At 39.1% G+C, this 72,089-nt stretch overlaps 1 protein-coding gene and 2 long non-coding RNA genes across 4 annotated transcripts; 1 reads left to right on the top strand and 2 right to left on the bottom strand.

Moving 5' to 3' along the window:
- The first annotated feature begins 13,360 nt into the window (after nt 1-13,360).
- Nucleotides 13,361-60,340, top strand: LOC126502180 (uncharacterized). 2 transcript variants are annotated; one of them, XR_007591854.1, is made up of 4 exons: nt 13,361-13,540; nt 17,382-17,541; nt 59,425-59,625; nt 60,279-60,340. It is a non-coding gene; the product is annotated as an uncharacterized lncRNA (long non-coding RNA). The 2 variants fall into 2 exon arrangements; XR_007591853.1 differs by having other exon boundaries at nt 59,425-60,332.
- Nucleotides 21,788-24,912, bottom strand: LOC126502181 (uncharacterized). Its single transcript, XR_007591855.1, has 3 exons — nt 24,861-24,912; nt 22,900-23,101; nt 21,788-22,129 (listed from the first exon to the last, which is right to left on the bottom strand). It is a non-coding gene; the product is annotated as an uncharacterized lncRNA (long non-coding RNA).
- On the bottom strand, nt 27,767-29,328 carry Apcs (amyloid P component, serum). The gene is made up of 2 exons (XM_050143019.1): nt 29,151-29,328; nt 27,767-29,053 (listed from the first exon to the last, which is right to left on the bottom strand). The coding sequence occupies exons 1-2, from the start codon at nt 29,221-29,223 to the stop codon at nt 28,437-28,439; spliced, it is 690 nt and encodes a 229-aa protein (XP_049998976.1). The 5' UTR covers nt 29,224-29,328; the 3' UTR covers nt 27,767-28,436.
- Nucleotides 60,341-72,089: the final 11,749 nt, after the last annotated feature.

Here is a 72,089-nt window from a genome sequence, read left to right on the forward strand (position 1 = left end):
ATGAGAATGAACTGAACCTCCAAATTGTAAGCAAGCCATCTCAATTGAATGTTTCCTTTATAAGAACTGCTGTGGTCATGGTATCCCTTCATAGTAACAGAAACCCTAGCTAAGAGAAGTAGGTAGCTTTAATACTTATTAACTATATGGTAGTTGAGTTAATCTTTCTAAAATGCAGTTATAACAGTGGAGGAAAATGATACCTCCCTCCCTAGATAACTACCACTATCCCATTTTGCTGTCTTGGGAAGAGATTCCTGGAGATGTTAGAACACCCAGAGAGTGGAGTAGGCACAAGACATGATAATAACTGGTAGACTTAAAACCTTGTTCTCGGTCTCTAAGTAGTGCTGTCTCTCAAGGATTCACTTCCGCAGGTGACATCACGATTATTCATCCACCTTTTCTATTCTACTGCTACCTGAAAGGAGGGATGGTGCTGCTGTCCAGCACACTGAGAGCCTTGTCATATGGCAGCTCATACCTTGGAAAAAAGAAAGGAAAGAGAAAGATCATGCAGGGAAATACAAAATTCATGAGGCAGGAGAGTGGGAGCTCCTCAAATAAAACCAAAACATGCCACAAAAGAACCTGGATACTTCACAGGACTGGAGAGCAGCAGACACTCACTGCCAACTCTCCAAGCCACGGAGAAGCAGTTCAAATGTGCTCATTAAGTGTTTCAGTTTCAAAAGTAGCTCATTGAGATATGGTTGATACTAAGAACTGAGCTAGGCCCTGGAACAGAAGAGGTCCTCTTGCAGAAGGGTTGATTATGTCAAGGAGGTCGACTAGGAAATGGGAGATTCTGATATATTGCCAAGATAGAGATGAACTTTGAGTACGGGACCTCATGGGATGCATACCAATGTTATTTCAGAAAAAAACCCTTTTACAGAAAGGATATTCAGAAAGAGACTAGAGCAACTCAAAGTTATGAGCTCTCAAAGCAGAGTATTAGGGCTAACAAGAAGGTTAAGGATGGAGAGATGGCCGTGAGACAGTGAAAAGCACACACAGTTTGAAGTTAGCTGGTGGATCTTAGGGTCAACTCCAGCCTTTTCAATGACCAACTGTGTCTTGAAGCAAAAGAGTTAATTTTTCTACCAGTAACCACAAAAATGAGATAAAAAACACACGTATTAGATGCTAGGGTAAAGACTCTGTTGGTAAAGTGCTTGCTATTCAAGCACGAGGACTTCAATTCAGATCCCTCCCAGCACTCATTAAAAAGCCAGGTGTGGCACGTGTGTCTGTACTCCTAGGACTGGGCGAGTAGAGACGGAAGGATGCTTAGCTGAAATAATGAGCTCCAGATTCACTGAGAGACGCGGTCTCAAATAATAAGGCGGAGAAAGACTGATGAAGACAATTGATGGCCATGTAATACCTACACACAAGCTCACTCACATTTACCAGCACACACACACACACACACACACACACACACACACACACACACACCTGCAGTTGCCCCCTTACAAAAGCACACATCATAACGTGGCTTTAAGAATCAAATTTGAAGACTATTGTGAAGTACCACATCCCTTGTAGGGTTTCTGTAGCATGAGGGCCTGCTTGGTTTCTGTCCTCCCACCAGGTCCTACAAATTACACAGAAGTCTATATTAATTATAAACTGATTGGCCCATTAGCTCAGGTTTCTTATTAACTCTTGTAATGTATATTAACCCATTATTCTTATCTATGTTAGCCATATTGCTCAGTACCTTTTTTAGCTGGGCAGGTCACATCCTGCTTCTCTGGTGTCTGCACAGGACTGTGGGGGCATGGGTTTCCTCCTTCCAAGAATGCTCCTGTTCTCTTTGCCCCACCTATACTTCCTGCCTGGCTACTGGCCAATCAGCATTTATTTAAAACACAAAAATTGAAAGAATACAGAATTGTCCCGCACCAGTTTCTAGTGGTGTGGTAAAACACAATAAGCAAAAGCAACTTGTAGAGGGAAGGGCTGATTTCAGTTTACCATTCCAAGGTCATACTCTGTCACAGAGGGAAGTCAGGGTGGGAACTCAAGCAGAGGCAATGTAGAAATGCTGAGTACTGCCTTGTTCCTCACTGCCTGCTCAGCCTTCTTTCTTGTATAACTCAGGACCACTTGCCCAGAGTGTCAATAATCCATCAAAGAGATGTACCACACACTTGGCTACAGGTCAATCTCATGGAAGCTTTTCTCAGTTAACATCTTTTCTTCCTAGATATGCCTAGATTGGTGTCAAATTGATAAAAACCAACTGCACACCCTTTAAAGTTTAAGCATTACATGAAGTAATGCTGACAGCTAAGAGGTAATGCATCACCATCCTCTTCAGTAAGTCCTTGAGGAATAATACCTGCCTTCTGCAGGCCATATTTCTATGCTGTTTGGGATTTCTGTTTCCTTCAAAGATGGATTTCTAAAGGGCAAGATTCATCTGATATCTACCCCTTCCTCATATCTTCAAGTCATTCCTGCTTCCTGCTTTCAGCTTCGGAGATAGTTGCTTCACTCAGCTCAGCTTTTATTTTACTGGTGTTTGTTATTTTTATATATATCCACTGTCTCCATTGCAGGAGAAATGGGGGTTGAGGAATATTTGGGGCCCAGCAGAAAGGAGGCTAAGCTTTTACCCAAGTACAATTGAAAATCTAAAACGGCAAGCATTTTTTAGCCCTTGAGTGGATTTACTTGTAACTTAGCCAAAAGGATAATTATGAAATGCCCTGATTGTTAATTGAATGTGACACATCACTGTATTTTTTTTTTTAAAAAATGTTTCTTGTTAAGTTTCAAAGACTATATTCAAGTAAAGGGAGGGGTTCCTTTCTGTATAACTCCATGCCCTTTTGTGAAAATCTCTACTGCTTGAAGTTCTGTGTTGCTAAGGGATTAATCAGTGCAAATGACTAAATCAACACTAGGGCCAAGAGAGGTCTTAAAGCCCCTGAAAAGTTGGCTTGCAGGAAACCTGGGCAAAGCAGAAACAGAGACCCATGTGGGCTTGCCACTGTGGATTTGCTTAATACTCTACACTTGTCTTTCAATGAGGGCCAGATGCAAAGGGCATAGAACAAAACGCAGCAGGTACTGTGGTTTAGATGTTTGCCCCTCCAAAATTCATGTTATAGCTTAAGCCCTCATGGGAATGTATTAATTGATGAATCCTAAGGAGGTGATTAAGTCCTGCAGACTGAACCCTCATAAATGGGATTAGTAACCTCGTAAAAGGCTGGAGACAACCAACTAGGACCCTGGTAACCTTTCCATTTCTTGTGCCATGTGAGGACAACTTGTTTGTCCTCTCTGGAATGTGGAGAGCAAAGCACTCTCCTGGATGTAAAAACTGAGTCCTTACTAAACACCGAAACTGCTTTGATTTTTGGGCTTCTCAGTCTACAGTACTATGAGAAATACATATATGGTTTCCAATTACTCAGTCTCAGGTATTTTGTTTCAACAGCACCAATGGTTTAAGCCAGTAAGTATGGCTAGCCAAGGAGTGCCCAAATGGAGTTTTGACCTGGAAAATATACAACCACAAAGTGAGGGATTATCTAGCACTGTTTCTATATAGCACTGTTCCAGGCACAGAGCACAGTAACGGGGAAATCAGTTCCTGACTCCAGAGATGGCCCAATGATAGAAAGAGTAACTAAAGCCCAAGGCGATAATAATATTCTAAAATGGTATGCCTGTTAGCTTTAAATGTCTACTTAACATAACCTAGAATTATCTGGGAAGGGAATCTTAATCAGGAATTACATTGGTTATCTTGTGGGGGGATTGCCTAGATTGTTAATTGGACTACTCAGAATTTAAGCTGTATCATTTTACAGTCTGGGCCCTTGAGAAATCTAGATGAAAGCAAGCAGGCAGGCAGCGGGGGGGGGGGGGGGGGGGGGGGGGGGGGGGGGGTTACATCGATTTTCCTCTGCCCTTGAAAATGGATGCGGTGTGAACCAGATGTCTCAATCTGCTGCCATGGTGACTTCTCTGCAACAGTGGACTGTAACCTGGAATTGCAAGCTCAGTAAACTCTTTCCTCCCTAAAGTTGATTTTGGTCAGGGTGTTCTATCATGGCAACAGAAATGAAATGAGAGGTGTGCTTTCTCACAAAGAAGGGACACAGAGAGATCAGCTGCCTACGTGACTGGAGTAGGGTGAACAGTGGTAAATAGTGTTTTCACTAGGAATACACAAAATAAATAGGCAAGGGGACCAAGGAAATACCTTGTGGCCAATGAAGCAGAACCCAAAACAGTCTATTTGTAGCTAGTGGTGGTGAGTACAGATTAAGGAGCTTATGCTGGGTCTTTCAACTCTAGGCACACTTTACCTTTGAATTTATAACACAGAAACTTAATTTGTAAAAGGCAAAAGCTATCGATGTTTATTTTTAAAACCTGACCCACAGTGGATGAGCAACAGAGCCTGGTGTGTTTCTTTCCTTCAGCAACGGATCGACTCTTTTCTCCACCATCTCTTCTTCTCACGTCTGACATTAACTTCTGACGCGGCTTGTACTTGTGTACTTATTCTTGTGAGAATTTATGCAAAAAAATATGGGCAAGCTCCTTCTCTGCGGTGCCTGGACTGATGGAAGGGTGGGTGTGAGGAGGGTAGAAAGGGTTTCCATGGACAGTGGGAAATTGTTCCTGCTAACGAGAATAGGTCAGAAGATGTGTAATCACCACCTGCCTGCCCATCACTGCTCAGAAACAACCCTCTTTGCCCCATTTCCCCTTCTGCATACCTCAGTGGCAGGCCAGAAGCCATATAAATGGTTAGTAGCTGTAATAGTTAATTCACAGGTCAGTTTGATGGCACAGAGGGATGCCTAAGAAATTGATAGAGCACGCTTCTGAGTGTGCCTGCGATATTACCATGCCAATGAGCTTTGAGTGGCGTCTGTGGGGGGAGGCACATACAGATATGAGCAGCACCACACAATATGCTCAGAGCTGAGCTGTAGAGGAAAAGCAGAAGATAGAGGAAATATGTTTTATCTTTCTTTCTCTCTTGCCTTTCCTTCCCGTGTATGTATTTTTCATTGCTGCCCAAGAGGTTCTTTGGCTGTTGGGCTTTGACCTGTCCTGTATCATTGTCCTTATTTCTCATTCTGAGATTTTCAGGTTTTTTTTTTTTTTGATCAAGCAGCTACAGATTTTCCTTTCCCTAGCCTACAGATGGCCATTATGGGACTGTTCAGCCTCAGGCTATGTGAACCAACCTAATAAATCTCTTGTTATAATTATATATACTCCATTGGTTCTATTTCTCTGAAAAACCCAACTAACATGCTGGTCTATAAGGAACCCATCAGGGTTATGGCTCATGGTACAAGAAGGCTTGATGGCAAGGGGAGGGGTCCTTTCATAGAAGAGACCCCCGTCCTGGGGGAAAGGAATGCCTTAGCTATCAAGGACTTCCACCCTCATATTGGGAGGTATGGATCTTGGTGGCATGGCCCTGAATGGGCTTTCAAAGGTCTCACAACATACCCAAGACTTTCAGTCCCAGCTCTGCCCTGCCCAAAGCTTTAGAAAGCTTTGAAGCAGAAAGTACAATGATACATGACAGAAATTAAGAGATTTCAGACATTGAAGAAGCTCCCCAACCTAGAATCTCAGAAGTTCCTAATGATGTTCCTTGCTCTGGATGAAGTTCTTAGAATATTACCCCACCCTCAGTGAAGAGAAAAGAAAGCAGTCCCTTCAGTGCAAATGGCATTAAGGAATAATCAAAGAAAATACACCTAACAACAAGTGTTTTGCCTTTTATTGGTACACATTTACTCTACATTGTCATGGATTCCATAAAGACATCTTCACACAAGTATACAATGGACTTTGAGTGTACCTCTCTATTCCTCCTTTCCCTATTTCTCCTTTTCTCTTTCTTCTCTCTCCCCTCTCCTTCCCTTTCCCCATACTGTTCCTGTTCTTTCACTAGACAGTGTTCTTTCTGCTTTTATGCCACACAGTCATATAAGGCTTTGTGTTTCTATCCAAAATCTAGGATCCACAAATAAGAGAACGAATGTCTTTCTGAGGCTGACTTAATTTGTTTAATAAAATATTCTCCATTTGCACCCATTTTCTTGCAAATGACAGTACAATGATATCTCCTTTTTATGGTTGAATAACATCCCATCCTGTCTATCTACCAATGGACCAACCATGTTTTCTCTATGCGTTTTTCTGATGATACACACCTAGGTTGGTTCCATGATGTATCTACTGTGATGGTGCATCAATATGCTCTGTGATTTGTGGACATGGGTCTTTCCTGTAAATACCCAGGGAGTTATGGCTGGGTCTCATGGTAAATCTTCTTTCAGTTTTCTGAGAAACGTCCACACTGACATCCACATTGGTTGGACTATTTCATGTTCTCACCAGAAGGATTTCCTTTACTCCACATCCTCGCTAGCAGTAGCTTTTGGTTTTCCTAATGACTGTTGTTCTGATGGGAATGAGGTAGAATATCAGTTTAGCTGTAATTTGCATTTTCTTTGCTAGCTAGTGAATGGAACACTTTGTCATATGGACATTAGAATTTCATTCATTGAGAGCAGTGTGCTCATTTATTGGCCCATTTCTTGATCAAGTTCTTTGATTTCTCATTATATAGTTTTTGAGCTAATCCTAGAGCCAGAGAAAAATCCCGGTTCCTGAAATCAGGACCAAAAGAATGCACTAAGTTGCTAGATTCAGAACATACCAAAAAAATTTGCCCTGTTCCCCAAATCAGAGTCAAAAAGGTAAAAAGAACTAAAGAAAGAAACACAGTCTGGCCCCAGAAATCAGAGCCATCTCTGCACCTGACACAAAACCAGCCAATCCCTGAGCAGGGAAAATGGACCAATCACTGAGCCAGCCTCTAGAGGCTTGAAATTCCCCTCAGGCACTTTCTGACAGTTGGGGAATTACCCTCCAGCCTGGAAATCATTTTATATCATAGAGGGCACCTGGCAGTCTGGAATACTCCTCACCCCACTAGGGGGCAGCCAATCACAAGGCTTGGGATTCCTCAAGTCTCTTTCCCTATATACCCCCCCCCCCCTTTTCGCTGCGGGGGGGGGGGGGCTCTCCTGCACAGTTGCTGCTATTGATGCTGCTGTTAGCATGGAGGGGTCCCGAGTTAACTCACAATACAGTCTCTTTGATTTTGCATTGGATACAGTCTGTGGTGATGTTTTGGGGATCCAGATGTCAGGAATAACACTGACAATCCTTTTTCTTGCTCTTCCACAATGATTGCTGGGTCCTGGGTGTAGGAGTTGTGTTGTAGATATATCAGTTGGGAATGGACTCCATAACTCAACATTTTGATCAGTTGTGGTTTCCTGTGATGATCTCTGATGCAAAGAGAAGCTTCCTTGGTGTGAGGCAAGAATTACACTCATTTGTTGGTTTAAGGACCAATATTTAGACTGTAGTTAGGGACTATGCTGGCTTAGTAAATTGGTAATTGTAGGCTCTGCAAGATCCATGACTTTATTAGCCGCACTTTGGCTGGGTTTCCCATGTCAGGCATGGCTTCTTTCTTGTTAAGAGTAGTTCTTAAGTCTAGAGAGCTGCTGGTTACTCCTAAGGTATGTAGGTCATTATTGCATTCTTAGGGTTATTGTTCCATGTTGGTCACTGTCTTTCACAGGCATCATAACTGGGTAAGATTGTTGGCTGCTTCCATCATTTGGAGGCTTGCATGGGCCACTCTGGTACCATGAAAGCTAGTCCTTAGGGAGGAGACTTTCAGGTCAGAATCAGCTTGGAACATGTGGGTTCACAAGTTGGAAACTAATACCTACAGCAATACTGGAAGATGAGACCAGATAATAAATAAAAGTCATTGTGAGTAGGTTAATGGTCTTGGTAGGAATGATTGAGTAATCTAAAGTGGTTTATTATAAAATTGACTTTAGTTCCCTCTTGCTCTATTGTTCCCATACTCTCTCTCCCTCATTCTAATGTATGATGATGCAACGTGAAGGCCCTCAACATGGATAGCAAGCTCTTGGAATTATTCTACATGACGGGACCATGAGTTCCTTTCTCTATAAACTACCCAGTCAGTGGTATTCTGTCAAAGCAACACAAAAGAGACCCATACAGATGATTTTTTTCAAATGTGGCCTCATATGGAAGGACATTTTTTCTTTTCAGTTATTTTGTCAACTAAATGATTTTAAAAAATCAGTGTTTATGAATGACTTTTGGTTGCTGTTCTAGTCTTTATTGTTCTATTTTTTCCCATTATGGCATTATCTATCAGGTGTCATGGTATGTGGAAATGAAGAATACTTTTATGGTTCTTCTTCCAAACAGTACATAAATCTTTTTAACCAACTCATTTTCTCATTATAGCAATTAGAGATGAGCTGGTTTCATGGATAGAACTAGCTACCACAGAGAATTGGATCAGCACACTTAGATTAGAGGGGCAAGAATTATGCATGATCTATGACCATACTTAGCACAGCGAGGACCATATATAATGGAAGCAAAGACTTTAGTATAAATTGAATAATGAAGACTAAATTTTCAATTACTAAGCTAATATATTCTGACTTCTTAATGTACTTTAGTTTTTGAAAATACATACCTATCACCTTTCCTTCAAGATTTTGGCACAATTTTCTTTTGGGGGAATTGTCCTCACTATACTGTCTGTTTTAATTTCTATAATTTTTTTTGTGAAAGTCATAGTCACCATTTTTGTTGACAAAACATAAAATATTCATCTTTTAATCTCTTTGTCTGAATGTGTATGTACACATGTGCATGTGTATGTATGTGTGTCCTTGTATGTTTGTATCATAGGGTTACTTTGCAGGTTGGTGTTTACCTTCCACCTTGTTTCAAAGAGTGGTCATTGTTCATTGGTATGGAAACCAGGCTAGCTATCCAGTCATTTTCCGGAGATTCTCCTGTCCACCTCCCATATGGCTGTACGAACACTGGGATTATACATGCATGCTTGGCTATTGTTCATTGGTATGGAAGCCAGGCTAGCTATCCAGTCATATTCCGGAGATTCTCCTGTCCACCTCCCATATGGCTGTACGAACACTGGGATTATACATGCATGCTTGGCTACCACGTCTGGCTTTAATTAGGTTCTGAGGATCTGAACTTAGGTCTTTACTCTTCTTTGGCAAATGCTTTACCAATGGGGCCATCTTCTGAGTTCCCAAACAAACAATCTTAAATGACTTTAAGAAGTATCTTCCTTCTCCCAGTATTCTCCATCTATACTTTCATCGCACCTAGAATCTACTATCCCTTCTTCCTCAATGCTTTCTTCCCATCATTGACTCTTTTCCTTACTTCCATATAATACTCTAGGCCAAACACAAGATACAAAATTAGAAGCCAGAGCCCACATGTGAGAGAGAACATGTGACATTTATCTTTTGGGCTTGAGTATCTTAAGTATATTTTCCAGTTCCATCCATTTACTTGCAAATTTTATGATTTCACATTTCTTTATAGTTGAGTAGTATTCCATCATGTATATGTATCACATTTTTATTATCCGTTCATCTGTTGGAAGACATCTAGTTGATTCTATTTCCTAGCTATTGTGAATAGATCAGAAATGAAAATGAATGTGCAAATATCTATGTAGAAAGATATATGCTCAGGACCGGTATAGCTAGGTCATGTGGCAATTCTATTTCCAGATTTTTGCGAAACCTCCAGACCTATTTCCAATGTTGGTGCACTAGATTACACTCCCACCAACAGTGTATAAGACTTTCACATTTAGTACATCAAAGTCAATATTTGTTGTCATTTGTGCCCCTGATGATTGCCATTGATTGGGATGAGATGAAATTTTATAGTAGTTTTATTTCATGTTTCCATCATATCTAAGGATATTGAATTCTTTTTAAAGAGTAATTTGTATTTCTTACTTTGAGAACTTTATATTCCAATTTATAGCTCATTTTTTTATTTTTAAAACAATTTTATTTTACATATCAATTCCAGTTCCCTTTTTCTCCCCTACTCTCCCACCTTCCTCCCACCCCACCCATCCACTCCTCAGAGAGGGTAAGGCTTCCCATGGGGAGTCAACAAGGTCTGTTATATCACTTGAGGCAGGACCAAGGCCCTTCCCCATGTATACAGGCTGAGCAAGGAATCCATTCACAGGGAATGGGCTCCAAAAAGTCAGATCATGCAATAGGGGTAATTACTGTGACCCCACAAACTGCTCAAGCCACACAACTGTCACCCACATTCAGAGTGCCTAGTTTGTTCCTAGTTAGGTCCCCACACTGTTAGTTCAGAGTTAGTGAGATCTCACTAGCTAAGACTAGCTGTTTCTGTGGGTATCCCCATCATGGTATTGGCCTCTTTTCTCATATTATTGCTCTTCCCTCTCTTTGATAGGACCCTGGGAGCTCAACCCAGTGCTTAGCTATAAATCTCTGTATCTTCTACCATCAGTTCCTAGATGAAAGTTCTATGATGACAATTAAGGTAGTCATCAATCTCATAGAGGGGAAGGCCAGTTCAAACACCCTCTCCACCACTGCTTAGGGTCTTAATAAGGTTATCCTTGTAAATTCCTGGGACGTTTCCTAGTACCAGACTTCTAACTAGCTTCATAATAACTCCCTCAATCAAGATATCTCTTTCCTTGCTCTCCCTCTGTCTTTAACCATCTTGATCATCCTGTTCCCACATGCTCTCCTCCTTCTCCCCTCTGCACTCATACTCCCCTTCCACCCTCCTCTCCCCTCCATGCTCCCAATTTACTCAGGAGATCTTGTCTATTTCCTACTGGGAACCATGTATGCTCCTCTTAAGGTCTCCACTTTCTGGCTTCTCTTGGGTTGTCGACTATAGGTTGGTTATCCATTGCTTTATGTCTAGTAACCACTTATGAGAGAGTACATACCATTTTTGTATTTCTGTGTCTGGGTTACCTCAGTCAAGATCATATTTTTAGTTCCATCCATTTGCATGTAAATATCAAAATGTCATTTTTTTTTAACCACCGAATAGTACTCCATGTGTAATACCACATTTTCTTTATTCATTCTTCAGTTGAGGGGCATCTAGGTTGTTTCCAGGTTCTGGCTATTACAAATAATGCTGCTATGAACACAGTTGAGCAAATGTCCTTGTGGTATGAGGGCGCATCTTTTGGGTATATGCCCAAGAGTGATATTACTAGTTCTTGAGATAGATTGATTCCCAATTCTCTGAGAAACTTCATTCTGATTTTCAAGGAGCCTGTACAAATTTGCCCTCCTACCAGGAATGAAGAAGTGTTCGCCCTTACTCCACATCCTCTTCAGCATAAGCTTTCATTAGTGTTTTTGATTTTAGCCATTCTGACAGCTCATTTTTAATTGAGTTGTTTTGTTGATGTTTAGTTTTAAATTTTTCTTTGTATATTCTAAACACTATCTTCTATCAGATGTACAGGTGATTAAACTTTTCTCCTATTCTCTTGACTGCCTCTTTATTTGTTTGTCAATCTCCTTAGCTGAATAGCAGATTTTTAGCTTTACGAGTTCTCATTTGTTGATGGTTGGTTTTATCCTCTCTGCTGTCAGAGTCCTACTAAGGCCCTTACCTGTGCTTGTCAGTTGAAGTGTTCTCTGGATGTTTTCCTCTATCAGTTTAGGGTGTCATATATTATGTTCAGGCTCATGATCCATTTGCAGTTGAGTTTTCTTTTCTTTTTTTTTTCAGGGTCAGAGGTAAAGATCTAGTTTCATCCTTCGCATATTGGAAAGCACATTTCCCAGCACCATTTGTTGAAGATGCTGTCTTGTCATTGTACATTTTTGGGGATCTTTGTTAAAGATTGTGTAGTTATAGTTGCATGATTTATATCTGTATTTTCTACTCTATTCTATAGATCAGTGTGCATATTTTTGTGACAGTAAAATGCCATTTTTTTTCTATTACTATAACTCTAAAAGAGCTGGAGGAAAAATATTGGGAGCTAAAGGTTTAAGTGGGGATGGGGCAGGCAGTGGGGAAATGAAGAATAAGAATGAGTTAAAATAAACTAAGAATGTAAGATACCTTACGAAAAATTTGTAAGCTATTTAAAGAATAGCCAAAAAACACATGGCAAGGGAAGCCATAGGCCCTAGGGGGAAAGCCTATTGATGTTATTTTTATAAATGGTCATGCTGTCAAATTCTCTTCTAAATATCTATTATTATATCCATAGATTTGTGCTGCTCTTAGCCTTGGTCAGGAAAGCTCCTTATTACAGTGGGTACTGCTTAATGCAGAGTCATAATTTCAAAATGCTGAGGAAAAGCAAGCGTGAGTGCTCAGTCACAGAGGGAACATTCACATCACCCACCTCCCAGCTCAGGGCACAGGGTACATTGCAGGAGAGGAGGGTGAAGAGAATGAAGAAGTGGAGAAGAGTGTGAAAAAAGACTGGCTTTTGACATGACATGGCTATTATATACACACACTCACAGCAGCTGTATTGCCCACACAAGACCTACACAAGATCAAGAGAGTTAAAGAAGTCCAGCATGGAAGGCTCCTGATGCCTCACCTCTAGATGATGAGCTAATGACAGTTTTTATCTCCTTGTAATGGGAGAATTACTTTTCATTGATGGGGGTGCATGTGGTCATATGTGGTTGCCAATGTCCCAGTGGGTGGGTGACCTCATTCACAAACTTGTATGGGTAGCTCTCGTGGACTTAGAAGGTTTTTAAAAAGAATATTAAGATAGAAGGGAGATGTAAATATGTTAAGGAAAGGAGATTGGGGAAGCCTGGATGGAGGGAATGGGAGATAGACATGCCCAAGAAACACTGTATATAAGTATGAAAATTTCAACAAATACATTCCTTACTCCATCTTCAAACTTTGAAAGTGCTTTTTTTTTTTCTCTAAAAATCATGCCCATTATCTCCAGTATATTACACATTCATTTGAAAATGGCTGGGATCAGCTTTGAATTCTGTAGAAACAAAAGTAAGATTTTTAAAAAGAAGATATTGAGGTAAGATGTGAACATCCCACTGCAGAAGAGATTTCCCCACATTGGAATTATAAGGTTCTTTAACACAATGAAGATACAAGAATCCTGTCTTTTCAGAATAGGTCCCCTGAGAAACCTGTCCACACTTCTACATATGGCAATTTGACTATTTTGTTCTTTGACCTGTAAATAACACAGTTCAGGAGAGGAATGTTGAATATGTGGGTGACTTGGAGAGGGAGGTCTTGTTCTACAGAATTTTATGACTTAGGGTTGAGGTAGGCAATAGAAGCTTAGCCATAACTGCCAATGCTCAGAGTAAATGGAGGGGTACCAGTGACAAAGGCCTTTATTCAGATATTAGCTGGACAGTCTTGGAGACAGTGGAAAGGAAGAGGACATAGGAGATGATGTTCTGATTCATAGGGATTACATCATAAAAAAAACTAACAGCAAAAACATTTTCCTACCCACAGTAGTATCGACTCAGGAGAGTTTAATGACAGGGAAGATGTCACAGAAGAAATTATCAAGCACCTTATGATGAAATTTGAGGTAAATGTGGGTATCACCTGGATAGTTACCATGATCAGAATCATTGCAAACTCCATTTTTAAGTGGGACACACTCTTCTTCATGATGACTGTTTCTCATGGGGTTGCAGGTAACTGCATAGTAGTCGTTAACTTCCCTGTGAACAAGAAGTAGTTGGTGGAGGCTAAAGTAACAAAGAAAAGTTCTTGTGTAGTTGAACCTCTGAGGCTCTGGGCGACAAGGCTGGAGAGCAGCCATGGAAGAACCTATCTCTGACCAAGCTAGCATGCTCACAAGTACATGGAGATATGGGAGTGATTGTCAGGATCAAAGTTGTCACAATGATAGCATAGTACTATTATGGGGTATCAATTGTATGAATGTGAAAACACACCAAGAGGGTGAACTGGTATCCATGGAGTCAGAAAAGTTCCAGCAAAACAATATAAAAACCTCTGTCACCTCCGCCAGGTTGTGAGGTCTGTCTATCCTTCTTCAGCTGCTGTGTCTGAAAGCAATGCATGATGTCAAGACAAAAAAATTTTCATCATGACATGGATTCTAGGATAGAGTTGGAAAAATGGGAAGAGAGGGAGGTGAGTGGGAAGAAGAGGAGGAAGTTCAGGACAAGGTAAAGAAAAGAAAAAGGGAAGGAACAAGAGAAGAGGAAGAAAGCAGATGGTTGTCTACGGTTTTTATCAGGAGCCTCTTGGTTCATATAATCACATATGCCCTCCCTACCGTTGGGCTTGTTTTCTCCTTAATCTTCCATTTAATGCCAGGTCCCCAAAGCACCACAGTGTGAGACTGTTGCATATTTATTCTGAGGGACATCCTGTTATATACTGTTGTGCCATGCATGGGTGGACAGCCTTTTATTTTCCTGCATGAGAGTCTTGTCTCATATCACCACAGATTTGCCCTAATTCTGTCCTAGGGAAAAAAATGAACAGCCAAGACAACACCACCAGGCTGAGTTAGACTCATGGGTAGATAGCTTTGCTTAAGAGAAACTTGTAGTGATGCTGTACTGAGGAAAGAATTAATCTGAAGGAGAGCTGACCTTCAGGGACACAGTAGGAGTGAAGATGTGGTATTTATTCTTCCAGCCAGAATGGTTTAGGTGAGACGAATCACAGCAAATATCACTCTATTGTAAAAGTGTCTGCGGGGACTTGAGGGTTTGGGGCAGGTACCTAGAGGGAGGCGGAAAGCTGCTGGGAAGAAGTGGGCAGTCTTGCAATAGCAGCAGGCTATTAGACCTCCAGTATAGCCAGGGGTAGTAGGCGCACCAACGTTTCTTTTGAGAGAAGGAAGTTCAAGAATAAAGAGATATAGTTTGATTTTAGGTTACTAAATAATCTCCCCCCAGGGCCTGAAGGCTTCATTTAATGCCGGTGTGAGAATGGCCTTCGGTTTGAGCCATTTGGGAAGTGGAGAGAATTGGATGATGGTTTGGTATGAGAAAAAGCCTCACATGGTGGGGAGTGAAATCTAGGATAAGGTAGGAACGAAGCCCAAAGCCTTCCGTTGTCCTGCCTTCTCTCTTGCATCACACACAGTATTTTGTAGAGATTAGGTGAGGGACTCTGAGATCGCCATCATATATCAAGCAGTGGCTTCAGATCATTTTACTTACAAAAGCAAGAAAACATCAACTGTCACCGTATTTAGGCAACTGCCCCTAGGAATTGAGGAAGTGATCTAGATTTCAGGGAGTCTGAGAAACACAATCTGGAAATCCCTGTGCTTTAAAAAATACGCCATCTTTGAAAATAAGGAGCCAGACCTCAGACAGAAGTGAACATGATGCAAATGAATTGGTTTACACTGAAGATCACTGTGATGATAACTTCCTCCTAAGCAGTTTACAGCCACGATACTCTCCCCAAGAAGAGGTCCAGCACATGTTTTTCTTTATTTTGTTCTATATTTGGGGTACTTTAGAGTCCTCCATACAGTAAGTGTCTCACTTTTAACCTGTTTCGTGTGAAGTGCTCAATTAAAAACAAACACGAAAGGGACTCAGCTCAGATGGGAAACACAGAGGACTTCCTACTGTCCTGGAAGTGAGTTGGGTGATGGTGAAGAGATGGGGAGCGTGGGATGTGGGGCTAAACCACCCAGTTCTCTCTGGTCCTCTTAGAGGCCTATAAAGAAGAAACAAGGAAGCAAGAAGCACCAGAGTTTGCCTTGGGAAAGGAGGTCAGGAAGGGCTCAGAGTTAATGACAGGTTAGCTACATCCTGAAGGTAGGCTGAACTCCATCTCAGTGGTTGGAATGCCTGTCATTGAACATAATGACTATGTTCACAGGGGCCTTCCCACCCCCATTGACTGCTATTGGAGTTCACCCAGCCAGAAGTGAGTGCAACTGAGCACAGTAGCTACAGCCCTTCTACCACCCAAGAATGGGCCCTGTCTGTGGCTGAGCCTGGGGGTGTTTCTGTGTAAGAAGCACCCCAGCAGATAATCTCAAAAGCACAGTGTAGCACAGAAAGGAGCTTTCAAAATGATTTATACATTCCAGAAGGATAAAAACCCTGTGGGAGAGTGAGAACACTGAAATGTGCTCATGCATCAAAATCGTAGTCATGAAGCCAATGTTCCTTCCAGAGATGGAATGGAGCAAGAGAAAGCAGAGGGGTAGCGTAAGGGGAGGCCAAAAGGAAATACCACTGGAAAAGGGAAGAAATTCTTACAGATGCTATAGACCTTCCAAAACATGGCAATCATTATAAACCAAATAGGTTCCCAGAAACAGAATCTGATTTTTTTAAAAATTAAAACATTCAAGGTAGATTAAGTTTTTGTAATTGAGTTTTGTGTGTGAAAGAATAGTAAAATTAAAATAAAAAGTAGCAATGTTCACCTGTTTTCCTCTTTCCTGTTTTCCTGCCCTCTCCTTTTTAAGTAATATAGGTCTAAGGAGCCAGGATTGACTTCACAAGAAGGGGATGATGACATGAAGTATTGGGATGCATGAGGGAGGGGTGGCTTTGGCTTGGTACAGAAGCCTCCCTAGATCCGGAAGCCTGGGCTCAGCTTTAGTATATGGAATATGTCTGTGCTCTTTTCTGGTTCTGGAGAATATTAAACAATTATGATTTATTTCAAAGATTGCTGCAATGCCAGGGAATCTGATTGTCATTTTTTTTTAAAAAAATTAAAACAAGCCACAGCATTCTGGTACATTCTGGACCAGCCTTGTTAGACACCAGGCCAGCCTGATGATGTAGGCTACTTACATCACCATCCATTGTTGGTAAAGGCATATGTGAGCGGTTATAAACAGCCATAGTACTCAAAAGGTGACAATCACCGAGTCAGGTGCCAACCACACCTGGCTACCTTTAGGAGAGTCCCCCTGTAACCTCTGTGATTAGTAAAAGCCTCCCATGAGGACCACTTCTCATATCTAGATCCTCTCTTCTGAGTTCATTTTCCAAGGTATTTACCACACTTAGATCTGCAGAGTCAGAATGAAGAAAAGAGCCTGGGAGATCCTCACAAGTCGATCACACAAGGAAACTGGGCTGACTGTGTTCTTACGGGGCCTGCTGCTTAAATGTTCTTCTGGTGAAAAGTAGCTTGGCTCATTTGAAGAAGTGAAATTCCTTGGGTGCAATTCTTCCCTCTCTTGAGTGTTTACTAGCATTTTGTCTTCTGGTAATTTTCAGTGAAAATTCCCTTTGGTAAAGTCCAATATGGTGTTCCACTGTCTATGTCACAAGAGCTTCCCTTATTTCTCACACTAGAAGGGGCAAGTATTGGCTTGCTTGGAAAAGAATTAGGTTTGATGAATGAGACTAACAATGGGGTGCGAATAATTTTTCCCCTCCCCCCTTTTTTTTGTTTTATAGAACTACATACAAAGAAGTTAAAACAAGGGACTCTATGTTCCGGGGAGATATTCTTCTCCTCATCATCACAGAAACACTGGGCACACATGCCGTGCCACAGGATGTACCCAGGAAGTCCTTCATGCATCTTCACACCTAGTCCCTGCAAGACTTCTATGAGGTAACTTTCGACAAGCCCTGCAGCTTCTAGAGAACTGAGCATCTGACTTTGGCTCACATTCTGATGAAGGTGTGACTGTGGCCTTGGTATTGTTAACGTGAGGTTTATTTTCCTTTCGGATCCTGTGGCTGTGTACAACTGCCCACATAAACCTTGAGCACTTCTGTGTGGGGCTGTCACTCATGCTGATCTTAGAAAGGAATGGCCATAGACAAAAACTAAAAAGAAACCCTGGAATGCAAGCCCATTTGTTTTCTTATTCATTTATTTTTACTTTTAAATATTTCTATGTATAAGTGGGTGAATATGTATACATGTGTTTGCATGTATATGTGAGTGCATGCATGCATGCGTGTGTGTGTGTATGTGTGTGTGTGGTGTGTGTGTGTGTGTGTGTGTGTGTGTGTGTGTATGCATATGGAGGCCAGAAACTGATTGATAGTGGATTTCTTCTTCAATTGCCCTCTATCCTACATTTTGAGATATGGAATCCGGAGCTCGGTGGTTTGCCCCAACTGTCTGGCCATACAGCTCCAGGGATCTGTTTCTATCTTCTCAATGTTCTTTGGCATTACAATCACACACTTTCCTGCTTAGCTTATATGTGGGTGCTGGGGATCCAAACTCAACTCTCAAAGTTTGAGCAGCAAGTACTTTACCAACTGAGTCATCTTCTCAGCTCCTGACATACAATTTTAGGTTACTGTATAAATTTGTCATGCATTTAGTCATGTCCTGGTAAAGACTTAAGGTGGTTATCTATTAATCTTCCTATATTGTTCTTTGAATGGTCTTATACGTGTATTCTCTCTAGACAACACAAAGTTTAACTAATACTTTAAAAAAAAATCTTCTGCGTTCTCCAAATTTGACTGCACTTGACTTTCTCTAATGCTCACAAAATACCCTTTCATCTCAGTTCCAGCTAAGTCTGAGCTAAGGCACATCTCAAGTCAAAAGGACCTTATTGCTTTTCCTCGGACATTCCTACATAGTTTCCCTTTGACACCACAGAGCACTAAATGCAACTCTTTTCTCTGGAAATTCATCATGGACTACTCTGGTAAAAAGTCAGTCATGAGAGCCTTAAAGGTTTTCACAGTTAAGACTCCCTTTCAGGGTTCAGTTAAAGATGTCACTGATAGCTGGGGGGGGGGGCTAGAAATCTGAGGGTAAAGATTTGAGGGCTAAGAAATCTACTCACAACAACAGTCATCTGTCCATGTTTCTTTAGTCTTCTCTCTTCAATCCATCATTTCTCATTGTTCCACCCTTTACTTGTTCTACATTGTTCTTTGTTCTACATTGTTCCTTAATTCTGCATTGTTTCTCCGTGTCCTTAGTTCTACCTGTTACCAATGTTCCAAGTCATAAATACCCTTAAAACCAGTAATTCCCCAGCCCTAGCAGCTTCCAGGGCTTGAATTCTTTTGCCCCATAGAAAGTTTTCACACACACACACACACACACACACACACACACACACAGAGAGAGAGAGAGAGAGAGAGGGGGAGAGAGGGAGAGGGGGAGAGAGTGGGAGGGGGGGGGAGAGAGAGAGAGAGAGAGAGAGAGAGAGAGAGAGAGAGAGAGAGAGAGAGAGAGAAGGGGGAGAGATCCATGGGAGTGGATAGTACACATCCAGTGAATTCCTTAATGGAGAAAGTTAGTTAAGAAAAAAAAATAAATCATCAGGGAATTTTAGAAAGGAAGATTAGTGTGCTACACTTCATTTTTAGGTAGTTAGTAAAGAGCTAAGGAGTTTATTTCCAGTAAAATTATGACTAGGGCACAGACTGTTTAAATCAGCGCGCTAAGCGCGCTACTTCTTTTCTCCCAGTATGCATAGAGGCTGCGAGGTAACTAGGCAACCTAGGGAAGGCTGATGGCTCTTAATCAGATAGTACATACACTGGACACTGTAGTTAGACCTACTGCTCAAAATGAAGAAGAGATCCAGGCCTCTAAATTATCAGTTCCGGACTATACTCTTATCAGCCATTCTGATCGTGGGTCTTGTGGGGTAAAACCAGAGCAGCAGCTTGGGCAGGTAGTAATTCTATGTCCTTGGAGATCTGGGAATATCTTAGATGGGATGCTCTTTGCCTGGACCCTAAAATCTGACCAAATGCCTGCTGATAAAGATAATTGCAGGAAGGCAGGTCTCTGCGCTTACCTAGGAGAAAGGAACAAGGACTGGCCAAGTGGGAAATTGTTCTCACTAAACAGTTCTGAATTGTGGGAATTAATCCCCAAACAGAAGGGAGTTAGCTACAGCGAAAAATCTACAGCATAGGACAGCAACTTTATTTACAAAACAATAACGCCCAAAGCCTTGCCTTTTGGTTTAGCCTTTTCCAGATCCCTTGGTTCTGATAAGTTGCTTGTGAAAAGATGGCTGAGCAATTACTATATAATGTTGTGGCTTGCAGCAAGTCAGTCCTGGACTTATCCTGGGTACATGAGCTGGCTTTTTGGAGTTCATTCTCTATGGAGGGATACCTTGCTCAGCTTCGTTATGGGGGGGAGGGTCTTGGTCCTGCATCAACCTGCATGCCAGACTTTGTTGACTCTCCACGGGAGGACGTATCCTCTCTGAGGAGTAGATGGGGGATGGGATGGAGAATGGTTAGGGAAGCGAGAGCAGGGGAGGGAAGGGGAACTGTGGTTGATATGCAAAATGAATTAAAAAATAAAAAAGAAAGGGGGGAAAAAGTCAGCCCTGGAACCTGGAAAGCACGTCCGTCTACTCTTCTGTAGCCACACACATAAGAATCAGATCCCTACTTGTACCACGAGGAGACTCAAAAGTTTTATCAAGATGATTACTAGGCCCCTCATTGCAAAACTATTACTTTGATTGAGGGAACCATTATGGGGCTAGCAAGAAACCTGACACTAGAGAAATTCCCAGGGATCTACAAGGAAGACCCCAGCTAAGACCCTAAGCAACAGAGGAGAGTGTGCCTTAACTGGCTTTGTCTTGTAGTCATATTGATGAATATCTTATATGTCACCATAGAACCTTCTTCCAGCAACTGGTGGAAACAGAGGCAGAGACCCACAGTGGAGCACTGGGCTGAGCTCCCAAAATCCAGTTGAAGAGTGGGAGGAATGAGAACATGAGCAAAGAGGTCAAGATCATAATGGGTTCACGGACTTAAACAGTCTACCTGAGCTAATGGGAGCTTACCAGATCCAGCAGGACAGGGAAGGAACCAGCACAGGATCAAACTAGTCCCTTTGAATGTGGGTGAGAGTTGCATGGCTGGGGCAGACTGCGGGGCTGCTGGCACTGGTACCAGAATTGATCCCTTCTGCTTGTACTGGCCTTTGGGGAACACATTCTCTTTGGATGGATACCTTGCTCAGCCTAGATATAGTAGGGACGGCCTTGGACCTTCCCCAAAGCAATGTGCCTTACCCTCTCTGAGGAGTGGATGGGGAGGTGTGATGGGGGAAGGAAGTGGCAGGAATGGGATGAGGGGAAGGGAATGGGAACAAGGATTGGTATGTAAAATGAAAACAGATAGTTTTTTTATATATAAAAAAGGCAAAAGCCACTACACTAAAGAACAAACAAACAAACTATGTATCTCTTGTTTCCTAAGTCCCACAGCTTTAATGACAAACATGGACATGGGTAAATTATCAAGACAATTTTGGAATGAGTAGGCAATCACTTGCCTGGAATATTGTTATCCTCAAATATTTCTATATTCCTTATAGGTTCCAAATCACTCAAGCCATCTCCTCTGTGACTTTCTGCTGTTTCTACTATACTTGAGAAAAGTGCTCAAAAATCAATTTTCAGGAATTCTAGTCCTATATTAAATAAAACGCTTAAATGCAACTGTCCTTTCTTTTGTTTTGAAAACTACTTTTTGAGATTAATATAATAATAACATATTTTCTCTTCCCTTTCCTACCCCAAAACCCTCCCATATATTTCTTCTTGCTTTTTTTTTCAAATTCATGTTCTCGTTTTTCATTAGTTGTTCTTACATACAACATACATACTCCTAAATACATAAATTCAATATGCTCAATTTGTATGTATGTTTTCAGTACTATTTGGTATCGGACAACTAATTGGTGTGTTCTTCCCTGTGGAAGACTTTTTATTTCACTCTCAGTATTAGTAGCCTGTAGTTCTTTTTTTTTAAATTGATTTTATTGAGCTATACATTTTTCTTTGCTCCCCTTCCTTCTCCTCCCCTCCCCCCAACCCTTTCCCATGGTCCCCATGGGTTGAGGCGTCATGAGCTGTCCTGCTTCTACACTGACATGCCTATTGAAGCCATTTTTGTTCAGGTCATGTTTAGGCAGCCAGGTTGAGTCTTCCTGGTTGTTCTTCTGACACTCCTAGGCGATACAATATCGCAGCATATTTTCTGTTTCTCTGGTTCTTAGAATCGTTCTGCCTACTTTTCTACCATGATTCAAGAGCTTAGGTGTGGGTCTTGTAGATGTTGCTCTTGGGACTGGGTCCACAACTCAGCATTTTGCCTGGATGTGGTTTTCTGTAATGGCCTCCATCTGTTGCAAAACAACAGAAGTTTTCTTGATGTGGAGGAAGAGCTGCAGTTATCTGTGAGGTATAAAGACAAACCTTTAGACTGTAGTTAGGGGTTGTGCTGGTTTAATAAAGTCCTTCTCCTTCATTAGCCCTAAGTAGTTTGCTAGATATCTAGTGCCAGACCTTAGTTCCTTCTTGTTGAAAGTGGGTATTAAGTCCAACCAGTGAACTGTTAGTTACTTCCAAGTTATGCATGCCATAATTGCACTCATAGGGTTATTGTGCCATTCTGGTTATTATGATTCATAGTTGGGTAGGACTGTTGGTAGCTTCCCAGTCTTGAAAGCTTGCATGAAGTGTTCTGATACCATAAAAACTAGTTCTCAGAAAAGAGACATTCAGCTCATTTCTAGCTCAGGAGCCCCTGGGTCCTCTGTCTGAAGTGCATGATGTCAACATTAGGGACTCCTGAGGGATAACCAAAGGCAAGAGCAGCAGCTTTGTAATGTTTTAATAGTTTCTTAGACAACCCTGACAAACAACTAAAAAGAAGACTTCTTGTGCTTAGTGTTTGGGTTTTTGTTAGATGTTTTTTGGCCCTTGGAGGTAGAAATTTTCTTTAGATTTAATTAATAATTAATATTTTAGATTAAATAATAAAAGTATAATAATAACATATACAATTCCACATATAAACATTGACAAAGGAGATGATTGAGAATCTGTGATTTCTGTGTTCCTCAGCCAGAACAAGGCATGACAGAATATAGGGAGTGGAAAGAACTTGTTTAAAGAAAGGTGCTGTTTTGAGTTGTTGCTTGATGGAGTTGTGGGTCATATACCTGGTTTCTTGAGAATATGGTTTCTGGTATTTCAGCTTCTTTCAGTTTCAGCTTAGTGAGAGGGTTCCCATGGAAACGCAAAGCTGCAGCATGCTCCTTGCTATTCGAAGACTCACAGAACTTGAGAAGGCCAGGACCATTGTAGAAACAGAAAAACTATCGTCTGCATTAAGATAATCATGGACTCCTAGAATTTACAGGACTAAAGGATGCATGAGTGTTTCTTTTGGATGAAATATGGTCAACATAACAGAAAGAGCTGATATATAGTCATCTTGGAGTCTACAACAAAAAGAGCCATTCTAAGAGGGGTTTTAAGTTTAAGAAATTGTGTCCAAACTGGTTTCTAACAGACATAAACACAGATACAAAATGATGGATGAGAATAAATGATACCCCTAGCTCAGGTGGAGCTGAGAAGGGAATAGGACCACATCAATCTGAAGAGGAGCCTGAAGATATAAAGGATGGATTGTAGACAGGTTGATTATTGTTAGAAAGGACTCTTACTTAGAAAACACAGGTATATTAGATTATAAACTCCCAAAAAAGGCTAATACCATGCTTACTTCTCCAGTATAACATTTTCAGGCACCATGCCTGGAATGGAATAGTGGCTCAATAAATATTGAAAAAAAATGGAGGCTACAATATGAGTGTACTGGATTCATTTCTGAAAGTTTGTTTTATGTTGCTTGCAGAGGGGATGCTAAGCAAAAATGGCCTAATACGGAGATGCAATGTTAAGGCAAACAATGTATTTGCATGCTCTTGGTAGAAATACCAATTGCTCAAGAATAGGGAGTTATTTTTAGTAAATGTTTATGGGAAGACTTCTCTTTGTGTATCTATGTGTGTATAGAGTATACAGTATAGAATGTGTACACTTGGGTGTGTAGGTACATGAGGAGAAAAAAAAAAGAGTCCTGTTCCATCATTCTCTTTGAGACAGGATTTTCTACTGAACCTAGAACTCAACATTTTCTTTAAAGATGAACTCTCTGACTAGTGGGTTCCAGTGATCATCTTTCTCCACCTCCCAGGTCCAGTACAGGGTTGGCAGGTCTATTTGGCAACGTCTGACTTTTGATGTGGGTGCCGTGGATCTGAACTCATGTCCTCACGTTTGGTCAGGCAGTACACTTATCTGTGGAACCACCGCTGAATCCCTTGAAAGGTTTCTTAATGTTAAGAAACCATGAAGTAAATCTGAACTTATAATATGGATGGTGAATTCAGTCATCACAGAAACTTCCTCTTGTGGTAGATAGGAAATAGGACAGACACCCACCTAAGCAATGTACAGAGAGTGAGAGACCTTGAAACACTCAGTCATTAATGGGATGTTTTCTTCAAATTCCTCACCTCAGGGCCTCAGGAACTATTAGAAAAGAGGAGAGGGCTGGAGAGATGGATCAAAAAATGAGAAAAGATGTTTAAAATGTCTAAAAATATAAATTAAAGAAAGAAGAGGAGCAGGAAACATAGAAGAACCAGTGGGGATGGAGGACACTAAGAAAACAAGGCCTTTCATGTCAACCAGGACTGATGAACATACGAACTCACAGAGAATGTGATAGATGCACAGGGCCAGCACCGTTTCAAGCCAGAAGTGGTCCAAGAATGGAGAGGAGGAAGCAGACATGAGTTTTCATTCCTAACTAAGACACTATCGCTAACTAACAACTTCTCACAAAGGAAAAATCATTTTTTCCCACTAGGTGTGTACATGACACTTACAAGGCCCCATGCCCAGCAGTATAGACCAATATAAAATGAACTCAATGGTGTAAGCAGAGACTGTTTGTTCATTTCCCAGACACCCAGAACCAAACAATAACACAGAAACTATATTAATTACAACACTGTTTGGCAAATAGTTTTTAGGCATATTTTTAGTTAACTCTTACATATTAAATTAACCTATAATTTTTGTCTGTGTTAGCCACATGACTTGGTACCTTTTATCAGTGAGGCATTCTGATCTTGCTTCTTCTGGGTCTAAATGATGACTGCAGACTGAGCTATTACTCTTACCAGAATTCTCCTCTTCTAGCTGCCCTACCTATACTTCCTGCCTAGCTACTGTCCAATCAGAATTTTATTAAGCCAATACAAGTGACAAATCTTTACATGGTACAAGACCATTGTCCCACAGTACTTCCCCTTTTTTTCTTTTTAAAACAAGAACACTGAATCTAATCTCCTTTGTTGAGTTTTTTTTTTTTCTGACTATTATCCATAACAACTTGTAACCAACACTCTAAACAAAGACAAGCATCTATAATCCATTTTTTGGGGGGAATGTGGGCATGTTTTTCTAGGGTACTTTCTGTTTATTGGGGGCTCCAATAATCTTATGGGGACCTAAAGAAAATTTAGGATTGTGGTCAAGTCCTGATTAGAGTATTCTATGAAGCTTGATCATCTCAGCCAGCAGTGTTGAGACTCTTCTGGATGTAGAACTCAGAGGAAACTCTAACAGAGGTCCTCTGAAATGTTTGATCATCTGAGCCCTCTGCTCCTATTTGTTCAGGGAGTTTTCCTTGGTCAAGCCTCATTTTCCTTAACCCAGAATGAATCCACAACCTCTCATTTCCTTTGGAAACAAAAGCATCAAAACCTCTTCTTGAAAGTAACATATTTTTTTTTTTTTTTTTTGGTTTTTCGAGACAGGGTTTCTCTGCGGCTTTGGAGCCTGTCCTGGAACTAGCTCTGTAGACCAGGCTGGTCTCAAACTCACAGAGATCTGCCTGCCTCTGCCTCCCGAGTGCTGGGATTAAAGGCGTGCGCCACCAACGCCTGGCAGTAACATATCTTTTGACTTAAATTTTAAAATCAAGGTATTTTTAAAATATATATGTTGGATTAATCCAGCAGCATTTATAATCAAATGTCTTTTAGCAGCTGCTGCTCCTTACTCAGCCATCAAACAATTAAAAGACAACACAATAACATACAGTATCCAGATTCTATGTGTATTTTCCATCTTTATGTGGTTTTATTTTAAACTCTATTTCTTTTACTTTTATTTTTATATTTTTTCTGTGTATCTTTGGCTGTCTTGGAACTCACTCCATAGACCAGACTGTCTTTGAATTTACAGAGATCCACTTTCCTTTGCCTCTCAAGTGCTGGGTTTAAAGGTGTATGCCACCATACCCAACAACTTTCTTTTTTTAAGGATTTTTTAATTTAAATATTCTCTCTAGAGCCTACATATATTTTTAAACACATTGTAAACCATTTTATTTTTAGTCTGAATCTATGATCACTGTATATCTCTTTTTCTGATCACATGAGTCTTTAATTTGCTAAGTGATATGACTAGGATTAAAGCCGTGGCTTTGACTGCTGGATCCATCCCTTTTCTTAGCTTTCTGAGAGTCTAGCTTCATGTCAGAGGTACTGGTGGGAGCCATATTTATTGTCACCACTCTATGAATTTTCAGGGCCACTGCCACCACCAAGAAGCAGGTGTTAGCTATTCATAAACACCATTTAAGTATTTGGTGGTAGGGCCTCTTAAAAGAGCTGCAAAGTTTTTGTAGGTAAAGCTGGGTCAGGAAGCCTCTCTTAAATGAGATGTGCTTGCCTCTAGCAAACAGAGGCCACCTGAGAAAATGCTGCTACCAAGCAACTGTGCTTAACTGTTATTTTGTGTCAAGAATTACTTCCCAAGCTCTCTCAGGTTTTATGTGGATGTAGTTACCCACATTGGTGCCAGTTGTTGACAGAAGTTTCTGTCCTGCCTGTTCCCATGCCATTCAGTCCAAAAGAAATACAGAGGCCTACATCAATTATAAAGTGGTTGGCCTAGTAGCTAAGGATTCTTATTAAGTAACTCTTACATTTTACATTAACCCATAATTCTTGTCTGGGTTAGTCACATGGCTTAGTACCTTTTGTCAGTGAGGCATTTTTATCTTGCTTCCTCTGGGTCTGGGTGACAACTGCAGACTGAGCCTTTCCTCTTCCCAGAATTCTCCTATTCTAGTCACCCCATCTATACTTCCTGCCTGGCTACTGGCCAATCAGCATTTTAATAAACCAATACAAGTGACAAATCCTTACATGGTACAAGACCATTGTCTCATATTGCTTTGGTTGAACACTTTTATCTTATTTATCTTTGTTGTACAGTATGGTTTCCAATTTTGTGTTTTGATAGGTTTTGTGTGTGTTTCTGCTTTTTTTCCTTTTTACCTGTTTGTTTTTTAGAGAGAGAAAAAGCAGGTATGGAGTTGATTGTGTGAGGAGGTAGGGAGGCTCTGGGAAGAGTTGGAGGGGGAAGTTGTGATCAGAATATGAAAAAATTATTTTTAAAAAGATAGAAGTTAAAAGTGAATGATTTCCACATTGCTAAAATCTCTATCCTAAATAACTTAATATTCTGAATAGCAAATTTCCCTGGGTTCTACTTGTTTCTTCTCATGTGAAGTCACTGCCTCATTATGAATTTCCCAGACTCTTTCCTACCTGTTTTGGCGCCTGCTTCTTTGTCCATTCTGAGAAGTTGACCTCAAAAGCAATTGCTTTGATTATTGTTCTGGATGCTATCTTTGCGACTTTTCTGGACTTCATGCTCCATTATCTTTGAGCTAGACCTACTTGTTTGTTCACATAAAGCTCAAACTCTGTCTTCTTCAGGAAGGTCTTCCTTGTCGTTAGAGAATGTGTGAGGTCTTGTGTTTCATGCTCTTTATAATCACCTCAATAAAGTGTTATAGCTGGTGGCCTCTTGCTGTGCTGTGTTGTAACTGAAGTGTACATTGAGCAATGTGGAGACCAGGTACAGAGGGCAAAGTCACTTGTTGAGATTTGGATTATATTTTGTGAGTCTCAGGGATCATAGAAGGAATTTAAAGACATTTCTATTAGCAATATTTATTACATGTTCAGAAAATATACACTATGTCCTTGATGGCATCTGGGTGGTATTACAAAAGTCAGGTGCTCTACATTACTACTGGGATTTTTGAGACATCAATCATGTTTTTTTTTTTTATATAAAATGATCAGTTTCTTTTACATTTGTAGTTTTCCTTCCTATTCTTGCTTTTCTGACTCATTATTGCTGTCAAGTCCTCAACTGTTGCTTACCTATCTCATTATATTTGTGTCCCTTGAGCAACATCAGACTTTTTAATTGACTTGTACTAGGAAAAACAAATGGAAGGATTTCTACTGCAATTTTACACATATTTTGAGTTATTATTAAGTTGATTATCAGTAGCTTGTAAGTGTTGCCATTTTCCTCGTTCTTAATTTTCCATTCCCCTTCTTTACAGCTTGATTTTTCTAGATATTGAAATACCAATTATCAAGAAGAGTAGATCAGAACGAAAGCATTTGAGATTATGTCAAACAGTCAACAAAGGCAGGCAGAAATAGATAATATTTTTATTAAACTGCTAAATAGACAGGAGGTTCAAAAAGAAAAAAAGGATATAGATACAGAATTGAGTGTCAAGTTGTGCTGACTTGACCTCTTGGACATTGATCATTTCATTTTTATGAGGTCTTATTGTAAGAACTTAATCGTAATCAAGCCACACACAGGGCTTGATGACTACATAGCCATTTATATCATAGTTCAGATTTTTCCAATCCAGAATATTAGGAGCAAGGGTGGAACCATGGTACATCAGTTTAATGTCTTGTGGTGTTAGCACAGAGTCCCACATGTTCAAATCTCCAATTTCTCCTACAAAGGACTGGGACTTATCAAACCCTCCTCCATAGGTATCCTGTTCCTGTCCTAGGACAATAATGGGTTGGGCTTTTATAACATACCCCTTCTGCAGACCCCTTTTCACCCAAGGTTTCCCATTGACCCAAAATTCAGCAATGCCAGAAGAGGACTCCCAACTGGTACAGAAATGCACAGGGGAAGCGAGTTCTTCCAGACCACGGACTGTGACTTTTGACTGCCCAATAAACAGTTGGTATTCTCCAACTTCTGTCTTATAAACTAGTAGCTCATTGTCTCTGCCCTTGGTACTGTAGGAGAAAAGACTGCGATGACGGGAAAGGTCACTATAGGCTCGAAAACACAGAGTAAAATTCTCCAGAGGTTTCTCTAGTTGTGGGATCAACTTCACATAGTCGCTGTCAGACTCTCTGGGGAACACAAATACTTTTCCTGTGAGGTCTGTGAGATAAAATAAGACAAATAATTGTTTTCAACAAATTCAGAGAAACAATAGCTCAGAATCAACTTCTCTCCCTGACTGTAGTAAACTCCTTACCTGTCTGAGCAAAGGCTTCTGACAGAAGACTGGTGAGGACGGACACCCCAAGCAGCAGAATCAGCTTATCCATGCTCTCAGCCCAGAACTATGACACTAGCAGCAGTTACTTTCGTAGGAGATAGAAAGTTGGCTGTCCACTACACTCTTAAGACTCCAAGCATTCAGATTTTGTGTGTACCTTTGATGACATTGAGGGGTGGAGAGCAGCAATGCCATGTGACAGACTTCCCAGTTTACCCCTTCTTTCTGTCAATAATCAGAGCTATTGTTTGAAAAGGAATTGCTGATTCCCCGGGCTAGGAAATCAATGAACGTTATTCATTAGACACAGTCTGTGCTAAAGCTCTAACCCTTGGGACCTAGATTTCATTTCTGGGAAGAGGGGAGTTGCAGAGCCACAAGGTCCTACAGATGGAACAAAGGGACAGGTTGGCCACATGAGGAAGGCCTTGCTCCATTTAGCAGCTGGGTCTCCATCTCATGACCCTGTGCTTTGCTAGAAGGGGATAATGGGAATAGGGCAATCGCATACCTATTCAAGTTATGGAAAGTAGCCTTAGGACATTATAGGGTTCTGTGTTCTCTTAACCTTTTGTGTTGGATGTTCTAGGGCTCTATTTTCTGGTAAACTCTAAAAAGTCTATTTGTCTCTTTGCATTTGATTAATTAAATATTGAGGAAGGTACCCAGGCATTACTAAGAGGATAGAGATGGTTGTGAAACACAAACTTTCTGTTTTCCCTGAAGCTTAATAGTTTTCTACTACTGTCACTCAACCTTTCCTTATTTTATGACCCATGCTGCTTTTTTACCCTAAGTTTCCCGTTTCCCATCACAACTAACTGTTCTTGGTCACACACACACACACACACACACACACACACACACACACACACCCGCTGAAATGTCAGTATCTTCCTGTTTTGCACCCTTTCCTTTGAGCCCTTAGACATTAAAGGTGTATTTTTGGAGACCACCTCATCAGTATATCACACTTACATTTGTGCACTTATTCCCAGGCACAGCTCTAAGTGTGCAGATTAGTTGGGGGGCAGGTAACTCCTTTATGGTACCAACGACCTTCATCCTATTTTCTCTGCTACTATTTTAAAAGTGAGTCATTATTAGTCACCACTCAAACCTGCCTCGGCTTCTAAGATATCAAGCTTAATTTTTTTTCCTTCCTGCTTGCTTGATTTTCTTTCTCATCTCTAAAGACTACAGAGTCTTTATTCTCAGTCTTTTCGTCTAGCCTCTTATTATTTCCCCTTTCCCCTCTCAGCTCACCTCAGGTGAATTTGCCTTTTCAATGGCACAATAACTACAATGATAATTCGCTTTCCCCAATTCTTTTCTCATTATTCTTCAAATCTTCATCTGGGCAACAGCTATTATCAACTATTTTTTTTCTAATCTAAGTTTAATATCAAGTTGTGAAGTCTTATCCTACTTGTGTAGTATGGGTGAATACTAGAGTTGGAGTTACACAGCCCATTATCTCCTGGGTTAAATCCTGATCTTTCCACTTGGAAGCCAACACTATCTCCAGCAACACCCTAACCTGCCTATGATCAAACCCTATTCTCCAATCAAGCACCTCTAATTGTTGCTCTTAACTTACAATTAGCTTTTATGATTTTGTTACTTCTATTCATTTTCTTAAAATTCTCCTTTTTCTTTTTCTCTTTATTTAAATCCTTTATGTTTTAAAGATTAATCTCAAAAGTGATCTCCTGTATAAGTCTTCTCTTATTTTAACTTTTTTGATTCATCAAAAAATCTTAGTTATTTTTTTATTACTGTGATAAGAAATGACCATGGCCAAGGAAATTAAGCTGTGGGACAATGGTCTTTTATCCTGTCACTTGTCTTATTTTTAATAAAACGCTGATTGGCCAGTAGCCAGGCAGGAAGTATAGGTGGAGATACCAGGCAGGAAGTAGAGGCAGGGCAATGAGAATTCTGGGAAGAGGGAAGTTTCAGTCTGCAATTGTAACCCAGACATAGAGCAAGAAAGATGTGACTGTCTTGTGGAAAAAGGTACCAAGCCACATAGCTAACACAGACAAAAATTATGGGCTAATATAAGTTATAAGAGTTAATAAGAAGCCTAAGATACTAGGCCAATCAGTTTATAATTAATGTAGGCATCTGCATGATTTTTTGGGGACTAAACGACTATGGGAACTGGGCAGGACAGAAACCTTAGTCAACATCAACTAATAAAAGACTTTAAGTAGGGTGTATAGTTACAGAGGGTTAGAGTCCATGACCATCATGGTGGGGGATGGCATCATGTAGGCAGGCATGACTTGCCCTGCAACAGTAGCTGGCAGCCGATATACTGAGGCACAGCCATAAGACAGAGAGATAATGGAAGGCTGGGAACAGTATGAGTTTTTTGAGACCTCAAAGCCCACCTCCAGGGACAAACCTCCTCTATCAAGGCCATGCTTCCTAATCCTTCTCAAACAGTTCTACCAACTGGGGACCAAGTATTCAGATACACAAACCTATTGGGGCCATTTTGATTTAAGCCACCACAATAAGGTTAAGATCAAAGACTTTGTGTGTAGATATGTGGGTGTCAGAAGTCATGATTGCATGGCTTTCTCTTTGGCGTCTGCCTTATTTTTTGATACAAACTCACTTTGTGGATCTAGAGCTTCCTCATTTGGCCTAGTTGGCTGAGCAGAAAACCCTTTTCATATCATACATCCAGCTCTGATCATCACTGAACTGTGATGCCATGCCTAACTTTTATGTGAGTGCTGGGGACATGAACTCAGGTTCTTATGCTTAAGCAGTAGTCAATGTATCTACTGAACCATTGCCACAGTTCCAGCTTAAGATTTTCTTGACATAGAGTTTTGTAGCAACATATGGTATAATATAATTGAATAAAATGTCTAGGTAATTCTATAAATAAAAGCTGAAGGTCAACTTTACTATGAACCCAGGGAATATGTAATTCCAGGTTGAGGTATTAATTAGTGAATACCATAAAATACAAAGAATAGGCTAACCAGTTGCTTATAGTCTTCATAATAAATTAGTGAATTACCATTCTGTTATAAAAAAAGGGTTCAGATATCAGTGTAGAATGGAATATTTTTTAACTTTGATGAAGCTATGGAACCAGCCTGGGAAATATATAAGGCAGCCCAAAAGAGCTTGGTGGAATAGAGATTTATACTTCTGTTGGGGACTAGTGACAAGGGTATTGTTGCATATGGAAATATTATAAAGAGGAAATCTTGGTTGAAAAGTAGGTTTGGTTGCTATTGGAATGAGACGAAGATTGAAAAAGTGGGTACTGGGTTTTTTTTTTTTTTTTAAGTGCCCCTACCATGGAATGTTCCTCAGGCTTTCTGATAGCCCATGATTTAGCAAGCATGAAGATGGAAACCAAGAATTGTTTTTTTTTTTTTTTCGGGACAGGGTTTCTCTGTGGCTTTGGAGCCTGTCCTGGAACTAGCTCTGTAGACCAGGCTGGTCTCGAACTCACAGAGATCTGCCTGCCTCTGCCTCCCGAGTGCTGGGATTAAAGGCGTGTGCCACCATCGCCCGGCCCCAAGAATTGTTTTTAACAGAGAAATGGAGACTCTTGATATCAAGGTGTAGGAAAATGAATTCCGAGTCTTCAGAACTGAGTGTAGTTCTCACTGAGAGCCATCCTTTGTATGTCTTCTTGCCAGTGAACATTCAGGTATAGGCTGTGGTTTCCATCTGGTTGCCTCCCATGAAGAAGTAAAGACAACAGTGTATTTAGAAGAAACAGGGTGATGTGTGTGGTCACAGTAGAGGTCAGCATAAAATAGAGGTTACCTTCAGAGAAGACAAAGAAGACATTGCCAGAACCAAAAGAATGGATGCAACAAGGCAGATATGTAAGAAGTAATAAAGGGTTACATGACTGAAACATGAAGGATTCTATCATACCTTAGGATTCTAAAGTCTTGGGTATTTGTGGTGTATTACAATCATGATAACTCTCAGGAAAAACTAGAGAGGGAGAGATTGAAGTGGACGAGGGGCAGCACTAAAATTTTTTACTCCTACGAATTATTTCCCATGGGTTCTGTTAATTTCAAGAATATTTAAAGAACATTTAGATGGAAAAATGCAATGGATAATTAAAAGTAAGTAATTACCACCCTGTTATGTTATTGTATAAAATCAAATATATATAATCGTACTTACTGAAAAGGAATGATGGGGAAAATATCAGAATAAAAGTCTTATGATATTAACTCAAACTATACTTTATTCTAAACTTTTTATTGCTTGCTATCATTTTCTGTATCTATAGTGAATGTCACAGATTAGCTAATTTATAATGAGTAGAGGTTTATAACATATTTATAGACTCTGGGCAGTCTCAGAACATGGTCCTAGCCTCTGGAAAGAGCATTCTTGTTGCATTATGATATGGGAAGAGGTACCAGTGGTAAAACAGAGTGAGCATGCGAGAGAAGGCTTGCTTTTAATAGTAAAGTTACCCAAAGATAAACCAGGAATCTATAGCTTACAAATAACTACTCTTTTCCCAAAGGCCCCATTGACATATGTTTTGGGAGAAATAAGTTGCAACTTTGGAGGATATATCCAAAGTGTAATGCAAGTCATTTGGAATGATAAGATGCAATTGCTGTGGATCAGATTGTAGAGAGTCCACTGGGAGGAGATAGAGGAAATACATTGGGTCCAAAATGATGACCTTGAAATGATTGTGTGATCTAACCGAAAAGGCAGTGGGGAATTTGAGATTTATGACTGCCTCTTAGGTTTAGGAATATACTTCAAAGGAAATATTCTATGAGTAGTGATGAAACAAGGGATTGTCTCCTTCAGTGGAATAGAGAAGAGAGAAAAGGTCAGGGGACCAAGCAACGATTTGAAAGAACATTTACATTCATGTATTTGAAGGCAAGAGAAGAGTTGCGGTCTGGAAGAACAAGTGTGTGTGTGGTGTCATGGAAACTAAGCTAGTGCTACTTTCCAGAATGCAGTGTCCAGGAGTATTAGCTGCAGCAGAGAGAGCTAAGTGGAAAGGATGCTGGATTTAGCAATAAAAATTTCATCAGTGACCTTTGCAAGAGCAATTTTCATAAAGTGAGCATGGCAGAATTCAGTTTCAATGGGATGATAGTTGAAAGAGAGGGAGAAATGTTTCCTACATTTCAGCAATTCTGACAAGGGACAAATGAAAAAAGCCAGATTCTCCCTGGGGAGCCCTACATACGGTGTGTATTTCCCACTTAGATTCGCATTGTCTCCTCCTAACAGAGTGATTTGCTTTATATTTCTCATGATCTACTATTTCATACAGAGATTATGACTGACCTTTCTACCAAGCTGGTTCTTTGAGACTCTAAACACAAGGCTCCAGGCAGTTGGCTAACTTCTGCTTCTCCCCTGTTTCAAAATCCTTACAAACTATGTTTTTACTTTCTAGGTCCTATCGGTACTCTAGAAAGTGATAATTGGGTCACCAGACTCCATCCTTATTTAGAACACTATTGCAAGTGTGAGTTAGTCATAAAAGTGAGTCTGGTCTCTTTTTGTCCCCTCTTGTACACTTTTTCCCATGTGATGCCTTACTTATGATGTAACAAGAAGACCATCATCACATATGACTCCCTGACTTGGGACTTTCCAGCCTCCATAACTGTGAGACAAACTTCTGTTATTCATAGACTGGGTTTTATAAATGCAGAAGTTAAGAGCAATGAGTTGGGGTACCTGAAAGAGAAAATATTTATATAGTTAAGCAACCAAGCTGCTGCCATGGCTTCTTTTGGCTGTCTATAGCAAAGTAATAGGAAGGGGAGATATTTAAGGATGGAATCTATGATTAAGAGGGAAGCGCATAACTCTTTGGGGAAAGTCTAGGGATTACATAGCATGTGATCAGAATCCTTGTAGAGAAACAGAAAGTGAATGACATTTTGAAGAAGTTACAGATGGAACTAAATATCAAAGAATCTACTAACAATTGAAGGATGGTAGAGGAAGGAGAGTTCATTTTCCTTAGGGATGTGGTCTTTGTAGGCTAACCATACTTTAGTAGTTGGTCCTATAACCATACATCTATGGGTAGCACTAATTGGACTCAGTGGGCTATAGTAAACAGAGGATAACAGGTTAGGAAGAAGCCAGGTAGTGGTGGCACGTGCCTCTAATCTTTGCTCTCAAGAAGCAGGGACAGGTGGATATCTGTGAGTTCGAGGATAGCCTGGTCTACAAAGAGTTCCATAGCAGCTAGGGTTGTTACAAAGAGAATTCCTGTCTTGCAAAACAAACAAACAAAGAAGAATCAGGTGTATATACTGGAGATATTTAGTTGTTATTAAATGAAATATAAACTAAGCCTATGAACTTATATGGTTATGGATAAATATTATTTACCTCAAGGGTAATGTAATAGAGGAGAGCTTCATGATAGAAGTTGGGGAGTGGGGGATGGTGAATGAGACTGGAAAACATGGTGTGAATGTATGAATTTCTCAAAGAATAGACAAAAGTATGTTTTTTAAGATGAGGAAAAGCTATCCTTATTAGATCATATTGAATAACCAATTGGATTTTCTTCCCTAGGGATGATGATTTTCTTTCTTCCTGCACTCCTTTCTTGCCTATAGTACTTGTGTATGGTTGAGGCTTCCTGGGCTTTTCCCTGTCCAATTTAGCAGAGCTATTGTTGTCCATGCTAACTCTTGGTTATGCCTATTAAATGAGCATAATCCCTAATTATGTTCTAACTATTCATTCTTAGGCTCACAGACAAGTATAGTCCTCACCTTCCATTATAAAACCTTTTTCCTTGAATTACTTTCTGAGCGCTGATGGGATAAAGACTCTGGATTTTTGAGTTGATGTTGCAACACATTGAGGCTTTGGAGGCTAAATGGAATGAGGTGAACACATTTTGCATGTGAGAATGAGAGGGATTTTGGGAGGCAGGTGTAATACTATGATTTAAATGTGTCCCCCAGAGTTTATGTATTGAAAGTTGGTTCCTTAGTGTTGCAGTGTTAAGAGGTGATAATTTTAAGAGATGAGAAGGCAAGGAGGACTTTTCCCTGGTGGATTGGTGTGATCGTTGGGTAAATGGCCATATTATAAAATTACATTTGGCCCTCTCTTACTTCTTTTAAAATTCTCTTTTATTATATGTTGTCTTCTGTGATATTATGACACATAAAGCTGGCCATCACAGGTACTGTCCTTTATTCTTTGACTTTCAAACAATGAGTCAATGACTCTTCTCTTTATAAATTACCCAGTCTGTGGCTTTCTGTTAGACAGCACAAATAGACTATAAAATAACAATGATTATGAACAACTCTTTACCAGAGTGGCTCTTTCAAACTAAATCTGGGCTGCAGATACTGTGGTGATGCTGCAACCCCCCTTTCCCAAACCTGGGGTCTTCACAAATTGGCCTGTCATTTTCTGGGTCCTTTTGATACATGGCTGTCCCTTTCCATTAGCTTAGCTCTCTGATCCTAATATATGGCTTCATTTATAAAAGAAAACCCCTGCTTAGTCAGTTATCATCTATTCTAGGGTTCAGTGAGGCATTCAGACAATGTTGTCTTACCAGGTTCCCACTTTCACGTTCAGAATTCAACTGAAACTATTCTTTAGGATGTCAAGTGTCTGCTTTCTATTTCCTTTTGTACATACTTACATTTCTTTTTGAGAAGATCATTTTCCTAGTTTCTTAAGTTTAAAATTTAGTTGTTGAAAAGAAAATTTTGTCCATCATTTCTAATATTTTTTTTTATAAAATTGCCTTTTGATTGGAACTCGCTTGTCACAACAATCTCGTTGCTACTCATGATCTCTCATGACACAAACATCTGGGAGAAAGAAATTGCAAATAATAAAAAAAGGTGATGACAAGGACTCTGTGTCACCCTACATATTAAATGTTGAAAAGAAAAAAAAATCCCTTAACTATGCAGAGTAGTAATTTTTCAGCCTACAGTGACAGAGAATACACGTGTTGAAGAAACAGGGCTAGGTTTCTCCTCTAAACAGCTGGAAGAAGATTTGGCTGGAGCTATCATTTGTCATGTTTGTTATTCTGTTTTCCCTCATGCCATCTTTGTTCCCATGGCTAAAAATTCACATCCGAAGACATTACCTACCCCACAGATCCATTTAATTGCCTTTTCCAACCCCTAAGAATACAGAGCAAGAACCACACAGAAGTTGCACAGTTCCCCTTACCCGTGATCCTTAGCACTTGTATGTGTCATCTTCTATATCTTCACTAGAAAGTGACATCTATAGATTAACCCAATCACTGGGAATCAAGCATGGTGGGTAGTTCAGAGCCCACACACTGGCCAGCATTCCTCATTGCTCTTAAGGTTCGCAGATGAGAGACCTTCACAACTTTCTTGATCTTTGTCATTTTGAAACACATCCACTGATATATGATTGCATAGTCATTCGTGAGATAGAGACCTTGGAAACAAGACTAGTGAGTGGTACCTTTCTTGATTGTTGATTGTAACAGCAGCCCACATGATAGCTATGCTTCATTAATATTTCTGTGCTGTAACAATCCATTTCTGTGTCATCCTATCATGAAGCTCTCGTATATTATATTACCCTTGAAGTAAATAATATCTGTCCATTCTATATAAGTTCATAGGCTTAGTTTATATTTCATATATCAACAACTATCACCATCATAATTTTGAGGATTGCAACATTTGTGTTTATCCCTCCATCTTTCCATAGTTCTTGTCTTGTACAGTTATGACATTATTGGCTAGTGTAAGCCCAAATAGATGAATTAAATATAAAAGAAGCCTCCTATTTAAGGCCTACATGATCATCACTCAGCTGTAGATCCCTATTGTTTACTGACTCAGATACACAGAGGCCAATGATACCACATACGGAGCTGTGGACAGAAGGATTTCTTAATAAATTGACTCATTTCATCAGGGGACCTTTAGTCTGGGGCAATGTTTTTCCTGCTCACAAACAGGTTTTATCTAACAAGAGGACAAAATAGAGAGCTTTGTTGTAAATTGGCTGAAGCACTTAGGCTGTTATGCTGGAGCTCCCCAAAGAGGGCAGAAGCTAGGATTTCTACTCTGCTGCTCATTACCACCACACAGCAGCTCTTGAGAAGTGCTTTGATGACGTATCCTTAGGGGTGAGCATTGCAATTGAAAGTTCTCCTGACTCTCATTTCACCTGGCCTTTCAGCACTTGACTTTGGCCTTTGAGTGGTGCTGGCCTTGTGGTGATGATGGCAGGAAGAACTTCAGTTAAGGAATCCCAGGAACAATCTGAGCCTCTCCGTTCCATTATTTGACCCTTAATGGGCATTTCAAAAAGTGTTCCTTACCATTTGATGGTTGAAAAATAAAGACTATCAGCAAAGAAAGGCTCTTGTTTCCAGGAACTCATTCTAGATGACCACTCAGGTAGTGTGTACTTAGGTGGAGGACACTTTACTAATGTCAGAGGAAACTGATCTTTTAAAAACCACGTTTTTCTTGTAGTCTTGATGCTGCTACAATGAAGAGTGCTTCTATCAGGAAATGGCACCTGCGTCCTAGGTGTTCTTGTCTTTGCTGTTGAAAGCTTTAGGGAGTGATTGCATTCCATGGGGGAATCATGGTAAATGTTCGGGTCAGTAGTGGCTAATTGTGTGCAAATAGCTTTGAGTGCTCTACTGTAAATGTCAACCATAATTTTCAGTGACTCAAATATCCTAAATGTCCTTCTGTTTCCTCTGGGTGGATAGCTGGGAATGGGGTGGGAAAGGGAGGTTGGAAGTTTGTTTTCATCATGTATTCTTTTCTGAACAGACATTTTCTAAAATGTCCTTATATGTCTTTATCTTATTTTTTTCTCAAGTAGGTCATTATGTATGTGATTAAGACAATTTTGGGTTTGTCCAGTGTGAGATAGAAGATATATTGTGATAGTCACTTACATGGTTTGGGGGATATATCAGTTCATGTCAACTCTTTTTCCTTTTTCCTTCATTTTTTTTCCTAAATTGTTTAATATCAAGTATGGAATGAATTACTTAAATTCATATACATACCAAGTAAGACTAGACATACTGAAAGAAAGAAATACAAACTATTGAAAATCAAATCAGAAAATTTGGAGTTAATCTACCTCAAGACTTAATTATACTGTTCTTGAGAATATACCCCAAAATGCCACAAAGATATCTGCTCAACTATGTTCACTGTGGCTTTATTCATAATAGACAGAAATTGGAAACAACATAGGTATTCCTCAACTAATGAACAGATAAAGAGAATGTTGTACATTTTCACAATGGATTACTACTCAGTTGCTAGAAACAAAATGACATCATGAAACTTTTTTTATTGACTTTTATTGAGCTCTACATTTTTCTCGGTTCCCCTCCCTGCCTCTCCCCTCCCCCCTTCAACCCTACCCCAAGGTTCCCATGCTCCCAATTTACTCAGGAGATCTTGTTTTTTTCTACTTCCCATGTAGATTAGATCTAAGTTTCTCTTAGTCTCCTCATTGTTGTCTAAGTTCTCTAGGATTGTGGTCTGTAGGCTGGTTTTCTTTGTTTTATGTTTAAAAACCACCTATGAGTGAGTAATGTGATAATTTTCTGTGTCTGGGTTACTACCTCAATTAAAGTGATGTTTTCTAGCTCCATCCGTTTTCCTGAAAAATGTAAGATGTCATTATTTTTTTCTGCTGTTTAGTACTCCATTATGTAAATGCACCATGTTTTCCTTATCCATTCTTCAGTCAAGGAGCATTTAGGTTGTTTCCAGGTTCTGGCTATGACAAACAATGCTGCTATGAACATTGCTGAGCACATGTCCTTGTGGCATGATTGAGCATCCTTTGTATATATACCCAAAAGTGTTATTACTGGGTCTTAAGGAAGCTTGTTTCTTAATTTTCTGAGAAATCGCCAAACTGACATCCAAAGGGGCTGTACCAGCTTGTATTCCCACCAGCTATGCAGAAGTGTTCCCTTTTCCCCACAACCTCTGCAGCATAAGTTGTCATCAGTGTTTTTATCTTGGCTTTCTTACAGTTGGAATCTCAGAGTTGTTTTGATATGCATTTCTCTAATGACTAAGGATGGTGAACATTTCCTTAAGTGTCTTTCAGCTACTTTATTTTATTTTTTTTTACATGAGCTTGAACATTTTTTTTTATTGAGAAAAGGAAAAAAAAAGTTTCTGCCTCCTCCCAGCCTCCCATTTCCCTCCCCCTCCTCCCACCCTTCTCCCCCTTCCTCTCCAGTCCAAAGAGCAGTCAGGGTTTCTAGCCATAAATAAAGGTCACGGAGTGTGTACCTGGTGAACCTAAAGAAGCTAAATAAGAAGAACCTTCATCTGGTGATGGATGGAGATAGAGACAGAGACCCACACTTGAGCACTGGACTGAGCTCCCAAGGTCCCAATGAGGAGCAGATGGAGGGAGAACACAAGCAAGGAAGTCAGGACCACGAGGGGTGCACCCACCCACTGAGACAGTGGGGCTGATCTATTGGGAGCTCACCAAGGCCAGCTGGACTGTGACTGAAAAATCATGGGATAAAACCGGACTCTCTGATCATGGCAAACAATGAGGGCTGATGAGAAGCCAAGGACAATGGCACGGGGTTTTGATCCTACTTCATGTTCCGGCTTGGTGGGAGCCTAGCCAGTTTGGATGTTCACCTTCCTAGACATGGACGGAGGGGGGAGGACCTTGGACTTTCCTTCATGTTTTTACGCTCACTAAAGAATGCTGAGACATACTTTTTGGCCACATGTGTTTTTATTTCCTGCCAATCAGCTATTAGAGGTTAAAGGTCATAGGAACAAGGCATCTCCTGGATTCTCTTACTCAGCAGAATGGGCCATAGATTTTAGATGTCAATGTCTTGGTGAGGATCGATATCTAATGTACCTTTATAGGTAACTCTGAACATTAAGCTCCTAGTGGATTTTGGAACCAATTTTTACTATTTGAAAATTTTCTGAAACCAAACAGTAAATACTGCAATTTCAGGTACCATGTGAATATTTTCCAATTTCAGAATCAGGTTTTCAAAGAAATCTCTGATTTACCAAAGTCAAATATTTATTGCTCTCTAATAGGGTTTTGTAACACCGTTTTGTCAAAAATCCACAATAAGAAATATATTTCATATTTCAATGGTGTATGTACTCATACCCCTACACATCTTTCCATATTTAAATGAAAATGATAATAAGACAATGCAAAAAAAGTTTCTAGAATCGCTGAGAAATGATGATTAGTCTATGAGACTGAATAGGAGCTACTAGAGTAGAAAGTGATGGGAAACATATTTGAAGTGGTTCAGCTCCAGAGGTGATGATAACGGTAGGACTATCTTCCTTTCCTCCTCTTCCTTTTTCTTCTTTCTTCTCTTTTGTTTCCCATTACTCTTCTTTCTTCCTTCATCTCCTCTTTTTTATTTATCATTGCCAACACCATAATTATCATTTTTATTATCAGCACCATTATCAACATTATCACCACCACCACCACCACCACCATCATCATCATCATCATCATCATCACTAGTAGTATCAGCAACAACAGCAGCAGCAGCAGTAGCAGCAGCAACAGCATCAATTACTTTCTCCTTGTCTATTCTCTACCTCACCCAGGCAAGACTGGTCACTCCATCTTTTCTTCTATAGTACTTTGAGAGTATCTTTGATATTTCATCCTTGTGTAATTATTTCTATTTCAAAGATAGGTGTCTTTCTTTAGTAGAAATATTTATTTTATTTTTACCCAAAATACAAGTTGCTGACTATTTATGTCACTCACTATTAAATTATGATTTGGATATAAAGTATCATTCCAAATGGTTCGTGTGTTGAAGTTTTGGTGTTCTACTGATGATGCTATTGAAAGGGCATTGGATCAAGAGAGGACTAATTTTTATCAATGGAACCCCTTGATGCAATCTTAGTGAAATAGACTATTAGAAGTTCGGGGTTATTAGGAGGCCTGACTGGCCATTGTTGTACCTCATATTGGTTCATGGATGTGTAGGGCTGATGATTACATTTCTTTTCATGTATCCTGTATAACAACTTTTAACACTCTGAAAACTAGCCAGTAGGGTTGAAGATTTGTTTTTTATCAGCCTGATTTCTCTATGTTCTGGCTTAAGTACGCGGTGTCTTCAGCCATGAAGTCTTACCATCACGTTCTGGAGGGTAACCAAGTGCAATGACAATAGTTTATAGTGTTTGGGAGTATATAGGTTTCTGCTGACAACTCAAAAAAGAGGCAACCTATTCCTGGTACTATACTCTCTATTTGATAACCTATGATATACAGGTAAAACATTCTTCCTGCCATCTCCCTCTGTTATATGGTAATTCTAGTGTGTATTCATTTTAGGAATCTTCTACACTAATAGGTTTTCACACAGTGCTTCCAAAGGTCTTTGGTGTTAGTGACCACCACCTCATACTTCTCCTTCTAACCTGTATCCCCATTCTTTATCTCACAGAATCTTTCTCCTTCTGTTATTCTTCAGTATCCCTTCAAATGACCTGTATTGTATCTTTCCACCCTTAAATCACATCCCCATGATCTTTATTAATTTCCTATCTTCGATGGGCACTTCAACATAAATAAGCATATCTAAGGAATCAAACCTAGTGTCTACACATGAGAAAAAACATGTGTTTGTCTTTCTGGGTCTGAGTTACCACAATCAAAATGATTTTTTCCAGCAATCCACTTACATGCAAAGTTCCTTTTCTTAATGGATGAATAATATTCCATACTGTACATGTTCATTTCCAACATCCATTCATTGGTTAATGGGCATCTAAGTGGTTTCTGTTTCCTGGTTATCATGTGTAGAGCAAGAATGAACATGGATCAGCAAGTATCTCAATAATAGGATACCCAAATCAATTGGATCAAAGTCCAAAATTTAGTATAGCTAGATTGTATGATAGATCTAGTTTTAAACTTTGAGGACCCTCCACAGTGATTTCCATAGAGGCTATACCAGTTTGCACTTCCACTAGCTGTGACTAAGTGTTTGCTTTACCCCACATCCACCCCAGCATTTGCTGTCATTTTATTTAATTTCAACCATTCAGACTAGGGTAATATGAAATCGTAAAGTAGTTTCAATTTGCATTTCTCTGATGGCTAATAATGTTGAACATTAAAAAAAAAACCCTCTCTGTCATTTGTGTTTCATCTGCTGAGAGCTCTGTTTATTTCCATGCCCCAATTTTAAATTGAGTTGTTTGTTTTCTTGATGTTTAGTTTTATTCCAATTCCTTATGTATCCTAGACACTAACCTTCTGTCAGATGTATAGCTGGTAAAAATTTCCCCATTATTAAGGCTGCCTCTTCACTCTAATGATGGCATTCTTTTCTGTACAAAAGCTTTATAGTCATAAGAGTCCCCATTTTTCATTTCTTGATCTTAATGCCTATGCTGATGGAATCCTGTTTAGAAAGCCCCTTCATGTATTTATGAGTTGAAGTGTATTCCCTACTTTTCCTCTAACAGATTCAGGGAGTTGGGTCTTATGTTTAAATCCTTGATCTATTTATAGTTGAGTTTTATGTAGAATGATAAATAAGGATCTAGTTCTATTCTATGAATAGCTACCAAGTTTGATCAGTTGTTGAAGATTCTTTAATTGTTGACCTCTTTGTAAAAAAAAATCAGATGGCTTCCAAAGGCACAGAGAAGCCCTGTTTCAAAAAAGAAAAAAAATCAAATGGCTGTATGAATGTGATCATACATGTGTATCCTCTATTCTTGACCAATAGATACATTTTTATGCCAATATTATGCTGGTTTTATTAGTTGTCTCTGCAATATTACTTGAAATTAGGGATGGTGTGATCTCTAGTAGTATTCTTATTGTTCAGGATTGTCTTAGCTATTCTGGGTCTTCTGGGTTTCCATATGAAATTTAAGATTTATTTTTCAGTTTCCGTTAATAATTACCTCAGGGGTTTATGAAAGATTGCATTGAATTTTTGGATTGCTTTTGGAAGACTGACCATATTCATTATCTGAGTCTTACCAATCCAGAACATGGGAGCTCTTTTCATCTTCTAGCATCTTACTAAACTTCTCCATTTCATATCCTAAAGTTGTTGTTGTACAATTATTTTACTTGGTTAGACTTATTCCTATGCATTTTAGTTTTTTGAAGCTGTTGCAAACTGGATTGTTTTTCTGATTTTTTCCTTTTTATGTATGTATATATAGGAAGATTATTAATTTTTTTTACAATTCACCAATAGTCTTTATTGGAACATAGTATTGGAGTATAAGGACAGAGCAGGAAGACCTCAAAGTGGTTGCTCACCTGGGGGGGGGGGGCTTTTGAAATTTGTCAAATTCATGTTGGGCATGTCAACTAATGTCGTTGTGCATGTGCAACCATAATGTTCAGATTTAGTGAGTGTGGCGTCCCTATCATATATAGAAGGCAACGTCTCACAGCAGATGTCCTGGTCCTCTGGTGCTTACAGTATTTCTGGATCTTCCCCCAAGATTTTCTTTGTGAGTTAATTTTGTAACCTATTTGTATGTGTTTATCAGCTTTAGAAGTTTCCTTCTAAAGTTTTTAGGGTCTTTTGAGTATAGAATCAGATCATCTACAAATTAAGGTACTTTGTCTTCTTTTCCTATTTATATTTCCTTCATCTCCCTCACTTGCGTTATTGCCCTAGCTAAGACTTCAAACACTAAACAGGAATGGAGAGAGAACAACTTGACTTGTTCCTTAATTTGGTTGAAATGCCTTCTTTTTCTCCATTTAGGATAATCCTTGCTTACTATATATTTTCCTTATTATGTTGAGGTGGATATATCTGCTGTATCATTAGATGACTTTTGGATTTTTCCATACTGTACATGTACATTTCCATCATCCATTCATTGGTTGATGGGCATCTAAGTAGTTTCTATTTCCTGGTTATCATGTGTAGAGCAAGAATGAAGGGATGTTGGATTTTTTTTGATGGCCTTTTCTACTCTTAATAAGATGATGGTGTGGCTTCTTCTCTTCAATGTGTTTATGTGGTAGATTACATTTTTTGATTTACATATATTAAACTCTCCTTGTTTTTCTGGTATGAAGCCAATTTGAACATGACAGATGATATTTTGATGAGATCTTAACTTGGTTTGCAGGTTTTCTGTTGAGAATTTTTGCATCTATGTTCATTAGTGAGACTAACTTTTTGGTGAGTTTTATCTGGTTTTAGCAATACTTCTTTTATAAAATAATGTGTATGTTTTCCCTTCTTTTCTATTTTATTCACTTATTTGAAGAGGTTAGTTCCTTTTTGAAGGTCTGACATAATTCTGTGTTGAATCCACCTGTTCATAAGTTTTTTATGTTGGGAAATTTCTATTTCACTGCTTGCTATGGTTCTATTTAAATTATTTATTTATTTATTTTTGCTTTCTTTATTATTTTTATTGATCTCTACATTTTTCTCTTAAATTACTTATTTTATCTGATTTAGCTTTGTTATATCTAATGTATTAGGATATTTGTCCATTTCTTTAAGATTTTTTCCAGTAGTGGAATATAGGTTTTTATAGCTGATTTTCTCAATTTCCTCTGTTACAATGTCTTATTATTTTTCTCTAATCTTATTAATTCAGGCTTACTTTTCTCTTTTTGTTAATGGAGGTAAGTTTGTCAATTTTGTTAATCTTCTCAAAGAAACAACTGTACTTTTCAGTGATTTTTGTGTGCCTGCTTTTCTGTCATTGTTGATTTTATCCCTGGTTTTTCTTACATATTTCTATCTCCTTTTTTTGTGTACTGTTTGTTCCTATTTTTCCAAGTCCTTCAGGTATGTCATTAAGCTATTAATTTGCAATTCCTATTTTTCTTAAATCTAGGCATCTAGGGTTATAAACTTTCCTTCATTGTGTTCCACCAATTTTGGTCCCCCCCCCCACTTCTCTCTTCATTTTCTTTACATTCTATAAATTTCAGAACTTCCTTTTTTATTTCTTCCTTGAACTAATTATTATTCAGCAGTGTGTTATTTAGTTTCCATGAGTCTGTGGCTTTCTTTAGTTTTTATTGCTATTGACATTTAGTTTTATTCCTCTGTACTCAGATAAAATGCAGGATATGATGTCAGTGTTTCTGTATTTGTTGAGACTTGCTTTGTGTCCTAATATGTGTTCAGTTTTGAAAAAATTTCCATAGGATGCTAAAAAGAAAGTGTATTTTTCAATGTTTGGTGGAGTGCTCTGGAGATAACTGTTAGGTCCATCTGCTTTATGATATCATTTAACTTCAATGATTTTCTGCTTAGTTTTTTGCCTTATTGGCCTGTCTATTGGTGAGAGCAGCGTATTAAGACACTCACCGTCACTGTGTTGGGATTAATTGGTGGTTTTAGATTTTAATGGTATTTGTTTTATGAAATTGAGTGCATCTATGTTTAATGACTATGTGTTTAAAATTCTAATATCCTCTTGGTGGAGTTTTCCTTTCATAATTATGAAGTGTCCCTCTTTATTTCTTCTTACTATGTCGGTTTGAATTTTATTTTGGCAAATTTTAGTATAGATATGGCTTCTTAATTCCATTTGCTTGGAATACATTTTTCAATCCTTTTACTATAAAGTGGTATCTATTGTTAATGGTGGTGTAATTCTTGGAGGAAGCAAAAAAAAATATGGTTCTTGTTTTCTAATCCTTCTAATCCACTTAGTCTCTCTCTCTTTAATAGGAAATTGAGTCCATTAATATTGAGTTATTGGCAAAAGATGATAGTTTTGGCTTGGTTTAGTATGGTCTGGTATCTGTGGTCTTTCAGGACTTGTATAACATAGATCTAATTCCTTTTGGCTTTTAAAGTCTCAGTTGAAAGCCAAGTATTAATCTGATGGGGCTTGGGTCCCATCATATGACCTGGGTAGGTCTCTTTTTCTCTTTCTCTCTTTCTTGCAGCTTTCAATATCCTTTTCTTGTTCTGTAATTTAACATTTTGATTATTACATGATGTGAGCAGTTTATTTTTTGTTCCTGTCTATGGTACTCTGTATGCTTCTTGCCCCTTGATAGAAACCTCTTTCCTTTGCTTCTAGAACATTTTTTTAAATTTTTTTTTTTTAAAAATTGAAAATAGATTGCTCTCCCATACAATACATCCTGACCACATTTTCCCCTCTCTCCACTTCTCCCAGCTGCCCCCCCACCTCTTCTCTCCTCTAGATCCATGCCTCTGTGTCCCTTCAGAAAAGAGCAAGCCTCTAAGAGATGACAGCCAAATATGACAAAACAAGATACAGTAAGACAAGGCAAAAGCTCTCACAGTAAGGCTGGACACAGCAACCTGAAGGAGGAAAAGAGTTCCAAGAACAGGCAAAAGAGTCAAAGAGAAACCCACTCCCACAGTTAGGAGTCCCACAAAGGCACCAAGGAAACAGCCACAATTACATGCGGAGGACCTGGTACAGACTCCTGCCAGCCCTGGAGCTTGCACTTCCATCTCTGTGAACCCAAATGCACCCTGCCTAGTTGATTCAGTGGACTGTATTCTTCTGGCCCCCCTGACTCCTACAATCTTTCTGCCCACTCTTCTGTGGGATTTCCTGAACTCCAAGGAGAGGAACCCAGTAGAAACCTCCAATTTAGACTCTCTTTCTGCATAATGTCTGGCTGTGGCTCTTTGCATTTACTCCCATTGCTGCCAAAACTTCTCTGATGGCTACTGGATAATACGCTGATCTATGAGTATAACATAATATCATTAGACATAATTTCATTAATTTTTAAAAAACCAGTCATGTTTGGTTCTATAGGTCACTGGCCTATCCAATCTCTAGTATATGGCTATCCAAGCAGTGTCAGCCATAGGCTCCCTCCAAGGAAGTGGGCGTCAAGTTAAATCAGATATTGGCTGGGCCACTTCCACAAATTCTGTGTTGTCATTGCCCCAGCACACTTTGAAGGCAGGCTAGATTGTAGGTCAAAGGTTTTGTGGGAGTGTCCACATTTCGATTTCAGCAGCCAGCAGAGTACCCTCCCATAGCAGAGTCTAGAACACAGGGCTGAAGGCTCCAGGCAGGCACCAACTTGACCTTTCCATGGTCAGTGAACTGCGTGGATGTTGTCCTTGGCAATAGGGCCCTTTTGTTAGTTTGTGGAGAGCAACTCTCTGTCGTAGGATCAACTTGTTTTGTTTGAGGATCCCCATGGAACCCTCTCAGCCAACAGCTCAACCAAATGCAACCCATTCCTACCACTGTGGGCCTTGCCTGGCTACAAATGATAGCCAGTTCAGTCTTTGTATCTCCTATTACTAAAAGTAGCCACTAGGATCACCCCACCTGACTCCAGGAAGTTTCTACTGCACTAGGTTTCCACATTATTTTCCCAAATGACCATCCCCAAGTTCCAGCCAGTTCTCCCTGTGCTCTTTCCCTTCATCCCATCTTGTTCCTCATCTGATCCTTCCTGCTTCTGTCCTCACCTACCCCCAGGACTCCTGTAAAATCTATTCTATTTCCCCTTCCCAAGGAGATCCACAGATTCTCCTCTATAGCCTTCCTCTTTACCTAACCTCTCTGAGTCTGTGAGCTGTAACTTGGTTATCATTTACTTAAAAGCTAATATCCACTTATGAATGAATATATACCATATTTGTCTTTCTGGATCAGGATGATTTTTTTTTAGTTCCATACACTTGGCTGAAAATTTTATTATGTAATTTTTTCCACAGCTGAGTAATACTCCATTGTGTAAATGTTCCACATTTTCTTTATCTATTCTTCTGTTGAAGGACATCTATGTCATTTTCAGTTTCTGGCTAATACGAATAAAGCCACTATGAACATTGTTGAGCAAGTATCTTTGTTGTACAAGTATCTGAGTGTCTTTTGGGTACATGCTGAAAATGGTATAGCTGGATCTTGAGGTAGATCAATTCCATATTGATTTCCATAGTAGTTGTACAAGTTTTTACTCCCACCAGCAATGAAGGAGTATTCCCCTTGCTCTACATCCTTGCTAACATGAGTTGTCACTGTGTTATTGATCTTAGTTATTCTAACTGTAAGGTGTAAGATGGAATCTCAAAGTAGTTTTGATTTGTATTTCCCTGATGGCTAAGGATGTTGAGCATTTCTTTAAGTGTTTTTTTTTTTAAAGATTCTTCTGATAATTCTCTGTTTAGACTGTACCCCATTTTAAAATTGGATTATTTGCTTTTTGATACCTGATTTCTTGAGTTCCTATACATTTTGGATATTAATCTTCTATTGGGTGTAGAGTGTATATAAATATTCCCATTATATAGGCTGCTGTTTTATTCTATTGAGGGTGTCCTTTATCTTACAGAAGCTTTTCAGTTTCATGAGATCCCATTTATTAATCATTGATCTTAGTGCCTGAACTACTGGCCTTCTGTGCAGGAAGTTGTCTCCTGTGTCAATTCATCCAAGGTTATTCCACACTCTCTCATCTATCAGATTCAATGTATCTGATTTTATGTTGAGCTCTTTGATCTAGTTGGATTTGAGTTTTGTAAAGGGCGATAAGTACAGATCTATTTACATTCTTCTACATGCAGATCTCCAGTTTGAGCAGCACAATTTGTTTAAGATAATTTCTTTCTTCTAGTTTGTATTTCTGGCTTACTTATAAAAAAACTCAGGTGTCAATAGGGGTGTGGATTTATGTCTTGGTTTTCAATTTGATTCCATCGGCCAACCTAGATGTTTTTATGGCAGTACCATGCTGTTCTTAATTACTATAGCTTTGTAGTAGTACCTGAAATCAAGATGTTTATACCTCCAGCAGTTCTTTTATTTTTCACTATTTTTTTTACTATCCTGGGATTTTTGTTTTTCATATGAGGTTGAGAATTATCCTTTCATGTTCTGTGAAAAATTGCTTTGTAATTTTGATGGAAATGGCATTAAATCTCAGATTGCTTTTGGTAGGATGCCCATTTTTACTATGTAATCCTATCAATCCATGAGCATGGGAGATCTTTACATCTCCTGATAGCTTCTTCAATTTCTTTCTTCAAGGATTTGAAGTTTTTGTTATGCATGTCTTTTATTTGCTTTGTTAGAGTTATCACAAGATACTTAATATTACTTGAGGTTATTGTAAAAGGTGTTGTTTCCCTGAATTCTTTCGCAGTCCATTTGCCATCTGTATATATGAGAGTTACTAGTTTTTTGAGTTAATCTTGTATCCAGACACTTTGTTGAAAGTGTTTATCAGCTGTAGCAGTTCCCTGGTGGAATTTTAGGGTCACATATGTATATAATCATATCATCTGCAAATAACAATACTTTTATTTCTTCCTTTTCAATTTATATCTCCTTGATATCCTTCAGTTGTCTTTTTTCTCTAGCTAAAATTTCGCATACTATATTGAATGGATATATAGAGAGTGGACAGCCTTTTCTTATTCCTGATTTTAGTGGAATTGCTTTGATTTTTTTCCCTATTTAATTTCATGTTGGCTATAAGCTCTCTGAAAATTGCCTTTATTATGTTTAGATATGTCTCTTCTATCCCTCTCTCCAGAACTTATGTCAAAGGTCTTTTCTGCATCTATTAAGATGATCATGTGTTTTTTTCTTTCAGTTTGTTTATTGATTTTATTATTTTGAACCATCCCTGCATCTTTGGGGTGAAACTTACTTGATCATGGTAGATGATTTTTTTGATGTATTTTTGGATTTTGTTTGCAAGTATTTTGTTGTATATTTTTGGATCTATGTTCATAAAGGAATTTGGGCCGTAATTCTCTTTCTTGGTTGAATCTTTATCTGGTTTGAGTATCAGGGTAACTGTGAACTCATAAAATGAGTTGGGCAATGTTCCTTATGTTCCTATTATGTGAAATAATAATAATAGGCATTAAGTCTTCTTCGAAAGTCTGGTAGAATTCTTCAGTAATCCATTTGGCTATGAGAATCTTTTTAGGGTTTGGAGATTTTTAATGACTACTTCTCTTTCCTTAGGGGTTATAGGCCTATCTAAACTGCTTATCTGCTCTTCATTTAATTTTATTAGTAATGTCTATTGAAAAAATTATCCACTTTTTCTTTTAGATTTTCCAGTTTGGAGGATTATAGGTTTTTAACACATGTCTTTCTGCTTCTCTGGATTTCTCATCTGTTGTTATGTCCCTGCTTTTGTTTCTGATTTTGTTTATTTAGATAGTTTCTCTCAGTCTTTTAGTTAGTTTGTATTAGGGTTTGTCTATCTTGTTATTTTTTTAAAAACCAACTGTTTTTGTTACATCGATTCTTTATATTATTCTTTTTGTTTCTATTTTATTGATTTCAGCCCCCAGTTTAATTTTTTTTGTCATCCACTCCTCTTGGATGCTCTTGCTTCTTTTTTATTCTAGAGCTTTCAGGCATGTTGTTAAGTCCATAGTATGAGATCTCTCCAGATTTAATTCGTGCTGGTCTGATAGGATGTGGGGGTTATTTCAGTTTTCTTGTCTCTGTGGAGAATTGCTTTGTGACCAAGTATGTAGTCAGTTTTAGAGAAGGTTCTATGGAGGTGCTGAGAACAAGGTATTTTTTTTGTGTGTGTGTGTGTGTGTGTGTGTGTGTGTGTGTGTGTGTGTGTTTGGGTGAAATGTTCTGTAAATATCTGTTAGGTTCATTTGATTTATAATTTCTGTTAACTCTGGTGTTTCTCTATTTAGGTTTTGTCTGGATGTACTGTCCTTTGGTGAGAGTGGGGTAGTGAAGTCTCCATCAGTGTGAGGGTCAATGTGTGATTTAAGTTATAATAGAGTTTCTTTTACAAGGGTGAGTTCACTTGTGTTTGGGGCATTGATAATCAGAATTGAAATTCCATCTTGGACTTTTTAATGATGAGTATGAAGTGTCCTTCCCTCTCTCTTTTGTTTAGTTTTTTTTTGAAGTCTGTTTTGTTAGATATTAAAATGGGCTTGCTTCTTAGATTCATTTGCTCAGAATATCTTTTTCTAACCTTTCAAGTGTGTCTCTTGGATGCAGCAGAAGAATGGATCCTGTATTCGGATCCATTCTGTTAGTCTATGTCTTTTATTGGGGGATTTAGAGCATTGATATTGAGCAGTATCAAGGACCAGTAATTGTTGATTCCTATTATTTTGTTGTTGTTGTGTGTGTGCGTGCGCATGCATGCTATTCTTTCTTTTGGTTTTGCTGGTGTGAGATTATTTTCTGTATTTTCATGGGTATTGTTACTTCCTCATGTTGGAGTTTTCAATCTAGTACTTTCTGTACTAGATTAGTTAGATAGATATTGTATGAATTTGACTATCATAGAATGTATTTTCTCCACCTGTGGTGGGATAGCTGGGCTCTAGTGGATAGCTGGGCTCATACTGTCCCGACTGTTATTGATTGGGTTCTCTCTCTCTCTCTCTCTCTCTCTCTCTCTCTCTCTCTCTCTCTCTCTCTCTCTCTCTCTCTTTTGGTTTTTTTGAGACAGGGTTTCTCTGTGGTTTTGGAGCCTGTCCTGGAACTAGCTCTTGTAGACCAGGCTGGTCTTGAACTCACAGAGATCTGCCTGCCTCTGCCTCCCAAGTGCTGGGATTAAAGGCGTGTGCTTTAATCCGCCTGGCTTTTGATTCGGTTCTTATGCTGGCATCTAGGCTGGGTTTGTGGTCATTATAGGTCTAGCTGATGGTTTCTGGGTTTGTCTTTGTTAGGTGAGTGTTTGTTCCTCAGTTTCTGCTTCTCTGGATTTTCAGAAAGGGTATTGATGCTGTTGCCTGTTTTATTGGCTGGCTCAGTTGGTGTGTTCACAGGGGAGCCTACCTGGTCTTCAGACTGGTGTGGTGAAAAATTTCTTCTGTGACTTATTTTTGGAAAGTATTTTCTGTGTATTTGACCTACTTTTTTCCTTCTTCTAGAACAATGGTTTTTAGGAGTGATCTTTTTTATAGTGTCACAGAGTTTCTGCACGTTCCACTCATGGCTTTATTTCTTTTTTCAGATTCAGTGTTTCAGCAGGGTAATCCCATTCCTTTACTTTGTCTTCAACTCTTGGTATTCTTCTTTTTTTCTACTTGACATGTTATTTTGACGAGGCTTCCCATTTAGTACTTTTTAATTTTATGTACTAAAATTTTCAGTTCAAGTTTTTTTTTCAGTTTAACTCTTCAAAAATTCTACATCTTTATTGAGTTCTATTTTTATCTATTGACTTGTTTTCTTTATTTCATTCAACTCTGTGTTTTATTCCAGCATTTATTCATCTCTTCTTTGAGTTCCTTGAACATATTTATAATTATTGTTTTGAAGTCAGTTCTTTTATGTCATTTAACCTTATTTTATTAGGGCACATTAGTATGGTAGTACTAATTTTTGGCGGAGACACATGGTCTTAGTTATTCATATTGTTTGTGTTTTTGTACATGTTTTTCCCAGACATCTGGAGTTGGGTCACTAGTAGTTTTTCTTCATATGGATATCTATCCTACCTTTGTTGAGTAGATATGTGATTCTATGTTTTCAGTTACTGCATCTTTTCAGGTTATAAACCAGCTGAATAGTGCTTGTGGTCCAGTCTCAACATTTGATAGATGATGTCTGAATAGTTATCAGAGGTAACTCTAGCTCAGCCAGGGTAGGTAAACCTAGAAGAGTCTTGATATAGATCTGTAGAAGTTTTGGTGAAGCCTCATAGGAATATATAGGTGGCTCTTAGGTTGAAGAAACTTGGGTCACAGTGAGAACGGGCAGTGTTACCTGGGGAAGGTTTGCAGGACTATGGTACTCTAGAAATTGTTATGACATCAAAGCAGGTGTAGGACCCTAACCTGGAGGGGAAGCTCCAGAAATATCATTCCCATCACCAAAGATAGAGGTCCCTATATTTCAATCAGCTCAGAATATGTGATCCTCATGTGATGGGAGAGAAGACCATGCCTCATAATTTTTTACTGAAATGTTTTAGATTTATATTGTAGAAACTCTAGATACTGACTCTGCTTGACAAGAGTTCATGTTTTTGCTTAGTGACTTATTTGAACTAAGCTGAGAAAGACTACTAATCCAATGATATGAGTCCTTTACTAACCCCTGCTCAGATTTTAAAAATAGCTTTTCCTTAGGCCCCTCTTCTTAGGGAATGCGCTGTGATCAACATAACTTGTGTTTTATTAACCAGTTGCTAATTATTGACTTGCAAAATTTGTGCTTATATCCAGGCAGAATTGTAGTGGCATTTCAATTGTATTTTAATAAATAAAGCTTGACTAAAGATCTGAGAGTAAAACAGCTCCCCTGGTCAGCCTTACAGACTGTATGTGTGATGTTAACACACAACACACACCTTTAATCCCAGTAGCCACACAAATTGCCATAGAAACTGGGCAGTGCATGCCTTTAATGACAGTGGTGCACACCTTTAATCCCAGCCCTAGAGAGGATTATATAATGGGAGGAAACCGCTCACAACACACAATCTCATTCTGAGATTCCTAGAGGCAGGATTGCCTTTTTAGACTGAGATTGAGGTAAGAGCCAGTGGCTGGCTGTTTTGCTTTTAGATTGAATGCCGATTTCTCTCTCTGAGTTTTTATTAATCATGCATCACAGAACTTATTGTATAGAGTAGGAAGTGAGGGTGGGATGGATTGGGCTTGCTCTCCATTAACTTGCCATGAGAAATTTCCTGCAGTTTAGGAGTTGAGTGGGGACATGCATGACTTCTGCTCTACTTGAATAGGTCTTTTGCAGAACTGAACTGATGGAGAAGAAATCTGTTTCCCTAGTTGTCATTTCCACCTACAATATCTCTTCTACAATGCTGAGTAGGGTAGGAGAGGGGTGGTACAGGGGTGGGTCTGTACCTATGTAAAATATCTCAGTTTTCCGTCCCCCCCCCACATTTGTCCTTATTAAAGCTTTTAAAGAGTTTGATGAAAAAAAAAATGATTGCAAATACTCTGGGAAATCTCCAGAAGCTTAAAATAATTGTCATTAATAATTTTTCCCCTTGAAGGATTGTTTGTTCAAGAGATTTTTGCTGAGCTGCTTGCCTTGCCATTTCCTGAGCTTTTGTGTTTCATCTTGTGATTTTGCTAAAGCCTTTGAGACATACTGACTTGTCTCAATAAGAATATCATATTCCTTATTTTGGTGTCAGGTGCTGGGGCTAGCACTAGAAATACAAAGTCTCCCAGTACTTCTAGACAGACAGTAATCCGATTGTTTTCCCAAACAGGCCAGTATTATGCAGACAATAATCACAGACTGTTGCAAATGCAGATAACAAAGGGTACTTACTAACCATCACTATAGAGATGAAGAGTAGCTGGAGGTTGGTTTTGGACAAGAAGTAACATTTGACCTGGATTAGAAAATATGAATAAAAGTTGTCTTTTGACAGAGGACGAATAGGCACTTCAGATAGCAGTAGAGAACAAAAACTGATACGTATACCAAGAATATTTAATCAAGTGCAATATAACAAGTACTTTAGCCCACATAAGGCATGTTGGACTTCTTACTTGTTGGTATGGGAGGATGTTTTTGAAGCAGTAGAAATACAAGAAAAAGTGAGAAACCAGACATAAAATGACTAACAAGAGTCAGTACAAGAAAAGTCAAAGTCTCTAAGTAAGAGAGTGTGTTATAACTTTGAATTTTCTTCCTTTTTCAGTTATTTCATATACCCCTGGTTCAAAAACTCATTCCTAGAATACGCTGTGGTGTTTCTACCTTTGTGTTCTTCAAGCGCATTTTATTCATCAAAATCTGTAGGCGAAGAGAAAAGAGGATGATCTCAAAATTGGTGGGGAAACCAAATGTCCAATGATAAAGACATTTCTGAGACAGAGTTAATCAAGTTGATTTGTTTGTTAATAGAACTAATTGGGCTATTACAGACATTTTAATAAGCAAAATTTTCTTTAGGGAACAACCACCATGACTTTCCAAAGGCGAAATCTTGTAGTAGCAGCAGCAAGAGATCAGATGTTGTGGTAGGAGGATAGGAAAAAAAGATCAGAGATTTGCAAAGTAGATACTATTATTTCGATTCTCCCATCTTTATAAGTTTGCCTCACACATTCCAGATGGCCTTCTAGTTGAATGGACATTTAAAATAAAAAGTTTCTGAAGATATAGTATATTTTAGAACACCTAGAACTTTATATTTACTCAGCACTTTATTCTAATTTGCTTTGTGTTGCTGTTATAAACACCAAGGCCAAAACAAATGTGGATAAGAAAGGGTCTACTTGGTGTATATTTCCATGTCATCATTCTATATCCAGGGAAGTCAGGGCAGGAACCTAGAGGCAGGAACTGAGGCAGAAGCTATGGAAGAATGTGGTTTACTGATTTGCTCTAGCTTATTTCAGTTACCTTTTTCTGTTTATATAGCCAAGGGTCACCTGCCTACAGATGGAAACATTCACACTGGCTGTGCACTAGCACATCAACTAACAATAAAGAAAATACAGACATGAACATTGGACAATCTGATGGAAGAGATTCTGTCTTTCCAGGCAATTAATTATAAACTTTTAAGTTGACAAAAACTAACCAGTATACACACTTATATCAACCCTCTATCTTCTGTGGTAGATCTGTTTTAGGCACCTTTACTTTGCCAAGAGGCATGAACAAACTAAAAATTAAAATTTCAAGACAAGCGCCACAAGTATTAACAGTTGTTGAAGTAATAATCTATAAAAATTCATAACAACATGAGAGATTATTTTTGGCTCCTTTAAAATACAATAGTATGTTCCTGATTGTCAAGAGGCTCTCCTCCAAGTCACAGTTTGAGGATCTTGCATCAGATGGCTCTGCTATTTCCAGAGCCTCACAGTCTTGTGAGGAATGCTCTGCCTGCAGGTGAAGACAAGAAAAAGGCAATAATGAAAACCTCCCCCATGGTGGTCTGCAAGTGGCACCATGACATTTCTGCACACATCCTCTTGGCAGGAACAATTTCTGGGCTTACACTTAGAGGAAAAGGCTTTAGCAAGTGTAGTTCTGGGCTGGGACATTACTTCTTAACAAAATTTGGCAGGACTAGCCACCTGCTTCTGACATAAAAATTTGAGTTCTCTATTCTACTAAATGGTGAGTTGGGTAATAATGACTTTATTCATAAAACAAATGGCATCTTGTATTTTGTGAAGTGAACATTACCCCTCACTTCCATTAATTGAAACTTTTACTCTTTCCTCTAGAAGATGCTAAAAATAAGGACCTTGTTCTGGGATGTTCTGCTGCCTGCAAGGAGAGTTATCTAGGTCAGGATGGAGGGGATCTCTGTCTTGGAGAGGAGAGAAGAGAGGATACAGACACACACACACATAAACACACAGAATGAGAGAGAGCCAGTGCTTTCTATATCAGAGAGGGATAGCAAAACCATATGAGGTAGACTGACCTTCTAGAAACTGAAAAGTCATGTCAAGTACTGGGTGAGATGGGCATTTTTAAAAGGGAAAAAAAAAGACTGAAGTAGATCTGTGGACAGCTGAAGATGGGAATTTGAATGGAACATTGTACATGAACCAAAGGACTTGTGAGCACTCACAGTTAGGAAGTCAACTGGCTCAGGATGCTGTTTGGGTATACCCAGAGCACCAACTTTCTCATTGTGGACATCCCTATGTGTGTGAGGACACAGTAGCAGGGATAAACAATCAGAAATGTTACTTCATATTTATGACTGCTATATTTAGTATATTTATGACTGCTTTATTTAGTGTCATATTTATGACTGCTGTATTTAGTTTTTTGAGGACAATGGCTTTCATGAGTTTCAGTGAATGCACACAACAGAGGCTTAAAATGGAAATTCCAACTGGAAGACTGTTATTGTTCTTGGAGGGTTCTTAGAGTTCATGACGATAAAGGTAGAGAGTGTAAGGAAGTGGAAAAGTCACCATTCAGATTTCAAGAGGAGTGTTGTCAGAGGTTCCTGCCCAGTCCTGCAGCTGTTCAGTTCCCAAGAAACACACAAAGGTCTCCATTAATTATAATCTTGTTGGCCTATTAGCTCAGGCTTCTTATTAACTATTTTTTTTTGAGACAGGGCTTCTCTGTGGCTTTTGAGCCTGTCCTTTGACTAGCTCTTGTAGACCAGGTTGGCCTCAAACTTACAGAGATCCACCTGCTCTGCCTCCCAAGTGCTGGTATTAAAGGCCTGTACCACCAATACCTGGCTTATTAACTAACTCTTACATTTTACATGAACCCATAATTCTTGTCTGTGTTAACCACGTGGCTTGGTACCTATATCAGTGAGGCATTCTCATCTTGTGTCCTCTGAGTCTGGTGATGAATGTAGACTGAGCCTTTCCTCTTCCCAGAATTCTCCTATTCTGATCACCCTGCTTATATTTCCTGCCTGGCTTCTGGCAAACCAGCATTTTATTAAAACCAATACAAGTGACAAATCTTTACATGGTACAAAACTATTGTCCCACAGTCCTTTCTCCTTTTTTTCTTCTCAAAACAAGAACTCTGAATCTAATCTTCTTTGTTTAGCTTTTTTCCCTGACCATTATTTATAACAACTTGTAACCAACACTCTAAAAAAAGACAAATGCCCATAATCCATTTTTGGGAAAGTGGGTTTAGTTTTCTAGGTTACTTCTTGCTGATTGGGGGTGCTTATAATCTTATGGGGACCTAAAGAAAAATTAGGATTATGGTCAAATCCTGACTCAAATATTCTGAACTGGCTGAAGCTTACTCACACTAATAATAATAGTGAGTAATAGAGTGAATACTTGTGAGCTATTATTTATAGTCTATTTACATTGGTATAGATTCTTGTATATTGATACAAATTCAAATTATATTGAATATGCTCCTATTTCTGTTTATACTATTCGTACACCTAGGCAGTTATTTTGTCATATTGTATGCATGCATGCTTCTACCTCTGCTTAAGACATTTTGTATATTGATATAATTTTAGAATATATTCATCATATTACACTATACAGTTCTACTTTTGATCAAGATACTTATACATAGTATACATTTTGAGGTCACTTTCATCATTTGCTGCACAATTGTTTAAAGATTATTTAATATTCTAATATGAAGTCTTAGTCTTTAAGATATATATGTATTAAGTATTATGGGTTTATAGTCATCTATGTTTGTCATACTTATAGTTAGATTAATCAGGTTCTTTAGATACATGGAGATTGTATTCTGCATACATAGGTAATCTTCAATCACTTCAAATAACTGTAGAATATGTCATTTAAGTAATTTAGGACTTTTCATGACAATGAGACACATCTGCTCCTGTCAGCACCAATCTACTTCAAAAGGAAGATAAGTATCAAAGAGGCTCCTTAAGGAGTTGGTTAGCCATTTGGACTAGAAACTTCTCTTGTTATGGACTGCTTGATGTTATGATGTATGAACTGGACATGCAGGACCCACAGAAAAATGACTGCTGAACTTGCCTAAAGGTGAGACATCCTTTGGGGTTTCTGCTTCATGAAAGAGTCTGTCAGAAATTCTGCAAGACACTGAAGAAAGCAACTGATGAACTTTGCCATCATAAGGCAGAGTAGATCTTCAAATTTTTTGCCTCTGAAAATGGTCTGTCAGTTACTCTAGGCCTTAGCCAAAGTTGGTTGCTTCATCATTGCAAATGAGATTTTGGGTGATTACCTAGATAGCCAGTTGTTTCTGTCATCTATTGCACATTTTGGAAGCTGCTTGATTGCACTTCCTGCCTACTCAAGTAATATTATCTTGCTTCTCAGGCCTTTGATGGGTTTGAAGATTAGATAGTCATAGTTACTTTCCTCTTATGATTTAGCCAAGATATTTCTAATACAAGACTTAGATTCCTTAGGATAGAATGATTATTGAAGCATTTAACATGTGTTTCTTCCTTGATATTTTTTATGCTGGTTGTTATTCTAATTTTTATACTTGATATTTCTTCTTATTGTATATAGTGTTGTATTAGGCTTAGAACTCTTTTATTTAAACAAAATGGGGAGGCTGCTGTGGGAACTCCTTCAGCCAGTAGCCTTTAAGATATCAGCTCACTTGTACCTGGCCTCTTATATTATAAATGGCGATGTAAGGCATGTGCTTGCTCTCTCTCCAGGCTTCTGGATTCTGTTCCTGTTCCACATTCGTGCAGAGGACTGTGATTTGTGACTCTACCCCTAAATAAATAACCGTTTATTATACTCAATTCTGCGCTAGTGTGGGATTATTTTATAGTGTCCATTATCAGAGGGGGCTTATCAAATAGTGGGTGTAACATTTCATTGCTTCTTCATATAAGGTATTTTATTGCAAATTTCCAGTCTTGGCAGTGTATGGTAAAGATGAATTCCATGGAATTCTACCCTAGATTGCTGACTTCCAGTCCTGTGCCTACCATTTTCCAGGTGATTCCCCTCCATAGATATATACGTTCTCAGTATCTAAGTGTTTAATCTCCTGTCTTGTGATAACTGTAGTCTGTATCTCATTGGATGCCTGTGACACTGAGAAGACAGTTTTTGTTTGTATATCTGTTGATGGAAAACAAGACCTTGCTCAAGCTAGAAGGGTACTTTACCCAGGACCTACATACTCAGCTCTGCATGTGAGTTTGTGTGAGTCAATTTTATAAATATAATCCAGAATAATATTTGGAACATAGCAACATACAAATGTTAGCCATCATCATCATTATTATATTGTTCTTTTTGCTTTTATATTTTCCTTTGTATCTGCCAATTCTAGTTAAAATGAAGCAACAACAAAAATAGCAACTTAAGAATACCATGAAAAAATACAAATGAATCAAAGAACTCTTCTTATAACTTAAGAGTTTTAAACTTTGAAGAAATGTTAGATTTTAGTAAATGTCCATAGAAATCTATTGGCTGATCATATAGTTTTGAGAGTTAGTAATCTGTATTTGTGGAGAGGCTTTCATTTCACACACTTAGAAGATGGCAGAGATTCTCCTACCATCAACTCCTGCATTACTGTAGTACATTATTACTAAGTGAAGGGCATTGCTGTATTAGGCTGTATTGTGCCATATACTTCTAAGGTTTAAATAAGTATATATACGGTATCATTTATCTTCTATTACAGTATCAAACACAACAATTCTTTGTAAGTACTTCTTTATCGTGAATATAACCATGTATGTATATATTTGATGAATTGTTCTTTCATTTTTCTTGCTTACAATATTTGTATATGAATTTAGTATTAAGGTAAGATAGATTCAAAGAATGAAAGGGGAGTGTATCTACTATCTAGAACAGATTGTAGATAATTGGTATACTGATTTATGAAATAATTATTTTTTAAATCATTTGTAAAACAATCATGGCTTGGTACATTCTTTGGAAGACATTAATTATTTACTGAACTTTGTATGATTTCTTTCAAAATATGGGAACTTTTTACAATACATTGAACTTTGTATCTCTTTCTGACCTGGAACTCACTGTGTAGTGTAAGGCTAGCTTTAAACTTAGCAGCGATCATCCTGCCTCTGCCTCTAGAGTGCTGGGATTACAGGTATAGGCTAACATGTCTGGCTCAGTATTTAAAAAAATAGTTATTAGATAGTTGTATAGAGGGAAACATATTTGCTGTTGGGGAGGGAAGGGTAAATTACAAGTGTGGCTCAGTGATGATCACAAGTGTCCACTTACGATCAAAAGTCCTGTTTCCTTCCTGGAGTGCGGCTTGGACTTGATGAATCACTTTTAATGCGTAGAAGAAAATGAAAGTCTTATAGTGTAATGCCAGAAACAAGTAATAGGAAGCACTGTAGATTCCTGCTGATGTTCTCCCAGGCCCTGGAATCCCTTTTGCTGTGAGGCTACCAGGAACTGGTAAGAAGCTAACATTTTATCCCAAGATTTCACAAACAACTGAGGTATCTGGCAATTTTGTGACTGATGTCTTGGAAGATGATCTACCAATGCCAATCAAACTTTGGGGTGACTATACCATATTTGTATGGAATATGATGGGCCAAAATCACCTAGGTAAGCTGCACATGGGTTCTTCATCCTCATAAATGTGTAAAATTAGAACTGTTTGTGTGTTAGACCATGTACTGGTTAATTTTGAACACCAACTTGGTTGGAGTATTAATGAAACACACCTTTGAGTATGTCTGTGGGGGTACTTCCAGAGTGGATTAACTGAGGGACAAGACCTACCGTAATGTGAACAACAGTATCCCATGATTTGGCAGCCCAGGCTGAAAAGGAAGAGAAGGGAGGTAGCTCTCAAGGGCTGACATGCCTCATATTTCCTCCAAGTTCCAGTAATATGTCAGATGCTCTCACTATCATGGAGTCCTTTCTCAACTAATGTGTTCTCTCTGTCATGGTAGACTGTGTTATATCAAAGCCTGAGCTAGAGCAGACCCTTCAAGTTGCTTCTGTTGGGTATTTTATCACAGCAACGAGGAAAATAACTAAGAAGGATACTACATAATAAAGGCATTTAGAGAATATCTATAATGATTTAAGCATGTTCCTTGGCAACCCGTTTCTCCTAAAATACCACACATGTTTGCACGAGCACAAATATACACATATATCTACCCATTGACTTCTAAAGCACATCTAACTCAAGTCTACATTCTTAAATACTGTGATTTTGTCCATTTCATAATTTTAGTACTATTTTAAGGATTGGCTATGGTTGTCAACTTGGATAATTGCCTTGGTGACTCACTTCTTAATCTGCTGATGCTTCATCTAGCATAATACAATGCTGTGTTAGAAGTGGGATTTAAGACTTTATCACTAAGGTAAGGCACCAACCTTGCCCAGCAATGAATCCTAGCTAAGTCATAGTGTTGCTTCCTTTGGTGCAATTTAGAGAAAACCATGTGCATTTGTTTCTTTATTTTCTACATTATTTGTTTATCTATTCAGTGTGTGTGGCTGTATACATGCATTGGCCTGTGTGCAAAGGGCAGAGGACACTTGACAGGAATCAGTTCTCTCCTTCCACTCTGTTCATTGTGCAAATCCAAACCAAGTCATTGGGCTTAGTGACAGTTCCTTTCTCAAGCCCCTTCATCACTGAGCATGTATGTTCCTTCTTGCCCCCTTCTCTTCTTCCTTTTTCCCCTTCCCCCCTCTTTTTTTCTAGTAAACTCTAAAAGATGATACCAGGAGGCCACAGTGAAAAAGAACTTGGTTCAGTACCATCTGTATCCTTGGGAAGCAAAGCTACAGGGATCTGAACTGAACCTACAAAAATGTATTAGCCCACTTTCATTAGACGGTATCTTTACTTCCTTTCCTGTAAGAAACTGATGGATTTCTGTAAGTTGGTGAATGCAGAGTTTAACACAGCTGTTCCACTAGTCAAACTGTCTAGAACGAAGGGTAACATCCAGGTAGAGAGGAGCAAAGAGAGCACCAGCTTCCCTGACTTACCTCGATGACTAAAGGACAAAGGCAGCTGTGTGTGAGCACTTGCTGATGTGTCCTTGTACATTAATGAATTCAGAGATGATTTGACAGCCATCTATCATGTCTCAGTTGTGCCAGGCTCTGGACACACAGTGGTGGGTACACACATCCCCTTACCTCAAAGATGAGATTCTGTTCTGGTGACTTGGGGCTCAAGTCCTTGTGTCATGGCCCATACATGTCTGACCCTAGTCAAAACGCAGTCGCAGGAAAGTGTCTGTATGTCTTTCTGCCTCTGCTGTCTCTACCGATCAGAGGCAACTATGAGAGGGGAAACTTATAAATTTGTTTCTGTAGACAAAGAGCCCCCTAAAATGATTATAAATCCTGAAAACTGAATATCCTGAGATGTCTTCATGCATCAAAGTATGATTCCTGAAACCATTTTATTCAATGGAAAAAAAAAACTAAAGTACACTGAAACCTTAAGATATACAGTCAGTGTTGTTTCTTCAGGAGAGCAATAATGTCAGAAGCGTGGCCACTGACAAAGGTTCAGATCTGTGTGACTAAAGCTGTACACAGGAGGTAAATATGTGTTCGCTTATGCAGGCTCAGGGAAGCTGAAGAAATTAGTTCTTGTTAGTTTTTTTTTTTTTCTTGACAAGTCTGGGCAGAGGCTGAGGCCCCACAGAGCTTGCTTTCCACCTGACTACCTAGGGCAAACCAGTAGCACCAGCTAGAGCCCTGTTTCAGGAAGCAAAAACCGTGCTAGCTGTTGTAAACAGAAAGACATTTAAAAGATGTAATTAAGTGTTTGCAAAACCACCGAGGACTGCAGGAGCAGACTATAGACTGTGTCTTTAAGAATAACTCACAGAACAAGATTGTTGAATTGGCCCACCAGGGTGCTCTGTCTCTGTAAATGTTAAAGAAGAGAGGGATCTGGACCCCACTGGGGACCTGTAGCATTCCCTGTAAAGAGATGCAGGGAGGCAGGAAGCAGAAGGCAGATGCCTGCCTTTCAGCAGTAACACAGAAAGTAGTCAAACCCAGGGCACAACTCCCTAACTCTAACAGATCCTGAAAGTCACAGAGCTGTTCACCGAACACTGGGATGTGCTTCTGAGAAGCTCACCATTGCTATGGCAAAATTCGCAACACCTCAGTATCTTTCTCATTTAAATGCCCACCTGGCATAGCTTTGGCTAGCAAGGCACAATAGATTTCTTAGTAGAGGAAGGAGGGGTTTAGGCTTTGTTTTCCTGGAAGAAAAAAGGGATAGAAAGTCTGGTGCTACCTTTTCCCTTCTTCCTTCATTGACTGATGCTGAAACCATTTTGTACCCTAAGAATTTAAAACCAGCATGCGTTTGATGGAGACTTTTAAAGTGTACTAGCAATTTTCTACTTGGAACTTCATGTTATTGGAAACAGAAAATAAAATCTTGTTACAGTATGCTAAAGGAATTAAATATTAGATGCTAAAAATCTACATTAAACTCACAGCAGCTCTGATTATCTACATAAAAGATTTGTGTAGGCTTGATGTTTTGTCATAGAGCTCCACCCTTCCATTAAATTCATATAGTTAATGGTTGGGATGTGTGAGAAAGAGACATTCTTTCTTTTTTTAAAAGTTATGTTCATTATTACTTTGGGTGTGTAGGTGTTCTGCCTATATGTATATCTGTAGACCACTAGTGTGCTTGATGCCCCTAGAAGTCAGAAGAAAGTATCTGGTTCCCTGGAACTAAAGTTAAAGATGGTTGTGAGTTATTTCATGGATGCTGGGAACCTAACCTCAGTCTTCTGGAAGAGCAGCCAGTGCTCTTAACCATGGGGCTTTGTCTCCAGCCCCATGAGAGACATTTCCTTTAGTGATGGTGATGTAGCCACAGGGAAAATGCTCATGTTCCTGTAAACAACCCTTCAATCACGCGTTCATAAGCAACTCAAAGGAAACTCATTGAGTTATTTTAAAAAGGCAAAGGACTTCGAAAGAGGTAGAGAAAGAAGAGAGAGTCATGGGGAAATGATAGAATTATATTATAGATACGTGTGGAAGTATTGTGATGAAATCCATCAATACAGCTAATGTAACTAATACAAACATGGACAACACTATAAACTGTTATAGCGCTCTTCCTTTCCTGACTTTCCTTCTCTTTCTCCTCTTTCCTTCCTCTTATGCCTCTTCCTTTTCTTTTTTCTTCCTTGTTCCCCTTTCTTTGTCTTCTTTATCTTTCCTCCAATCTATCTGTGGAGGGTGATATATCCAAAAGACTACACTGGAGAAAGACATCAGTGTAACATAGTTTTTTTTCCCCCCACTGGAAAGGTTTATCTTCTTTTGCAATATATCCTCTGCACCATATCTGTCTATTGTGACTCCAACAGCTATAATTTTCTTTAGATATATTGCACTGCTCTGACTGTGAGATGGTTTCTCAGGATACTTACTAGATTGAACTGTGTAAAATTGCTGGTATTTGACCATTTTAACTACAAAAAGTGTACTAACTTTATGTGGTGCCTCCTAGTTATGTAACTTGGGCAGTTAATAGAAAACTCTGAAACAAAAACAAGCCAATTTATAATCCAACGAGACCCATCAAGTTAGTGAATTAATTCACCCAGGTCTGCTTTTCCCTTTATAGTTCAATACTGTGACATCTTTTTTGGACAATTCAAAACGCTCAGTGTCATACTCCAAAATTAGCAGTTTCCTTTCCAACTCAATGTAGACTCTAGACTTAAGGTTGTGTGTGGAATTTATCTAAACTTGCGAGGTTTGGTGGAATGGGGTAGAATATCACCACACGTGATTTTGTCTTGGAAAATTTCTTAGTAGGCTACGCAGAAGGATCTTCTTTCTGTAACCCCAAGTCAATTCCTTCATGAGTACGGTAAAGGGTAGGATAAAAAGGCTTGGTGTTCTGTTCACTAGCAACTCTGAAGGAAGATCTAAATGCAGCACATCCTGCCTCCAAGAGAAGGTACCTATTTACCCTTGCTCTGATCAATGGGCATCATCTACCCTAGGTCTTGGATTATGTCTATCAAGCCCCAGTTCTTCATAGGCATCAGGATAGGAGATGATTTAGAAATTATCATGGTCTCTGACTTTGATGCTCTGTAGTCATGTTTCTGAAACCCTATGTTGTCAAGATCTTTAAATTTTTTGCACTCTAAATTTTCAATGGAATGATTGCTCTCCCTAGTTAAAAATTCTCTCTTAGACCTGGATGGAGGGGGAGGACCTTGGAATCCCACAGGGCAGGTAACCCTGACTACTCTTCAGGCTTTAGAGGGAGGGGGAGGGAGCCGGGGGAGGGGGAGGGAAATGGGAGGCAGAGGCGGGGAGGAGACAGAAATTTTTAATAAAAAAAAAAGAATTCTCTCTTTTGATACCACTGCTGATGCATCTGATAATTATAAGAAGTACCTGGGAAGGTTACCAGCACTCCATTTCAATTAACACCATGGGGTTGCCGAGGAAACACTTGGTAGTTAACTGACAGATAATTCCAATACTAGTTAACACTTCTGAAACAGAAGGTTTTCCTCTAGTCTAGAAAGAGAGCTTGAAGGGTATAGGATTAAATAAAAGTTGGTGAGAAATAATAACTAAAAAGATATTCTTTTAAATATTACTTAATGCTGACAGTTATATTCATTTCAGTGGCAAACTCTTTTGGCCAGGACTCATCAATTTTGCTCAGCCTTAAGATTTCTGTGCCTAGTATGGAGCCAGGTAAACAGTCAAGTGAAATCCTAGTTGATCAGATAAATGAGTGAATAAAATGGTTATATAGTTTCAGTATTTTATGATCCATTCCTAAGGAGCTATCTATGTTTCATAAAACATAGAAATGCAAAAAAAAAAAAACCATTTAGTCACAGCACTTTAAAGCCATCATTTCCTACATGTATTTCTATTGCTTAAAGCGGGGAGTATCGTTATGGGGCTGAGTGTTATTCTAACTCTTTGGTCTTCTCCATGTACCACTTCTCAACTGATAAAACTATCCAGATGTTTCTCCCCTATGGTGAACTGATTTTTAAAGTCATCCTTTCTGAAGATCATCTTTGGCATAATTGACCATTGTTTCCTGTTTCCCCATATTCATGAATGTGTTGATCCATTGTTGAATTCTAGCTTGTTGAAAGTGGAATCTACTTGGAGGAAGCAATTCAACAAACGTGTGTTTTTGAAGAATATTCATCTCTTCACAGGTAAAAAAAGTTAAAAAAGAAAAGAAAGGAAGAGATAAAAATACATTGCACTGAGACAATAAGAAAGATGTCTTGAAGGTATTGCAGATATTGCCAAGACCTTATCCACTACAGGCTTCTGTGTGAAAGTGTAAAGATTTTTTTTTTTCTTTTAGAAGAAAGGACTGCCAAAACATCCTCCTTCTTGGGGTTTACTGGAATGTTGTTTCATCAGAATTCAGTTCACTGTACTCAGCCAGTCAGTCACATAGAGGTCACCCCAACTGTGGTTCAAGTTCAAGCTGGAGGCAGAACTTACCATTGTCCAGGCAGTGCTGATTCTGCAGGCATGTGGAGTGCTGTGTAGTTACAGGGTCATGGAGGTTTCCTCAGTGATTTAAAAGGAAATCCTGAAATTCAGCCAATACATAGTAGTTTGGATTCTCTGTGGGTAGCTTCTAGAGAAGGTGATGTATGAAGCTGAGAGGGCAAAATGGACACAGGGACAAGACATTTCTGAGACTATGGGACATCTACAAAGAAAAAACGTAGGCAGTGAGAGGAGCCAGCTAAGGGAGAGGCCATAGAGTTTGTAGGTACCAAGCTCACATAATACTACCAGGTTCTCCTGATTCCAGACAGAGAGTAGTAACATTTAAAGTTTGTTTTCATGGGCTTTGGTCTTGTGTTTGTCTCATGTCTTTTCTTTGACTTATTCCTTATTTTTGGAATGATGATACTTCCTGTGTTTAAATGTTTATGTTTATATTTGATTTTACTTTATTTTATAGGAACTCACAGTTAACACTGTGTTTGCCTTGGGTCTCAGAGGAGACTTTGAATTTGGAATTTTGAGAAATGCCAGAAGTGTTGAGATTAAATGTATTATCCATCCTGATAATTGGTACATTACGATTTTTGGAGATAAGGGATGGACTTTTATGTGGTTTAGATTCGAAGTATCCTATAAAGGCTCAAATTAAAGACTTGAACCCCAGATGGTGGCTTGATGTGGGATTCCCCTCTGTATGCTGTGAATATGTTTTATTACCATTGGTTAATAATGAAGCTGGTTTGGCCCACGGCAGGGCAGAATAGAGGTAGGCGGGAAAACTAAACTGAAAGCAGGGAGAAAGAAGGCGGAGGTCAGACAGACACCATGTAGCTGATGAAGGAGAAAGACACTGGAACTTTACAAGTAGGTCACAGCCTCACGATGATATATAGATGAATAGAAACGGGTTAATTTAAGATGTAAGAGCTAGCTAGGAATATGCCTAAGCCATTGGCCAAATAGTGTTGTAATTAATATAGTTTTTGTGCGATTATTTGGGTCTGGGTGGCCAGAAAATACAAGTATAGTCTCCATTTACAGTGGTTCTATTAAGAAGTGACTGAATCATAAAGGTACTTGAATCATTAGCGGGTCAGTACCTGGATGAAGTCCTTACTGAGTGGGCCTTTTGGGAATTAGACCTCCTTTGAGGAAGTAGGTTCTTGGCAATATGGCTTTGAAGGATGTGCCTTATCTTGAAAACCTTTCTGTCTTTCTCTGCTTTTCAGCCAACTTGAGGTGATCACCTATCTGTTTCAGGATGTGCTTGTTGCTGCTGTGTTCTAGTTCATCTTAAACCTCAAAGTAATGAAGCCAGCCAACCATGTACTGAAATCTCTAAGGCTGGCCAAATAAAGCTTTTCTACCGTAAGTTATACCACTAACCTGCTTTGGATGTTTTGTCATAGTGTCAAAAAGTGACCAACATAAAAGATTCTCTGTTGCTGTTGATGTCCTCCTTATTTTCTTACCTAGGGGTTCCTACAACAGGCTTATTGACTTTCATTCTGCCTGCTATGTGAATTCTCAGGGTCTGTAGAACTTCTTGGAAGCGAACAATATGTTATGCTGAATTCGTAGGTCTCTGATACAGATCAAGTTCAAATTCACTTTGTTTAGACAGTTCTCAGGTTGATGGAGGTAAGTGATAGGACACATACCTCTGACTCTACTCTCTCTTCACAAAGCACCTGCCTGATTATTGACTAACTTACCTGCTCTCTTGTCACTTGGTGGTGAAGCTGATAGGACCTGAAAGAAACACAGACTACTTTTCTCCTTCAGCATTTAGGAAATCTTTGCAGGCTCAAAAGTCAATGTTGCCGCCTTGGGTGGGTCACTAGTCTAGGGGTTGTAACCCACCCTGCAGCTAGTTATTCCAGGGTCTCGGAGGGGCGCTACCTGGAAGGGAATGAGCTAAGACAGAAGAAGAAGGCCAAGCAGATTTGTCAAAGCCTCAGTTTATTAGGGTCATGGTTGCTGCTTATATAGGCCCGGGATGAGGACTTTGAGAGGCAGGGAAACTGGATTCTTGCTGCGTGTTCCAGATCACGTGATTCAGGTTCCTCACGTAGGCCAAGAGGTCACATTCGGACAGGTAGGCCAAGAAGTCACGAGTTGCCACACCTGGTTCCCTGGATAGCTGGAATGTGAGGTGTGTTCTGCTAACAGATTAACAGTTAATTGGGTGTGGGGCAGATTTTGTCAATAGAACATAATTATGGGTGTGAGGTTCTCTGCAGACTCCCCAGGGTGATGGTTTCTGTAATGAGTTTTAGGGGGGAAATGGCTCGTGACAAGTCAAGGGGCTCAATCATCCATTTCTGGAATGCCCAGGTTCTCTGCATTATATCATGACTTGAAGGCCATGCCCTTTATATGCTCTTACTAGTGGTTTCTTTGGCTTCAACAGTTTTGGTTAAATCCCAATATTCTATCTTGAAGGCAGGACTGCTGAAGAGATGATCTGGACAATGAAAAGTAATGAGCAAACACTAGGAGACATTGTATTTTTACTATAAATCCAATAGTTCAATACATGGGAAATTAAAAGAAAACAACAGGCCTGATCTACAGGGCTCAGAGTATCATTATCTTCAAAGTAAGTGTCACCTGTTAGTGATTTTTCTTCCCAGAAATTTTGTCATATTACAATATGACTTTAGCTCAACTTAAGGGTCATGATGACTAGATAATCCTGTCTCTCATTGTTCAACATCAAATTCAGGTTATTTATTGGGTTTGAAGAAGACCCTGATAAACAGATATCTTTCTAGGGACAGCACTAAGTCCCACATGCACACATTCTCAGTCTTTCTCATAAAGGACTGGCTATTATCAAACCTGCCTAAAGAACCTGTTCCCAGACTAAAGTAATCTTTGGATAAGCTTCTATATAATATACCTGCTTCAGAACCTTTCCCTTAACCCAGAGTTTGGACATCAATGTCCAAGGAGTTCTCCCAGTTGCACAGATGTGAGCTGGGTCAGTGAACTGCTAGTAGACATTAAGAGAATCTTGTCATTCTCAGTGGTGAGACTGTAATCTGTGATTTTCATCTGGGAGCTATGGGAGAATTCTGTGTAGAGATCAGTAAAAGCAGGAGGAACATGATAATGTCCTGCAAAAGTTTCTCCAACTATTTGATTAAGTTCATGTGAGCATTACAAGATTTGGGGGGGGGATTGAAAACCTTATTATTCATGTATGTGTGAGAAAGAAAGTAATAACATCATCTTCACTTAAACTGTGAGCAAGAAAAATCATACAATTAACAAAGGCTCATAACAAATCAAATTACAGGAAAAAAGTGATGGCAGGGTGATGTGGGAGTCCCCTTTGTGTGCTGTGATTACCATTAATAAATAAAGAAACTGCTTTGGACCTAAGCAAAACAGAACTTAGGTAGGCAGGGAAAGCAAGGCTGAATGCTGGGAGAAAGAAGGGCAGAGTTAGAGAGAAGCCATGGAGCTACCAGAGATAGATGCTGGGAACTTTACCGGGTAAGCTACAGCCATATGGCATTATACAGATGAATAGAAAAGGGGTTAAATTAATATAAGAGTTAACCAATAAGAAGCTAGAGCTAATGGGCCAAACAGTGATTTAATTAACACAGTTTCTGTGTATTTATTTCAGGTCTAAGCTAGCCAGGTGGCTGGGAATCAATAAGCTGCCTTCTTCAACAGTGGCCTCCTAGTGCAGCAGAGTGCTCAGCCTGAAGTGTAACATCTATATCATATCCCTTTCCTCTGAAAGCTTGGGGAATATCATAGAAAATGAAGTAGAAAGGTTGTGAGAGGCATAGTTTGGGGAGGACTGTGGTAAGCCAGAGTCTTCTAGACGTGATAGGGCTGATGCACTTATAAACTAGCAGCAACTGTGGCTGCCTACACGAGACCTACACAAGGTCCAGCCAGTCAAAATTCCAAATGTGGATGGCATAGGGGTTCACAAGGCCCTGCTCCTA

Source organism: Alexandromys fortis, unplaced genomic scaffold, assembly GCF_014885135.2.
Source record: "Alexandromys fortis isolate MF-2015 unplaced genomic scaffold, M_Fortis_MF-2015_v1.1 scaffold_51, whole genome shotgun sequence".
In the NCBI taxonomy this organism is placed as follows: Eukaryota; Metazoa; Chordata; class Mammalia; order Rodentia; family Cricetidae; genus Alexandromys; species Alexandromys fortis.

What these genes read in the sequence shown, in the direction of transcription:
- Apcs (XM_050143019.1), bottom strand. Translation starts at nt 29,223, where the DNA reads ATGGATAAGCTGATTCTGCTGCTTGGGGTGTCCGTCCTCACCAGTCTT. An exon ending in AGAAGCCTTTGCTCAGACAG is followed by an intron (nt 29,054 to 29,150) that starts GTAAGGAGTTTA and finishes TTTATCTCACAG; the next exon opens with ACCTCACAGGAAAAGTATTT.